The following is a 72,089-nucleotide window of genomic DNA, read 5'->3' on the forward strand; positions in this document are numbered from 1 at the left end:
AAAAAGTGGTGGCCATCGCTACCACTTGTTCTACGGTTAGACCTGTACATTGTTTGAGTCACTTTTGTATTGCTAAGGGTGAAGCCTCTAGATATTGTTCCAAACAACTAAAATTCATGATTTGTTCCTTGGTGTTCTCAAGGGGTCTGATCCATTTATCTGCAGCCAATTTAAGTTTAAAGAAAAGAATTTTGGGATTTTCCCCTGCAATGCCGCATTCCTTTCTAAATGACAGGCAATTGGGTTCTGCGTCTAATCCCAGGTGGTCCAATATGACATTTTTAACTTGTCCATAGGAAGTAGTACCTTAAGTTTTGGCTACCTGGTAGACCTCCTGTGCTTCCCCAATTAGTATTGGAGCCAGGAAGATAGGCCATTTGTCACGGGACAATCACAAGCCCTAGCAGCCCTCTCAAAATGTAAAAGAAAGGCATCTGTGTCTTCCCCAGGGACATATTTCTGTAATGTTAAGTGGGGGCCTGTGGATGAGGTGTGAACGGCAAAAAGGTTGGAAGTTAATTGAAATTGATCTTTAGTGACCTTGTGTAGACTGGCCTCTTGTAACTTTATAGTGTCCTTTAAGGTTTCACTATCCGCCTTGACAGAAGACATTTGTCTTTTGAGGGCCCATTCTAATTTTCTCTGCCCTTAATTGAACATTTGTACAATGTTCTCTAATTTTTTACATGATTTAATGTGCCTGCATTCTCCATCACTTCTTTGTTATGGGTGATTATAAACACTAATAAAAATAATTGAGTTCTAGGGTTTAATTGGCACTCAATTGTTTTCTCCAGATGTTCACACAGATTTTAACTAATGTTAATAAAATCAAATTGTCTTAATGTCTTTTATCTACTTTCGTTCTTTTAGAGTCGGTCCCAGTGGAGTCTCCGGACAGCAATCAAGATTCCCCTGGAAATAAACCAGAGGGTACGTCTCTTTTACCCTATTGAATAATGATAGATTAATCAACATCGAAAAAGTCTCCAGTGTTCCTGTACTTTCTTTATAAAAAGAACAAAGAATTAGGGGTGGTTTGTCTCTTTCTTAAATCAAGTACTAATTTGTTTAGAAACAAGAGAAGAAATAAATAGGAGCCCGTCTTAGGTACAAATAAAAAAAGTCTTCCCTTAGGAACCTAAAACCATTTTGGTGAGGGAAGAAGAGAAAGAGGAGAAAAGAATGCTAGGAAAATGTGAGGAACTAGTGGTAGTTTAGGTTCTTCTCCCCTCCGGTTTCCCCCAAATCTGTCCCGTAGCTGGCTAAGCCACGTTTCTCTTGAAAAGTGGTACAAAGACCCACTGTTTTGCGTGCTTGGTTCTAGTCTTCCACTCAGTGTAGAACCTGGGGACACCAATTCCTACAAGCTGCTGGTCCTCTCTTCACAGCTGGTATCAGGGCTGGGATTTGCCCTCTGTCATCCAGCAGCTATGTGGCTTGGATCGCTGAAACCCCGGGTCTTTTCTCTCTGCCAACTTTGAGAAAGGAACCAGGTTGTCTCGGCTCCTGGCAGCCCGGTGGACACTCGATCAGCATGGTTCTGACTTCCAGATTCATTTCTTCTTCTTTGTCCTCTGGTTCTTGATGATGGTCCATAATACAACCCATTTTTTCCCCTTATTGTTTCCAAGAGGGTCTCATGACAAAAGTCATCCGGTTCAACTGATGTTATCATTTCCTCTTCTGGTGTTGTCAAAGAATGGCAGCTGGTGTTTGGGGGAAAAGAAGAAGGGTCAGGCAAGGCTGTCTCCTACAGAACAACCCAGTGAATGTTACTTTCTCCTTCCGATTCACTTTCCTTTTCACACCATGCTGTTAAAGTATTGCCCAGGTGGAAATCATAGTCACTAGGGAATCACTTTTGTTAGTTGAAAGAAGGTCTGTTATGAGGATGTAGAGACAAAACATACATGGACAAAACACATGTTGTGCCATATATAGTGAAGAGGTATTGTCAAGATTCACTGACACACACATATAACAGGTAAATAACTACAGCAGCAGTGTGGACAGCAAGTAAAACGGTGCCACTGTGGGGGTACTTTATCTATCCCAGACTCATGGTGAATGTAATGGTTCTCATCTAATTCAATGTGCAAGAATAGATGACTAGGTTTGCACTGTAGACATTCTAGCTTGTGACTTGCAGATTACACACAGTTCTCTACAGCAATTGCTTAACCCACTGACCTATGTTAGTGGCTTGTCTGTCCACGATCTCTGCAAAGTCTGTACTAGGTCATCCCACTGTGCACTCTCACTGGAGTAGGTGTTATATGCTTTTGTGGTCCTACTTACTAACTTTTTCCTAAGTCACTAGGAGCCGAAGCTCCCAAGGGTTGCTCAAGAAAAACATGCATCAGCAACTTAAGATGCGGGTGACAACAATACCCATGGGCCATTAACGGGTCCAGTAGTACATGAATGTCCAATGGTGCCACCAGTTTTGATCCTAGGCATATATCTAATACACATTTGTTGCTGCAAAGCAGGCAGTAGACTACAATTTGTATGCAGTTAAGCCAAACAGGTCTGAAGGACAAGAACCAGTGCTTGTCCAGTATTTGACGTCGAAGTGTGCCTTATGTGTGAACCACGTGCTCATGACATCGTCGCATTCCAACTCAAACTGCGAAGTTCATTGTGGATTAGGCAAAAAAAATCAGGATTCCTACCAAAAGTAGCCGAACAAGTGGGAGCCTGCCAAAAACGCTTCCCAGCCTAGAGCGAATGAATGATGGAATAACTGCCTGAAATGTGCTGACCAGTTCAAAGATGACAAATTTAATACAATATACTATTCCTCTCATATAGGAAATGTTAAAGATCCGATGAACTAGCTCCCCACAATGAAGCAGGAAGTTAGTATGGAGTAGTGTCTGTACTGTCTGTATCTCCGATGAGGATCTTACAATCTGGAGATCAAAAGTCTCTCCGGCCGAAGTTAACGCCACATTCGGTGGAAAAAGCATGGCTTTCAGTCTGCTAAGTGAATCAAAGTGTATGATGGGTACATTCATTGAAGGCCACTGCAGGGACTCCCTAATTTTGGGGGCAGGTTGAAACAGTACTAGTGTACAACAAGTGACTAAGGAATTACCCATCACCAGAATAACAATGCCTAGTTCCATTAAACAGCAATCTTGATCATTCAGCATCAAGTAGCTCCCACTTAAAGAGCAATTCAAAAACCATACAGTATCACAGCAGCTAATAAAAACCCTCAGATGACATGATAATTTTGCAACAGAAGCATTAAATGCCCATGTAGAGAAATGTCCTTGCAAACTAAGGGACCACTTAAGGCAAATCTTCTGTGCCCCCTTTTCGTGCACTTAAACCTGAAATGCAATGCCCAATAGGCATGCACTTAACCTTCACCTAGCGCTTCGTAGCTAACTACCTGTTGGTATTGGAGACAATATTGGAATTTGAAAGTCGTGACCGGTAGGGTGATATAACCATGGATAATCCAGTCTGTAGATGGTGTTACTGACACTGTAAAAGATCAATGCTCTAATTTTTCTATGTGCAACATAGTGATTGATTGAATAGCTTTATTTCGATATATTTATCATATCATAAAAGCATTACAATACAAAAACAGTTAAAAAATACAATACAATCTAAGAATGGATCCCTCTAGTCACTGTATACAGATTATCAGTTTTACGATTTCTTATATACAATAAAAACACATCATAGGCAAGAATTCATTAACCAAGCATTGTAAAACATGGCTAGAATTATGAGACTAGGACGATACAGATCATATTACTGGAGAGACATTTTCCTCACGGTTATTATCCGCCATACCCAACCCAAAAATTTAGCCAGGCAACAAGCGAACAGAGGGCGAGCATCAGATCTTAAGATGCTTAAAGCCTCCTGGTACGATCTAGTGCCAATGAAACTGCATATTGGTTTCAGCCATCTGCACCGAGGGGCTGCGTAGGCAGGACACTCAAACAATAGGTGAGCGACAGACTCATCCCTTTTCTCACAAAAGGGGCAGTACGGTGTAGTTTGTAGCGGAGGCTTCCAGCTTGAGGTCAACTTCCCTAAGGGTAGCACTCCCACCCTGAATTTAAAATACAGTGACCTATCCCACGGATTAAGAATCAAGTCCAGATAAGGTTCTCTAAATGGGAGCTCCTTAATTAATAGGAACTCTACAGCCGATCTGCATAGTTTAGAATTACTCGTCCTCTCATTAACCACCCATGACCAATATAATTTCTTTAACATCTGTTTGGATGGAGCTGTTCTATTGGTCCAAGGGTCCCCAAGGCCCAATTCACAGAGAAGCCGCTTAACTTCCCTGAGCCAGCTAACCTTAGACCAGCCGGGGGATAAAAGGAGCATAGCTGGACAATTCTGGAACATTCCATATTCGAGCCCACAATTAGAGGGGGCGTAGCCTCGCTTGATCACATATTGGGCGTGTACCTGCATCTAATAGGAGTGGGAGTGTAGGGGTGCTATGTGGTAACTTCATAAGATCTTTGTGAAAATTGTGTTCAAGATGAGACAAGGAGTCAACTCTCTGGACACCCCACAATTCTGACCCATACAGCGCCGCACTCACCACCCTTGCCCTGTAAATATCTAATATCGCCCCAATCGGTTTAAGGGATGAGGCACGATGTTCTTTTAGCAAGGCCCCTGAAACCAGCTTATGGATCAGAAAGACTTTTTGGTGGTGAGCCTTCCAATTCATGGAGTCACAGAGTCGAATGCCCAAGTAATCAAATTCCTTAACCCTTTCAAGTGGGACTAAATCCAGGGTTGGAGGGATGACGGTTTTCCTAGGGGGGTTTAAGACCTTGAATTTGGTTTTGCTTACGTTGATAACAAGGCCCCTAGAGTCACAAAAGTCCTTGAAGCTAGAAAGCAACATTTGAAGGCCTATCGGGGTTTTTGAGATCAGGAGGGTATCGTCTGCAAATAGGAGGGCAGGTATTTTCCTACCAGCCAGGGAGGGTGCATCTGCTGGATATTGGAGAAGGTGCTCCACCACTCCATTAACATATAATGAAAACAGAGTGGGGCTAGCACACAACCCTGGCGGACACCCCTATCTACAGGGATGCGAGATGTTTTTTGCCCCTGATCCCCCCACCTGATCTGCGCAAAGTTGCTTTCGTGGAACTTAATAAGCAAGCCCAGTAAATATGGAGGGATACCCAACCCCTCTAAGACATTCCACAGTTGGTCACGTGGGACCAGGTCAAAGGCAGTCCGTAAATCTATAAATGCGAGATACAGACTGCCCTTGCCCAGTACGACCACTTTCCAATAAAGCATTAAGAGGCGGAATGTCAGTTCAATGGTGCCAGTTCCTGATCTAAAACCAGCCTGGAAATCAGACAATACCTTATTTTCTTCAACCCAATGCAAAATCCTACCCAGGACTACTTTGCCCGCTACCTTCTGGGTGGAGTCGAGCAAGCTGATTGGGCGGTAGTTGGCGGGGTCGTCCCGACAGCCTTTCTTGAATATTGGAACGACCTCCGCTCCCCTCCAAGAATCAGGAAGACAACCTCCCAATACAGCTTCGTTCAGGAGTGTGGCAGTTAGTCTACTCCACACCTCTATATTAATTCGCAACAGATCACCAGGAATGCCATCTGGGCCTGCAGCCTTATTCGCAACAAGGCACCTAATTGCCTCTTCAACTTCCTTGGGAACAAAGGGGTGGTCATTATTTGTGGAAGCAACCGACACTCTATACAAAGGCCCCCCCAGTGATTGTGGCGCGCCTAATGAAATGGAGTAGAGCTTAGAAAAGTGGGCAAACCAAGCTTCCCCTGTGATATTGCAAGTTATTTGGCAATCAACAGGCTTATCCCTTGCTCTAAGTAGACTCCAGAAGCCCTTCGAGTCCTTATTAAAACTCACATCCATTAGCTCTCTCCAAAAGTTGGTTTCATGTGCTTCCCTTGCCAAGGATAGAGTTTTTTTATAATATTTCCTAGCGAGGCTGATTTGCCCTGGATCTTTTAGTTTCACAGCTAGAATAAGTTCCCCTTTGGCAGCACGACATGCAGCAGAATACCATTTATCTCTGCCCTTAGATACAGCTCTACTTGAAGCCCTTGCCCTCTGTGGGACTATAAAAAGCTCACTCAGCGCTGAGATAGTTTCTGAAAAAGCCGTGAGGACAGCATAGTTAGTGGTTTCCGAAGTCTCTAAGCGGGACTCCACGGCTGTCATTATGGTCTTAGCTTGGGCCATCCTTTCCTCGTCCGCGGCAACTTTAGCCCATTTTAATCGCCTACCACAGTTCGAGGGAACAAGTTCGTGAGATGATCTCCATATGGGTATAGACGGGGTTGGGTTCCTGTCTTGCCACGGGGCAGTAAGGGATAGGGCCAGAGGGTTATGGTCGCTATCGGAAGTAGGAAGTAGGACTTCCATATCTTGATGGTACGGCCATAACTTATGATTTAGCAATATATAATCAATTCTGGAGGTGTGTCCCATCCTATTGTATGTGTGCGCTCCCCTAGAATCTGACTTGGATCGACCATTGGTTGCTCTAAGGTCGTGTTCCATGCAGAGTGAGTTAATATCTATGGCACTCTGGGTCCATTTTTTAATCGGGTCTAGAGAGAGTATGGGAATGCCTCTCCTAAGATCATCTTCCCAGGTGTCCAGAATGTCCTCACTGGCTAGAGGTTCAAAGCAACAATTGAAGTCTCCCGCTAATACAACGAGAGAATCAATGTTGCAGGATCCCAGCTCCTCTTCAATTCCAGTTGAGGATAGCATTGAATACCCACCCCTAGCCCCCCTTAAGTAGAGGTTGAACACTTCCAGCTTCCTCCCCCCATGGCACTGTATTGTTAGTCTCTGGAGATCGGGGGAGTGTATATTTATATGTCTTATGGATAGACCCAAAGCAATACTGACCCAGATCAAAAGGCCCCCTGACGGACGACCCTTACTGCCCTGTGTTTGGGATGCAGCCACAAAGTAGGTTGTATAGCCTACCCTGTGGCAGGGTTCCAAGCACCACGTTTCTTGCAAGAGACAGATCCCAAAGGGTTCCACAAAAGAAATCCAATCTGGATTATCAATATTGCGTGCTAGCCCTGCCACATTCCAACTTAAAATCTTCAGCTGTGGATTCCCTGCAGTTCTCTGTCTGGTCATTGGGGCAAGAGCAGGTGGCTCAAGGTCAGGAACAGGGCCTAACCCTCTTAAACCAGATTCCAACACTTTCACCGCCACATCAGCTATATTTTGTATTTGCTTATCCTCATTCTGGGTACGAACACTTGCTCTTGTGACGGTTGTTTGTTTGTCAACAGGCAGGGTCAACTGATGGGGTAACATTGTAGGTATTGGGAGTGAGACTATCTCATGGCAATTGCATGGGTTCTATGAATATTATGCACCGTTGATTGGGCAAGTGGGGCGAAGCTGGTTACGTCAGGTTTGGCTGCCGAGGATGAAGAGTCGCGGTTCCCCTGGGGTAAGCGGACCTTTAGGAGCAGAGGGGAATCAAGCTTGAGAAGTCAATCTACTTCCTCGAGACATCCGAACCTGTTCGAAGTTGGTGCCCCGAACCAACGTCTATTTGGAACTTGCTCTTTATTAGAATACCCCCTACCGGACTGATAATGAACAAAAGACCAATCACCCCCATGAGTATGTGTAGTGCGTGGTGGGTAAAAGAAGGTTAGTGGCCTGGGTACAATAGATGGACCATCGCCTGCAATAGACCATGAACAAATGTGGTGGGCCGTGTATGGATCCTCAAACGTAACGACTATACAGTCCCCAGGACTTGATTTCCGTGAGGGACCCACCCAAGAGACTCTTCGCACCATCAAAACTCCGCTTCTCCGCCCATTTGAGATCGGTCTGTGCACGTTAAGCCAGTGCATGACCTTGTTCTTCAGAGACCAATGATTTTCGTAGCGGTCATTCTTGACCTCAGGAACGCCCGTCAACACCACCACGAAATCATTGGCCTCTGGGGGGAGATCAATGTAACCCCCACGAAAATTGCTCTTATTATGTGGACCCTGGATGGGACGAGGGGCAGTATTTCTAGTATTCTGCCTCAGAGGAGCACCCACATTAGAGTGTGTAGGGACAGGAGGAATGGGGTGCTTTAGTGCCCGAGGCGGGGGATCAGAGGTTATATGAACAACTCCCTTGGTACGAGGTTTGGGGACTGGCCGTGTTATAATAGGTGCTGAGGGGGGGGGATTGGAGTCTGTGGGGCTAGGTTATTCTCTAGGAGACCTTGGTTTTCTAGACCTCGCAAACCAAGGGTGGCCAAAGCTATAATGCTCTTTTCCATTTCTAATAAATGGTTCTCAATTCGTGATAGTCTTAGGTCCAAGGGGGAAAAGAGTTTTTTTAGAGTTTCCCAAACTATTCCTATGAACTCCCCATCCCTCCCTTCCTGATCCCCTAATTGTGGCCCAACTTCCTCTGCACTAATATTTTCTTGGATAGTTGCAGGGGCTATACCCTCACTAGCTTTTCCCTGGGGAAACTGTGACAGAGGAGCAAGCCCTCCTGTGAAGCTAGTCACAGGAAAGCTGCCAGTATTAAGTTGGTATGCCCCAGCAATTTTAGCCTTTTTACGTGAGTATACACACTTTATGGTACGTTTCCTTTTGTGTAATTTGCCCTTGGTGCTATTGCATTCTAATTCGTCAGGGATTTCCAGGGTATGGGGAATGGTTGTGGTTTGTTGGACGGGGATAACTACGGGTGAGCTCTGTCTTACAAACTGGGGTGAGGGACACGGGGTTGAAAATGGGGCAAGCGGAACTGAAGTGTGATGAACATCCACCTTCGTGATTACGCAGCGCGGATTGTCCAAACGCTCCGGAGTGATAGCAGATGCTATGTGACCCAAGGATGATTTTTGGGAATTAGCAATCTCCTGTGACAATCTTCTAGCAGCCGCCAAATCTAAGGAGACACGAGTTTGCAATTTAGTAATTTCATTGTCTATAGCAATGTTTGTGCGTGTAATAAAATCATCCATAGGGCCGTTTTGTTGCAACCCCCCTTGGCAGTCCTACTGCGGCTGCCCCGAGTGCACATATCTAAAAGGGTAAGCAACTAACTTTAAACAATAAGAAGAAGCAATATAAACAGTACCAGTGGCAGGGTAGGGGCGAAGAAAAGGGGCCCAGACCAGACCTCTAAGACCTCGAACGGCCTCAAACGGCCCGCTCTTTGCCCGGTCTTCGCCCGAGCTGCGTCCCGCGCTGCGGGAGTCGGAGGCTTTGATAAAGGGGGCGTGTTAGGCGGGGGGCGGGCCAGCAGGGAGAGCGGACCGGATGCTGGTGAACGGTCTCGCAGGGACTCCTGGCTGTTGGAGTCCCCGCACGCTCGCAGCCCCGCCGAGCCTCACGCCCAGAACCGCCTTACCGCTCCTGTCCTTCTGGTGTTAAAGCCCCACGCACTCATAAACGCTGCGGCACCCGCGGAGCGGGTGCGGCGAGATGTGGGTTGATGGGCTTGAAAAACGCCTCCTGTGCAAGCCGCCTCCGTGTGCTAAAGACTGTGTCTTTAGCACACGGAGTGAGTGTGCAACATAGTGTATTTCACAACTTTGCATGCCATAGTTATCTGTCTTTATGTCAGATGATATTCAGAAATCAGACTGGTAGTTTTGATGTAACGCCACGGCATGTAGCCAGAACAAAGAATTTGTAACATCCAGCTCAGCATTACGACGGAACGTAATTGTGACTGTCCATGTTGTAAAATAGACATGTCCCGCTGTAGTACATCAATTGCAGAAGACACAATGTTGCCCAAAGAATCCATTTTGGATGATAAAGTGGTCATACCATTGTCAACCATATCTAAATCCTTTTCCACATTTACCCTGTCAATCTTGCTCATTCTCTCTGCAGCTCCCTGCTGAGAAATCTTCCGTAGCTTGTATATTCCATAGAGGAAGCGTTTTTGACTTGAGTTTCTGGGACCTTTCTGATATCCAGGTCATTAGACAGAAGGGACAAGTGTTGTTTCTACTAGGAAAGTGTTGAGGTCTTTAGCCAATCTAGGCATATCTTATTAACACTATATGATGTCACCACCTCTGCTGTTTGTACATAGAGTAAGTCAGGCCTATTTATCTTAAACCTTCCCGTTTTACCCAGGAATCTAGACTAACATCTGTCCATGTCTAGAGGCCAAACCAACCAACCCTGCTAATCAGGGTCTGTATGATCAATTGCAGAGCATGGCATCCAATGTATCCTCACTGTACTTTGTGTATTGCTAATTTTCAAAGGGTGCACATGTGGGAATGCAAGGTATGTTCAAATCCTTTGTCTTAGCAAAACCAAGACAGGAAGTCTGCTGCACTGTGCTTATCAAGGTAATCATTTGATGTGGTATGAGGCATTCTCTGAATAAGTTCTCTTATTCCTGAATATGCACATCATTTGTTAGCCGGACAGATTTAGTGTCTTTTGTGTCGTTCTAAAAGTTAAAACCTAGTGCGGACAATTGGGAAATAAAGGAACCAGAAATGTATCCAAACTTCTGTGCAAATGTTTTTTAACTCATTTTTGGCAGGGTTGGGCAATGTTCCCATTGGGTGTAGTTGTAAACAGCATCTGGGATACTAGTTTATGTAAAAAATGGTAACCATAATGTCGATAACATAACATGTCTCCAAAATTACTTGTGCCATTATACAAATCATCAATATAAAAATATGCTGATTGCTCTAGATCAGTGAGCAAATTATGCACAGTTTCAATGTCCCAATCATCAGGTGATGATAGCATTTAAAGAAATGTTGAACAAATATGCAATTTGCAAATGTTCAATAGGACTATATACATCATATGATACCCTGTCCCATACTATTCCATCCGGAACTGAAACCACTGAAAAGTTCACCAGGGACAGGTCCCTTAGATCATGTTGTGATGATTCATGTGGTTTTAGAACTAAGTTCATATGTTGGACTGCAGAGCGTTCTGGGAGATAATGTACATTTCGAAGTAGAAAAAAGAAACTCACCAAACCTATCCGAAGTACCAGGAAAAGTCATCCAATTGTAATCCAGAGATGTATCCAGGGGGCAACAGCTTTTGTCTTTTTTAGCCAAAGATAGAGAGAACAAGTTTATCTCTTGAAAGTGAGTGGTTGTGTTGGCAATTCAGGCTCACTGGGATCCAATGAAAAATTGTCATAATGCATGAAGTAGCCAGATGCCATCTTTTCTATTTTTGGCAGCTTAGCAGGTTCTGTAGAACTGGGAGATGACTCTATCTGTGGCATGTTGACATAGACGTTGTCAATTTCTTTAATTGAAATTTCTGTACTTGTTGACTGTACAGTTGTGGCAGTTTCAATGGGGAGAATTATCATCTATTTTTCTTCAACAGCCTCCCTTTGAAAAGCAGAGTCTTCAGTCGTTATCAAAGCCTCCATCTAAACATCCTCTATGGTAGTGAAAGGAGATCTTCAGTTACCCAGTAGCCCACCTGGCCTACTATTTAGAATTGGCCACATAATGTGGTGTGATCAGATCAATTGAGACAAACCTTTTGGCTCAGTGACCGGCAAGAGGAGGAATAAGTACAGATCTGGTACCTTCATCAGCCAGGACAGGTACAGGCCAAAATTCTTTCTTTCCCTGTATTTCTTTCTCTGACCAGATCCCCAATCTTTGGGAACCAGGCATGTCTTGCTGATACTGCTTACACCTCTCTGGTGGCGGTGTGTTTCACTAGCACGCTGCTTTGTTATGCTGTGCATTCTTTTAGGCCCTGTAAAACATCCAAATGAACATTGAGGTCAAATGGAGTTTCAGTTGCCTCTTTGCTGACACTATCGAGGTCTGAGACTCATATCTTCATCCCCCCAGGGATTTACTTGCATGTTGTTACGTGCCCTCAGGACATGATATAGGTGATTGACATAGCTGCCAAACGAGCCTAATTCTCTAGCTATTAAGGATTGCTTTAAGTCCCAGTTCTTTCACTCAATGACCTAATTTCCTTGGGGGCGGTAGGGGGAAGAGTACCGCAAGGCCACACCCAAACTTCCCATTGTTTCATTGTAAGCCTGAGAGCTAAGTGCTAGTCCGTGGCTGGAATGAAGTCTGCTAGTTACTTATGTCCAGATTAAAGACTTGCAAATCATTTACAACAGTTTGGGTTCCAGCCAAGCGCTGGGGCCAAACCCATAGGAATGTAGATCATGAATCCTCTGGCACCAAGATGTACTTGTAAGCACCGTCTGAGTGTCAGGGACCCCAGTGATCCAAATAGACTGAAGCAAGGGCTATATCTGAGATGAATAAAGGTAATTGAGGTGGACATGCTACGGTGGAGCCTTTTATCTTCTGACAGATGATGCATTTAGGGACAAAGTCCTTGGTGTGTTTAGAGAGACCTGGCCACCAGTAACGCTGTTTCAGCAATGAATATGTATCAGTAATCCCTGCATGTGCGGAACCCAGGCCCTCATGTGCAGCTAGTATTAATCCTAATCTGTGATCACTGTTTGGTATTACTCTATCCCTCACTCCTGGAATTAGAGCATCTGGAATATTTTGTGCCTCTAATTTGTAGAAATACTTGAGTGGAAAGCCTTTCAGTGGATCTGAGCTGTTGCGCATGGCATTGACAGCTATCAGTTGTTCTGTCTCTTTTCGTGCTAGAGCGAGCGATTGTAGCAACTGCAGCAGTTCCCACTGTTGCCTTGGCAGCTTCATCCGCCGTTAAATTCCCTTTAACGTGAAAGCCAACATTCTGATGAATTAATGTATAAATTACATGACCCTGTGGCAGGCCTTCTTTCAGCTTTGCTAATTGTTCGCAAAGCATCTTATGCTTCATTGTACAACCCTTCGAATCTTGAAACCCATTTTCACCCCAAAAGTCAAGATTTACATTATCAGGACCGGACACAGTTAAATGAATCATGCACTATAACTGTGGGGAATTTGTGATCCATATATTGTAGTGCCTGTATCAGGGCTTTCTCTGAGATTAAGGGATAATTTTTAATTAGTTCTTGTGATGAGGAGACTCATCATCCCACCCAACACGATTGCAGTATAGAACAGGCGCTAAAGCTAATGCCCAATTCTGCACCTATACATTTTTAACTGATTCTACTATGAGGTCGAAGAAAGCAGGTAAAATTATTTCTTCCCCCATTGGGCAATATATTACTAACTAAGGTGGCCAATCTTTTTTGGCCAAAAGAATGTCGCAACCAAGGGTGAAGTACTCCTAAAAGAGACCCTTCACTTCTCTTTGTAAGTCCCCTTCTATTTGATGGATTATTCTGTGTAAATGATGTTAAGCACTCACACTCTCTTATCAGGTGTTTCCACAGTGATATATTCACTCAGTGCTATTACTTCAAGAACATCTATCATGTTCTGATGAGCTATTGTGACTTCTGCTGCACTGTCCAGCATTGTCACTGCCCATTCCTTGTTCAGAAGCAGAGTCCTCAGCAACCTGGGCATCTCTGATCTTTATCCCTACTACCTTTTTATTCTTACATTGTGGTTTGTTGAGTTTTCTTTTTCTACTTGTTTGATGATCTAGTCTGAAGTGTGATGTGTCTCCCTTTTCAGCTTTGTTCGCTCTTCTGATCTTTGCTCATTGGTTAGCAGTTGGTAGTCAGAGGATTTAAGATGTTTCATATTTAACATAGTACACAATTCCTGCATTAATTTGGCTACAAATGGAGTACCCTGATCAGTGATAATCTCTTTAGGAAACCCCACCCTAGAGAATATTTCAATAAGAACTTTGGTAATATTTCTGGTAGTGGCTGACTTGAGGGGAACCGCTTCAGGATAGCGAGTTGCATGGTCAACAACTACCAAGCAATAGGTGTTACCCTGTTTGATTCTTTGGAAGGGACCAATCAGGTCCATTCCAATATGCTTGTAGGGTGGTACTGATATAAATAAGGGTTGGACAGGGACTGCAAGAGTTTTATATGTGTTTTTTTGTTGACAGTTTCATAACTCTGGCAACACTGGTTATCTCAGCATGAATTCTGGTCCCTTGGATATACCATAACACCGTTTGAGATGTTTCCTTCGATCCAGTATGGCCAACCAATAAATGTGAATGGGAGAACAAAATAATTTGTTCCTTAAATTCTTTTGGACCTAGGATTTTGCGATCTGTCCCTATTTTTTTTATTCTATATAGAAGACCCTTTTATTCATAAAAGTGGGAAACCGAGAAATAGTGTTGTCTATATTCTTTATAGTGTTTTTCCAAGTATTTTGTAGGGTACTGTCATTCCTTTGAACATCGTGGAAATAACAATTTTTCTGATAAGGTTCAGCAGTGATAAAGGCATTTTGGGATTTTGAATAGTTTTCCTTTTTAAATAGAGAAGAAGACATTTGGGCCATATTCACAGTGAGAAAATCGGTGTTATCTATGCAAGTATCAACTCTTCTGGCAGACTTGGCACGACTCTGTCTTTTCTTTTTATCTCTCATCCTGTTAGAGTAGTAACTGTTACCTCAGCTATTGGATACTTCCTTTTATCTCCCTGAAAACACCTAATCTCTACTTCCTTATATGGAAGGATTTGGGAGAGCTCTACCCATTTCTGTAGGATCACTGACTGACATTATCCTGAATCTAACAAAGCCTTAATCCTGTGATCTTGAAAGTATATCCATACTAATATTATAAAGAGAGAGCCCAAACCTTTGAGGCGGGTAATCTCAGGAACCACAGCACCAATCACAACACCCAATACAGCGTTGGAAAGGGCAGTTGCAGCAGAAGGACATAGGCTATGCAGACGGCCACCATATAATTCTTTTTTTTTTCTTTTTTTAAATTGTTTTTATTAACATTTCAAGAAACAGTGGTGTTCATCACAATCATACAGTGCAAGACATACAGTTGTACTGTAGGACACCATATATATTTCAAAGGTTAAAAAACCGTGCCAGCAAAGTAGTCCCTTGTGGGCGTGTCTGCATTGTGATGTGGGCATGGGCTGTGGGCGTGACAAACGCTGGGGGTCGTGTGGTACGGCCATCACATCGTGGGCTGTGGGCGTGTGCTGGGGGCGTGACAAACGCAGGGGCCGTGTGTTCCCCCTTCATGCCATGTGAGTCGTACATACAAGCGCCAATTACGTTGCTGCGCAGCATCAAGGGGCACGCTGGGGGCGTGAGAAACGCTGGGGGCGTGTGTCCGGCCTTCATGCCATGTGAACGCAATTGCGCCGCATCAACGGGCACGCTGGGGGCATGAGAAACGCTGGGGACGTGTGCTACGTTCCGCCCTTCATGCCATGTGGGTCGTACATTAATCAGAAGATCGTCTGCTGTGGGCGTGTGCTGGGGGCATGACAAACGCGTCCAGCTGAAGGCCTAGTAAGTAACATTACTGCAGCCTCTCCTGCGCGCTGTTACTGAACTCTCTCATTCAACGAAAATAGATGCGCCTGCTACCATCAACCAGGGCTCTAGCCGGGCTCAGGCGGCGGATCAGTACACTAATTACACACGGCTGATAACATCAACCAGGGCTGCAGCTGGGACTCAAGCAGGGAAACACGCGCCTGCTAACATCAAAGAGGCCTGCATCTGGGCCTCAAGCGGGGGAACCCGCAAATGAGCGTGTCTGTGAGGACAATTACTGCAGCCTCTCCTACTCGCTGTCACTGAACTCTCTCATTAAACGGATTTAGCCGCGGCTGATAACTCTCTCATTCAACAACATTACACACGCCTGCCAACATCAACCAGGGCTGTAGCCGGGCTCAGGCGGCGGATCACTACACCAATTACACGCGCCTGCTAACATCAACCAGGGCTGCAGCTGGCCCTTCTCCGTCGCTATTCTAATGAAACAAAAAATGATGTCTACCGCGAGATTTTCAAATAAATTGCCCTTGCCAAATACACACATTACACACATTCTATTTCATACCCGGACAACGTTGGACGGGCTGCTAGTACTTACATAAAAGCAGTGTCTCAGCTCTTGCGTATAAAGAATGTTCATTTGGATATAACTAACATCCATGGGTTCTTCAACTGTTTTTTTATTGGGAGGGGACCGAGAAATGTGTCTCCATTCACCACAGTTGAAATATTGGTGATTTTTAAAAGGAGTTTGGCATGGTTTGAAAGGTCCCAACTTTGAAAGGTTCTGTGACAAATCTGTTAGGTTTTTCTCATTCTCAAGAGGAGCCTGACTTCCCAATCGCCTAGGTTCTCCGATGTTTAAGTGTGGCCTGGCTCTGGAAAAAGTTGTGGCCATCTCTATGGCTTATTCTACAATTAGGCCTCCATGTTGTTTGAGCCATTGCTGAGTTGCTAGAGATTAAGCCTATAGATTTAGTTCCAAATAAATCAAATTCATGATTTCTTCCTTGGTCTTCTCAAGGGGTCTGAGCCATTTATCTGCGTCCAATTTTAGTTTGAAGAAAGGAGTTTTAGGATTATCACCTGCTATGCCACATTCCTTTCTAAAATTCAGGCAAAAGGCTTCTGCATCTAATCACATGTGGTCCAATATGACATTCTTGACTTCTACATAGGAAGTGGTACCATAAGGATTGGCTACCTACTAGGTGGCTTGTGCTTCCCTGACTTGTCAAGGAGCCTGGAAGAAAGGCAGTTTGTCAGGAGGTAAGGCACAAGCACTAACAGCCATCTCAAAATTAAAACTAAATGTATCTGGTTTTCCCCGAGTGACATATTTCGGTAATGATATGTGGGGGCATGTGCATGTGGTGTGAGTGGCAGAGAGGTTGGACATTAATTATAATTGACCTTCGTCGACCTTATGTATACTGGCCACATACAACTTCATAGTGTCCTTTAAAGTTTTGCGGACCACGATTGGCGGAAGACAGTTGTCTTTCAAGGGCCCACTAAAATTTTCTCTGCCCTTGAATGAGCAGTTGTACCACATTCTCAATTTGTATCAATGGTCTACGGTTATATTGTCAGCCAATTATTTTCTCCAGAATTTCATACAGGTTTAAACTAAAGTTAGGAAAGTCAAATTGTCTTAATGTCTTTTATCTCCTTTCTTTCAGGGTCGGTCCCGACGGAGTCTCCGGCCAGCAATAAAGCTTCCCCCGGAAACCAGAACAAACCCCAGAGTAAGTCACATCTCTTTTACCATACTGAATAAGGATAGAGTAATCACCAAGGAATAAGTCACGCATGTTCATTTAATTTCTTTACAAAAAAAACAAAGAATGAGGGATGGTTTGTCGCTTTCTTAAAACATGTACTAATTTGGTAATTCACAAGAGAAGAAATAAATAAATAGGATTCCCTCTTAGGTACAAATAAAAAAAACAGTTTTCCTTAAGAACCTGAAACCGTTTTGGTGAGGGAAGAAGAGAAAGTGAAAAAAATAAAAGAATGGAAAATGTGAGGAACTTGTGGAAGGTTAGGTTCTTCGCCCCTCCCACTTTCCTCCAATCTGGCCCCATACCTGTCTAAGCCACGGTTCTCCAAATACGTGGCAGGACAACGTGTCTTTTTATGGGCTCGGTCCTAGTCTTCCACACTGTGTGGAACTCAGGGATGCCAATTCCAAGAAGTTGCCGGTCTTCTCTTCACAGCTATTACCATGGCAAGGATTTGCTATTGGGCTTCCAGCAGTTACGATGTTTGGATTACTAGAACCCTGTGTCCTTCCTCTCTGCCAACTTCAAGAAAGGAACCAGGTCAGTCTCAGCTCCTGGTGGCCTGGGGGATTCTCAATCGGTGTGGGTCTCACTTCTGGATTGGTTTCAACTGCTTTGTCTTCTGGTTCTGGATGATGATCCTTAAAGAGGGTCTCATGACCAAAATCATCATGTTCAACCAATGGTATCATTTTTTCTTCCAATGTGGTAAAAGAATAGCAGCTGGGCTGTGGGGAAGAAAAGAGGGTTCAAGTAAGTCTGTCTCATATAGAACGTACCACATAATGTTACTTTCTCCTTCGGATTCACTTTCCTGTTCATACCAGGCTAGTAAACATTGGCCAGGTGGAAGCCGTAGTCACCAGGAAATCACTTTCATGAGTTGAAAGAAGGACAATTCTGAGGTTGTAGGGACAAAAACAAACATGGACAAAGCAAATGTGTGTCATGTACAGTGAAAAGGTATTGACACGTTTCAATGACACACACACACAACAGGTACAGCACTTCAGCAGCAGTGTGGACACTAAGAAAATAGGGGGAATTGTGGGGGTACTTTATCTATACCAGGCTTATAGCAAATGTAATGGTTCTCATCCAATGAAATATGCAAGAATTGATGACTATGCCTACACAGTAGACATTCTAACGTATGACTTGCATATTGCACACAGATTTCTACAGCAAGTTCTTAACCCACTGATCTATGTTTGTGGCTTGTCGATCCTCGATCTCTGCAAAGTCTGTACTAGGTTGTCCCATGGTGCAACAATTTGGAGGCAGCTCCATGTTCTAATACAAGGATATGCCCACCCCTTCCCCCGTGTCCTGAAGAAGACCCGCCGTGTAAGGGACATCATCCCTACAACTAGGGTCGAAACGTTGACCTTTATACTGGAACACACGAGTAGAGTGTGATTTTGAACACCGGTTGTAATGTGATGTTACGATAAAAATACTAACAGAACTCTGGATGTGTTCCTGTATGGCTCCTCTGAGAAGCCATCGTCTATTGTTAAAAGAAATACACAATTGACTTGTCACTTTCCCTCATCTGCACCTATCCCGATCACTGCACAACCCCCCCCTTCCCTGTATAGTGGGTACTATAAAAAATGTTATTTATATTTACAGCAATGTAAAAAAGTTAAAAGAAAGAATGCAATGAAATACTCAGAAACACTATGTGAATAAACAATAGTGTTTTGTTAAATACTTTGGTCATTAATTGTTCTTCTGTTGATAAAGTAGTTTTTTTCTTAATAACTCCATTTTGGTCAGGGACCACTCTGTCTATATCGTATAACTACCCAGGTCCCTCTGACCTTCTGGGTTGACCCCTCATTCTGTAACAAACAGAGTAATTATCTTGACACAAACAGCCTGGTGGATTCCACGCAACATGGTTTTCAGTCCTACCATTCCACCGAATCTACTCTGATCACTGCAACTGAGAAGATACGGAAAATCATGGATGGGGGAGGCAGGGCAGTCCTCATACTCCTAGACCTAACGGCAGCATTTGACATTGTGATCACACAGTGTTAGTGCAGCAGCTGAAGGACATGTGGGTTGAGAATACTGCCCTGACCCTTCTCGCCTTCTTTTTTAAGGAAAGGGAGCAAAGTCTGTTTTGGGATGGCTTGAAATCTGACAGTTTCCACCTTCCATGTGGGGTCCCACAGGGATCGGCCTTATCCCCAACTTTGTTTAACATCTACGTCACTCCTTTGGCTAGACTTATCAGGAGGCATGGTACGCTCTGGTTTCATACGCTGATGACTCACAGCTTTTTATCTCCATCTGCAAGCAACCTGAAGTAACAGCTGCCAGATTTCATGCATGTCTCTCAGAGATTATGACTTGGATGAACCATAGTTTCCTGAAAATTAACACCGATAAAACAGAAGTGATAGAATTCGGTCATGGCCGGTGCCTGTGGAATGACTCCTGGTGGCCGATTGAGGACAGGAATTGTCCTCGTCCCATCCCCAAAGTCAGGAATCTCAGGGTCATCTTTGATGACCAGTTGAAGTTTTCTGCACAAGTGAATAGCCTCATTTCTTCCTGTTTCTTTCTATTAAAAACTTTGAGAAAGATCTTTCTGTTTATCTCACAGGAACTACAAAAGACAGTGATGGTGAGCCTTTTTTTGTCTAAACTAGCCTACTGCAAGGCCCTCTTTTTGGGCATTGACAAGACTCAGATGAGGAATCTCCAGTCCTTACAGAATGCGGCAGCATGACTGCTTTTGAACATCCCCAAAGGATAACCAACTTCAGAGGGTATTAAATCATTGCACTGTTATAGCATGTTATGTTATAGCACATTTATAACGCGCACTGATACTCTCGAGTGTCCTGGCGCGGAAGTTAGCTGGGGTCAAAAGCAAGAGGACACGTTAGATGGCCTGACTAAACAGATGCATATTCAAATGCCTTTTAAAGAGTTGAAACTCTTGGGTAAGTTGAATCTCAGGGGGAAGCAAGTTCCAGGCAGCAGCAGCTTTAACCGACAGGCCACCCAAGCGAACTCTGCGAAAGCGCAGGACATTCATCCGGCGGGCTGAAGCAGATCGCAAAGGACGGTTCGGCACATAAAAGGCGAATCTCTTCCTGAGATAGGAAGGACCTGAGCCATGAAGAGCCCGGTGTGCCAAGGTAATTGCTTTAAACTGCACCCGTTGGACGACCGGCAGCCAGTGCAGTTCACGTAGGTACTGACGGGCGCTGGATCTCCTAGAAGCGTAAAAGAGGAGTCTTGCCGCGGCATTCTGAATGATTTGTAGTTGCAGCAGAAGATAGCCGGGCAGACCTATAAAAAGAGCATTGGCATAGTCCAGCCTCGATAAGATCAAGTTGCGGACAATCTTCTCCTTGGCCGCCCGCGGAAGCAGAGGAAAGATTTTCCTGAGTGCCTTTAGGGTACCGAAGCAAACTCCGGTCAGTTTTTTACCATGGTCCGCAAAGCGTAGATCCTCACTGAACCAAATCCCCAAATTTTTGGCAGGTCCTTCCAGCGCGCGAGGGCTGGGGAAGTCAGGAGGCCATAGGTGATGTCTAAAATCCGGAGGAAACTGACCATACAGGAGTACTTCAGATTTGTCCTCATTGCATTTGAGAGAGGCTTGGGCAAGCCAGCGGAATACGGACATTAGACTATTCTGGGCAGCATCAGTGGACAGGTCTGAGCCACTCCAAGTGAATAGCAGCTGTGTATCATCAGCATACGCCATCACTTTTGCTCCCAGCGACTCAGCCAGGTAGACCAGCGGTGTAAGATAAATGTTAAAAAACAGGGGACTTAAGGTGGAACCCTGTGGAACCCCTGTAGCCAGGTTCCTGACAGAGAAAGCACACGGGCCCATGCAGACCTGCTGCGAGCGAGAATCCAGAAAGGATTTCACCCATTCCCAGGCCAGACCTGAAATCCCAATTGCCGATAGCCTGGCCATGAGCATCTGGTGGGGCACCGTATCGAAGGCGGCAGAGAGGTCAACCAAAATCAGGCCCGCCCTGCCGCCCCCGTCCAGGCACTCCCTGATAGCCTCCGACATTTCCACCATGTCTCAGTGCTATAGGCAGACCGAAATCCGGACTGAGCAGAATGCAAAGCGCTGGAAGTCTCCACAAACGTCTGCAGCTGCCGAAAGGCAGCCTTCTCACAGATTTTGGCCAGGGCAGGTAACAGCGAAATAGGTCGGTAGTTGGCAAGCACTAGAGGGTCCAGTGAGGGGTTCTTCAGAAGAGGGAGCAATTTTGCGTGTTTCCATGTTAACGGCACCACTGCCGTCTCAAGAGACAGATTAATTATATCTACTACCACTGGACAAACCTCTTTGGCTACGCCCACTAAAACTCGGGCCGGACAAGGGTCCGAAGGCAAGCCGGACTTGAGAGCACCAAGAATGGCCAGAATGTCGGCCTTGCCAACGGGCAGAAATGAAGTAAGCCTAGCGGAGTGAGGAAAATTGAATTTTGCCCTGTCATGTGTCCCTACGTGTTCCCCATTGTATGTTATATGTGTATGATCGATATGCATATGTTCCCCCTTGACCGAATAAAGACGCAATTATAGTTGTGTCCAACGTTAGTATGTCAGTTATCCAGTCCCTCCTGAAAGCAACGTGAATTAGGCTTCTAGGCCTATGTTGCCAACGTCTTTACATTGTGCACGTTAAATCATCGAGTTGTCCCCGTTTCTAGGCCTTACAGGGCCCGGACACCAGATTCAAGCCTCAAGTCTCCTGAATTACTCCGAGGAGCGATGCAGCCCCTCCCGCATCCCTGACCCTTCACTTACTTCCTGCCAAACAGCGCGGTGCCCAGCCTGGCCTGCCTGCCTGTCTGCCAAGAATATGTTATGCTTACAGTTATCAGTTCAGCTCCCCGGCTTCACATTCCTAGCTAACGAACCGCATAAACATCTTCATTTATAGCCTAGTCTTTCTGTCTCCATGCAAGAGAATTACTGAATTAGTATCCATAGAAGATTCATAGCACACGCAATACATGTAGAAATATATGCATGCACCAGCCTTAGTGACAAGTAGCCTTTGCCCTGATGACTTTTAGATTCTAGCAACATGTACTCCAAACACGAGATATCAGATATGCTATAGGTACATGTCGTCCTGACATCCCAGACTTTAGTCTCCTCTTCTAGTACCAGAAGTCAGAGCCCCCAGCTCTCCTCAGTTACACGTCATGGCCCGTTTGCGCGCACCAGTAGGTTAAAGGTTCCAGCTGCCCAGGTAGCCCCCTCCATGTATCCACCCATTTATGACACTTCTGTGACGTTTACATCACATGTCTCCGTGCACGCCCTGTGCACGCCTTCTTGTTACGCCCATATGCTCTTATCTTCTGTTTGTCACTTGTTACGCCTACTGTATTCAATGCAATTGTACTGTTTTACTATATATACTGTATGATGTTAATGTGATATTGGCTGTCCCTTTTTATACGAGGCTTTTCATTTCCCTTTCCTTGTGTCTGTCCCTTCCTGAACCTTTGCAGGTGATGGAACCCGATGGTCCATAGGCTCGAGCCATCTGATTAAAGCCCATATGACTCAGATACTACGGATTCTGCCTCTTATTTATTGAGCTATCCTTTTCAGTTAATGCATAGAAAAATAGTACCGGTAATTAATTATTTATTTACCACATAAATGGCGCCCGAATAGGGACGAGCCCCTTCCCCACGCGCCGGCGATGTAACGCAGGCCCCCTGGCCCTTCTACAGCCGTGACGGGACCGCTACCGTGCACGTGCAGATATTTCTGCTTCAAGTCTCCCTCAGGCCCACGGAGGAGACGGAGACTGCGGTCCGGCATCCAGACGAGGCGGTGAGGAAGGCGGATCGTCCCGACCAGAGCCCAAGCCGAGAGAGCAAGGTCCGAGGTATCCGGAGGCCCACCTGTTTCCGAAGCCCGAAGCCCGATTCGCATGCGTAGTGCGTAGCAGTAACCAGACGTCGTAGCAGTCCAGTCCAGTCCGAGGCCTTCAGTTTTGCTTCCCGGTGAGTACCGTTGCTGGGACGTATCTAGACGGGTTCATTAATTTGTGCCCGGTCCGACGGGTTTGGGTACACAGATCCGGTCCGACGTGTTCACCTAGGTGGATACGGTATGACGTGTCTCTTTAGGAGACCGGTATGTTCTGTACTGTTTCAGCAGTGCATCCAGTAATTCTAGTAAGTCTGTTCTCGAGAAGTTCAAGCATTATATTTTCAATGTATTAGGTAGTATCTGTTTGAACTGTTATTAATGTGTTCTTGATGTCGTGGTATGAGTGATTGTTTGCTATTTATTACTGTGTTCATTGTGTATTGTGTTCAAGTTCAAGTACGGTTCAAATATGCCTCTGTTTTCTAAGTTACGTCAGATAAAAACCAGAAAAGGGTTACTCGAAGAATCAGTTCCTGTCCCTCCCAGGGACAGTCCTGGACATTTCATGTATCATAAGCATGGCTTAGATGCCATACTGTATCTAGATTTATGGGTTGACTACACCAAAGATCTCGAAGAGAAATATAGATGGCCTGTTTCAGGAACATGGGATGCCGAGTGCATCATGAGAGTAGAAGAAGCATTATGGAAAAAGAAAGCCAGACAATCCCAGAAAGATGCCATAGAATTATGGCGTAAAGAATCCCATAAAAGAACAGAGAAAGAATTCAGAAAAGCAGAACTAAGTAGAGAATCTTCAGAAAAAGCCCAAGAAAGGGAATTACTAGAAGAAGGTGAACGAGTTAGAGCAGAACAATCAGACAGACAGAGAAATGCCCTTATTAAAGGTATGTATCCTCTTCTCGCCGAGGGTTTGCCGAAGGCGACCCCGGAAACACCCTGTAATTTACCGCCACCATTGGTTCCGATTAAGCTACGTCATAAACCGACTGCAGCTGAAATTTTCCTTTCTTCCTATTTAGACGACACTGTCCCAGAATATGCTAATACGAATCCTATTCCGCCAGTTATTCCGCCAGTTCAACCTCAGCACCCTGTTAATAATGTTATTACTGTGCCTCCAGTCGTTGGTCCTAATAATGTGCCAGTATCCCAGGATCAACCCACATTACGTACCCCTACTTTACCAGTCACGTTACCAGCAGCCGCACATTCAGTATTAACTGACGATTCCAGTTCAGGAGGAGCAGGGGGAGGTACTCCTATCACCCCGCCTCAAACAAGGCGACGGACGCTGAGAGATGTAGCGTTGCAGCGTACGCCAAAACTGACTACGTACGAAGCCCTCAAAAGTATCTTAATGAGTGTGGATCTGATTGTAGATATGACCCAGTACCAGGCGAAGATAACATGATAATATATTCCATACGTTTACGACGAGTTGCAAGCTTCTTGGTTACCATATCAAATATGGAAAAACATCTAGACAGTATATATCATTTTATTCGTACAGGGGAAAAACCAGAAAGTATTCACGAAGCTATGGTACACAGGAAAGTCGAGATTCAAGGCATGATTTTGCAATTTTTAATAAATTGTTTAATAAGAGAACAGGATTATCCTGATAAAAACAAAGAAGATATGAAAGTCCTGACGAGATGGAGTGACAATATAGCAGAAGGAAAACACAGGACACAAAATTGTATAGAAACCATGTACAGAAAGATTCGTAAAGAAATTATAAGTATACACCAAAAGGAGGAAGCAATGAGAGTAGCCGAGAAAGAGAATGACTCTTCAGACGAAGAGGTAGACAACGAGAATCCCACCAGAATAGCGTATGTAGGTAGAACGAGACCTTCCGATCGACACACACGCCTAGACTACAAGAAAGCTTTTCCTCCTCCCGTACCAGAACAGTGTTCTCTTGAACAATTATTCCAGGCTACCGATAAAGTTCTGAAACTACGAATAGGTTACAGTGAGCTTAGTACTATGCATGAACAAGAACTAGCCCGATCAGCAGTCCGATGGATTAGTGATTCTACCACGTATTCAGACGAAGTAGTGGCTCAAATGTTTCTGAAACTGCCCCCAGGCGAACAGCGACTGGTGGGTATGTATATGATCCAGCACCTCATTACACTGTACGAGGATCAGAATTCTGATCCAGGTCCCTTATATAATGTATTGAACGAGTTACTCCTAAACAGATGGAAAGGTCTAGGTACCGATTTAATTAGTGTCATTTTAGAACAGCGCCACAAATACAGAACGTTCCTGACTCCGCATTTTGTTCCTGTTCCACCCCCATTCTACATAGATAGACAGAATCCGTTGCGAGAAGTGCATCCTGTTAAGGGAACGGGGGGTGCGCTCGAACGAGTATTTGTGTACACCCCTATAACGAAAATAGAACTACTAGAAATGAAAAAGTTAGTGCCCTGTCACGATAAAGATCCAGCAGGGTTCCACCGAGAATTAAAAAGACATGCTCCGTATGGGAGAATACACGTATCCTGACATCATCAAAATGCTAAAGGTCCTGTTGCCTGCGGGCATATATGAAAAACTCAAAGAAAAAGAGTGGGAGGTGGGAGAGAAAAAGATTGACTGGACCGCGTTAGAGAACGAAGATAACACACGAGTCCCAGGTACTGGTCTTGGGGATAAAGCCAAAGAGTTGCCCGAACTGTTAATACAAGTCTTGCCAAGATTACTAGCCACGAAAAAGGAAGATTGGGATGCCATCTCAGCCTGTAAACAGAAACAAGACGAAGACACTAGTGATTTTTATTCCAGATTTGAGAAATGTTTCATTATTAATAGCGGTCTGAAAACAAGTAGTGAGTCGTATCCACATCTTTTTGTTACCAAACTAGTTGAGAATTCTTTACCACAAGTTAAAAATCGAGTATTGAAGGTCGAGAGTACATGGCAAGCTAATACCCCGTCACAAATGCTCCAGATGTTACAGTATCACCAGAATAGAATCAGGGAAGAGCAAGAACACGAAAGGAGACGTATGAAAGACACGAAAATGAAAGTACTAGTTGCACAGTCTGTTCCAGCAGATAGTCAGAAGAGGGGTACGAATCAGACTACTCATTCTGCAGCTCCCGTTAAAGGGACATGCAATTACTGTAAACAGCCAGGTCATTATATAAACAAATGTGCAGTTCTGAAACACAACATAGCTACAGGTAAGACGAAAGAGAGACCGCGTCCTCCTAGACAAGAACATGTTCCGCAGAATTCGCAGCAACCACCGCAGAACGCACAACAGTCAGTTACAGTACCGCAGCCTATAGCTGCCACACAACACGTTACACAACAGATGTATCAGTACGCACAGTCAGATTATCCAGAATATCAACAGTATTCATGAAACAGCCTAGAGAGGGAGGTTGGCTTGCCTCTCATCGAGATTCCTGTAGATCAAGAGGGTCCCTATGTACACAGTCAAGTATTAGGGAAAGACAGAAAGTTTCTGATTGATACAGGGGCAAGAAGGACTACCATCAGTCATGACGAGGTTCCAGGGGCTCCACTCTCAGGCTCAAGAAATGTTTCCCTGGGGTTTTCAGGAAAGCCGATCGTTAATGAAATATCGAAACCAGTTTCCCTAGAAGTTGGTCCATTGTCCCGAACTACAGACTTGTTACTTACGAAATCCTGTCCTGAATATTTACTTGGTATTAAAACATTGAAAGAATTAGGTGCCGTTATATGCTGCTCTCCGGAAGGAGTGAGATTGTTTTTACGTGATTTTAAAGGTCATTATGTGTTACGTGATTTTGATCCAAGATTACTGAATGTACCACAGCATTTATGGGCGCAAGGTCCAACTGATGTAGGTTGTATGCACATTACACCATATCGTGTCACTCTGAAACAAGGTGTTGTATTACCACGAATCCGACAGTACAAGTTGCCACCTGAGGCTGTAGCAGCCTTATCGAAAATCATTGACGAGCTCATTGCTCAAGGAGTCGTTGTAGAAACTGACTCCAATGTATGTAATTCTCCTATCATTCCGATTCTTAAACGTACTGACCCAAATGCACCTCCAGTTTATCGATTAGTGATTGACCTTCGAGAACTTAATAAATGTATCATACCCCAGTACCCAGTGGTTCCAGATATTTCTTCCCTGTTGACTGCCATTGATTCCGAAGCTACGTTCTTTACAGTTATTGATCTCAAGAACGCATTCTTTAGTGTTCCCATTCATCCAGACAGCCAGTTTCTTTTCGGATTCTGTTTAAATGGAAGAAGCTATAAATTCACACGAGCACCTCAAGGTTTCACAGAAAGTCCCAGTATTTACAGTCAAGCACTTAAAAGACAACTAGACAGTATTCACATGCCAACTGACACTGCCCTGCTCCAGTATGTCGATGATCTTTTGATCACAGCCCGTACAGAACGTGACTGCGAACGTGCAACACTTACGGTCTTGTATTTTCTGGAAGAGATGGGGCACAAGGTGTCCCCTTCCAAACTGCAATTCTGTCTCCAGCAAGTGGTATACCTAGGACACTTACTGTCCAAGAGGGGTAGACAGTTGACACCTGACCGTATCCAGTTAATAGCACATCTTCCACAGCCCAAGACACAGAAGGAGGTACGAGCTTTTATCGGCCTCACTTCTTACTGCAGACAATGGATTCCTCAGTATGCATATCTAGCCAAACCACTGATACAATTGACAACACAGGAGGCAGCCACTTCGACTGTCCTCCCTTGGACCCAGGAACATACACTTGTTTTCAATGAATTAAAGAAAGCTTTATGTAATGCACCTGTGTTAGCGACACCAAACTACAGTAAGCCTTTTACACTTTTTGTCACTGAACGTGATGGTACAGCATTATCTGTTCTCACGCAAGATCAAGCAGGACAACACAAGCCTTGTGCTTATTTTTCAAGCACATTAGATCCAGTAGCCCAGGCTCTGCCTGCGTGCCTCAAGTCAGTTGCAGCCACAGCTCTAGCTATCAGACAAAGTGATTCCATAGTGTTAGGACACTCCCTGCCAGTACAAGTTCCACATTCCGTGGAAGTTCTTTTAAACCGAACACAGACTCAGCATTTGACAATTGCACGATTGACAGGATACGAACTGACACTGTTTCAGCCACACATAGAAATCAGACGCTGCAACATATTAAATCCTGCTACACTGTTACCCTCGATTACGTCCAACCCTGCCACACATGACTGTGTGGAAGTTATTAACATCATGACAAAGCCAAGACAAGACTTGACGGACATTGCATTACCTGATCCAGACCTGACACTTTACGTGGATGGTTCATGTATGAGAACGAATACAGGAGAGTTAGTAGCTGCGTATGCAGTGACTACTGAAACTGAAGTTATAGAAACACATCGTATTGACACCTTGTCTGCTCAAGCAGCAGAGATCATTGCTCTGACCCAAGCCTGCATACGAGCCAAGAACCTGAAAGTAAACATATATACAGATTCACGTTATGCATTCGGAGTCGTTCACGACTTTGGAGTCCTCTGGCAAGAAAGAGGTTTCATGACCTCTCATGGAACCAAGATTCAGCATGGTCCCCTCATTCAAGCTCTGTTAGAAGCAATACATTTGCCGAAAGCCATTGCCATTATGAAGTGCAAAGCACATACGAAAGCCACTGACACCATTTCCCAAGGTAACGATCTAGCAGATCGAACAGCCAAACTTACAGCTCAGACTCCAGACATTCCAGTTAACACGACAAAGACCGATGTTCCAGATCAGACGACTTGTATGACAGTGAAGGACCCTACACGAGATTTACTAGACATACAGACACATGCTACCCCAGATGAAATCAAGAAATGGTCTGAACAAGGAGGGGTCCAGACAGATCAAGGATGGTTGACGAAGGGAAAAGCCACATGGTTTCTCCCCGACTCTATGGTTCAAGTTATTATTAATACCGCACATAGTCCAGCACATTTAGGAGAAAAAGCCATGTTAGACAGCATCCAGAACATTTGGTTTAACAAGCATTTACGAGCAGCAGCCAAACAGAAAGTACGTACCTGCATGATCTGTTGTCAGTTCAATCCAGGTAAAGGTGTTCCGGTGGAACAAGGTGGATTCCATCCTCCTGACCACCCTTTTGAAGTCCTCCAAATGGATTATATTCAGATGGATCGATGTCGAGGTTTCAAGTATGTCCTCGTAGTTGTATGCGCTTTGTCCAGATGGACAGAAGCATATCCAGTCCCAGATTACACTGCCGCCACCACTGCCAGGCAGTTGGTTCGTGAGTACTTCCCCCGCTATGGTTTGCCCAGGGTTGTGTATTCAGACAACTGACAGCCATTCTCATCCGAACTCATGAAACAAGTATCCCTTCTGTTAGGGTACCAGTGGAAGTTCCACTGCGTACGACACCCCGAGGCAGCTGGCCTCGTCGAGAGACATAATCAAACTCTGAAAATCCGCATTGCAAAGGTCTGTGCCGAGAAAGGTGTAGATTGGATGGTAGCCCTGCCAGTCGCCCTTTTTTACATAAGAATGGTCGCTCACTCCCAATCAGGTCTGTCACCCTTTGAAGTTGTATTTGGTCGTCCCCCGAACATGTGGGGTACACCTATGCCACGTAAAATTACCGATGTTGACAGTAATATGCTGACAGATTACCCAGCTTCCTTGATGTCTGCACTACTCTCTTGTCGTTCACAGGTCGCGGCTGCCTTTCCAGACAACACCCAAGTGAAACCGCACGAGGTCATTCCAGGCGACCTCGTTCTTGTTAGGAACTTTGATCGTTCAAGTCCGCTGGAGCCCCGCTGGAAAGAGCCGAAACTTGTTCTGATGACCACAAGGACCGCTGTGAAACTGGAGGGCCGCAAGGGGTGGCTACACTCCAGCCACATCAAGCATTTTCATGGACTCCGTCCAAAGACTTTTTTCAAGGACTGCCCCGATACTGACTCTAAACTTCCCCTGTTAGAGAAAACTCCGCAGCAGGAGTATAAACTCAAATTACGGTCTAGCAAGTCAGACAGTTTAATTGTCTAAGTCCCTCTCGGGTGAAGCGGTTAGACAGGTTCCTGACATGTATGAGATAGACCCCCATAGTGAGAGAGTTAGACGAAACTCCAAGAAAATACGTTATTGTAAGAATCTGCGCAGCAGATGTGTGATTACTTTATTGTTTATGTTATTTCTGAGTCTTACGATTACATGCATAAGTTATGTTTTACATGTATTTTTTCCTCCTATTGATTCACATGTACATCTTTCCTCCAATGATACAGTAGAGCACACTTTTAGTGAACTACCCCCTCACGAGTTATCCTATCGTCTTGCCATGCGCAACAATACTTTTATACGCATGTTACACTATTCACACCAGACTAGCAATGCTACTAATTGTTGGGTGTGTGGTTGACTCCCCCCTTTCCAGACACCGAAGGGAGTTCTGCCACTCTTTCCCTATCCGTTTTCACACAATGGTTCGTGTGGAGCATGGTTTACGATAACATCATCCTCAGACGATAAGTCTCTTCTGAATAGAACATGTTTTCCAGACAAGGAAGGTCTTTCCCATAGGACAGGGTTAGATCTAGAAAATGAAGTATATGATCTAGGTAATTACTACTCGAATTTCATGGTTTTGAATGTTCAGTCCGAGACTACTCCAGACTTGCCTGCTATTACAGTTCTACCAGTGAAAGGCGAATTATGTGTTAGAAGGAATGGTTCATTACATCTAGGACACAGTGATTGTCATACTGTGGTCGAGTATAGTGACAGTGGGAAATCTACTTTCAAAGCCTCACGTCATTCGTATTTTGTATGTGGTCAGACCGCATATGTACGTCTGCCCCTAGATTGGGACGGAACCTGTTACATTGCCTTCCTACTGCCACCAGTTTTCCTAGCCCCATCCGATTATCACAGAAATACACATCTAGTACACGTCAGACATAGAAGGGAGATCGAGTCCCCAATTGTCGATCAAACTGAAACTGCCTTAGAACAGTATACAGACTTCAATAAAGGTTTCTTTTTCTTCATAGGACCTATCCAGAATAGTAAATTAATACGTAGGTTAACCAGAACCCTTGAAGCAGTAGTGAATGAGACTACTTCCGCTCTAGGTAACTTAACAGAAGAGCAATCTGCTATGAGATTTGTCGTTCTTCAGAACCGCCTTGTTCTTGACGTCATACTGGCCGATAGGGGCGGAGCTTGTAGAGTCATCGGATCTAGTTGTTGCGTTTTTATTCCTAATAACGCACCGTCCGTATATTCAGCTATAACAAGACTTCATAAAATAGCCCATCAGCTACACCAGAATCCAGGCACCTGGACATGGTCCGGTTGGCTCTGGAGTATAATATCTGCCTGGGGATGGAAAGTACTGTCATTCTTAGGAGTAGTAGTAATGATCATATTCAGTTGTTGTCTCTGTTTACAATGTGGCCCTGCGATTTGCGGCTTGTGCGCTACCTCTTGTATTCCAAGTCCGAAGTCCCATTCCAAGAAGATTAAAGACGAGCAAATGATGCTCTATGAACAGATAGATGGTCTTATGAATATTGATGTTTCCTGAAGGAAACATAGGGAACAAGGAGGGAATGAGGAAAATTGAATTTTGCCCTGTCATGTGTCCCTACGTGTTCCCCATTGTATGTTATATGTGCATGATCGATATGCATATGTTCCCCCTTGACCGAATAAAGACGCAATTATAGTTGTGTCCAACGTTAGTATGTCAGTTATCCAGTCCCTCCTGAAAGCAACGTGAATTAGGCTTCTAGGCCTATGTTGCCAACGTCTTTACATTGCGCACGTTAAATCATCGAGTTGTCCCCGTTTCTAGGCCTTACAGGGCCCGGACACCAGATTCAAGCCTCAAGTCTCCTGAATCACTCCGAGGAGCGATGCAGCCCCTCCCGCATCCCTGACCCTTCACTTACTTCCTGCCAAGCAGCGCGGTGCCCGGCCTGGCCTGCCTGCCTGTCTGCCAAGAATATGTTATGCTTACAGTTATCAGTTCAGCTCCCCGGCTTCACATTCCTAGCTAACGAACCGCATAAACATCTTCATTTATAGCCTAGTCTTTCTGTCTCCATGCAAGAGAATTACTGAATTAGTATCCATAGAAGATTCATAGCACACGCAATACATGTAGAAATATATGCATGCACCAGCCTTAGTGACAAGTAGCCTTTGCCCTGATGACTTTTAGATTCTAGCAACATGTACTCCAAACACGAGATATCAGATATGCTATAGGTACATGTCGTCCTGACATCCCAGACTTTAGTCTCCTCTTCTAGTACCAGAAGTCAGAGCCGCCAGCTCTCCTCAGTTACACGTCATGGCCCGTTTGCGCGCACCAGTAGGTTAAAGGTTCCAGCTGCCCAGGTAGCCCCCTCCATGTATCCACCCATTTATGACACTTCTGTGACGTTTACATCACATGTCTCCGTGCACGCCCTGTGCACGCCTTCTTGTTACGCCCATATGCTCTTATCTTCCGTTTGTCACTTGTTACGCCTACTGTATTCAATGCAATTGTACTGTTTTACTATATATACTGTATGATGTTAATGTGATATTGGCTGTCCCTTTTTATACGAGGCTTTTCATTTCCCTTTCCTTGTGTCTGTCCCTTCCTGAACCTTTGCAGGTGATGGAACCTGATGGTCCATAGGCTCGAGCCATCTGATTAAAGCCCGTATGACTCAGATACCACGGATTCTGCCTCTTATTTATTGAGCTATCCTTTTCAGTTAATGCATAGAAAAATAGTACCGGTAATTAATTATTTATTTACCACAGGAGACCGCGCACGTGATGGGTGGGGGCCACAGGGAAGGGAACTCCTCCTGGCTGAGATGAGAACCAACACTATCCTGGATTTTTTGTATTTTGTCCACAAAAAAGGAGGAGGGATCCTCACACCATTGATGTGACACAGGAAGTGGTCTTTGTTCAGCACAAGGTGATAAAAAAGCTCTGAACAATAGCAAAGATCTCCTTTCCATTGTTCCTGGCATGCGCAATTCTTTCAGCAAAGTTGTCACTTTTAGCTTGCGTAATAGCCATGTAGTACTCCCTCTGTGCTAAACGTAAGGTCTTTTTAGCGGACGGGCAGTAGTCCAGGTGCCAGCAGTGCTCCAGCTTTTTGCACTCCAGTTTCAAGTCCCTGGGCTTAGTGGAGTACTATGGCTGCGAGGGGAGAGAGCGCCGGTTGTGACCATTATTATCTTTGGAGCTGGCGCAGACCCCCTGACTGATCCATTGATCAAAATTGGCCACCGCCCCCTCAAGATCCGTAGCCGGAGAGGGGCGTGAGTGTTTTTAAGGCCGAAGAGAGAGACAGGAGGTTAATATTCCTGGCTAGAGGCTTGTGAGGTAAAAAGGGACTTCTGGAGGTCTTGCCAGCCGACCAAGAAACCATAATCAGGTGATGGTCAGACCATGTAACTGGCTCGGGATCATTAGCGTGGACAGTGAAGTTGGCGCAAACTAGATTAATCAGGTGGCCGCCCTCATGGGAAGGTAGCATCACGTGTTGTGTCAGCTGGGCAAGGCCAAGCGAATCCCGGAGGATCCGGACTTCATAAGCCACCGGGATGTCCAGATGGATATTAAAATCCCTGACCAGGAGAAATTTGGGGTATCGGAGAGCGCGAGGAACAATAATATCATCAAAAGCCCGCAAAAAGGCTCCAGGTGGACCCGGCGGGTGATAAACCAGAGTCCCCCCTAGGGTGAAATCCGGGGAGAGGATAAAAGTGAAATCTAGCGCCTCCACCCCCACCCAATCCCCAATTTACTTTACCAGTGAAAGACCAGGAGTCTCCAAACACCACCGCCACCTCCCCCTCCTGACGCCCCGTCCACCCCTGGCAATTTTAAAGCCACGAGGAATAGAGAGTTCCACCACCGGAGCGCTGGACTCATCGAGCCAGGTTTCCGTAATGAAGAGAGCGTCTAGCTTACAATCAGATAAAAGCTCAAAAATGTCAGGCGCATGTTAGACCATTGAGCAGGAGTTAATAAGAGCTGCCTGAATCCTGGGTTCGCATGGCTCTGGGGGACACGGCTTAGGCAATTGGGTATGAAAGCGAAATCTACAGACCGGGCAGGACTTAGAAAGGTTATCAAGAACCCCCCAATGTCCCCCCCCCACTCAACATGGGCCCTTCAGTAATAGTAAGTCCTTACGCGAGTAGATTATATTGTCATTTGGCTGATCTGGCAGGGTTTGGCCAGCATGGCTGATGCTGGTGGCATCCGGGGCGCGGATGGGCGCAGACCGGCTTGGCTTAGGCGCGCCCGCTGCGCGTCCGGAAGAACATGAGCAATATATAGCCTAGCCCCTCCTCCAGCTTGACCGCAGCCTATGGTCTCATAGTAGCCTACTGGCTACTCATCCAGCAGCGGGTGGAATTTAAGGCTTTGTACCTGGTCCACAAAGCACTACATGGTGGTGGGGCGAGGACATTTCAAGAATGTTCTCACCCTACATCCCTCCACGTGCTCTTAGATCTGACTACTTAGGTCTACTTCAGACTGCTAAGATGGGCAAGATGGGGAGAAAGGACATTATCGAATGGGGCAGCAAAATTATGGAACAAAGTGCCAATGGCCATGAGATTCCAAGCAAAATCGGCAGCTCTTTAGGAAAGATCTGAAAACATGGCTTTTCTCATCCATCTAGTCCTTCTGGTTATATAAGCCTTTTCCGCTGACATTCACTAGCGTCAAGATGCCACGTCAATCGAGCACTTTGTAAACATACATCCTATCCTATCCTGGATTGAATGTGTAATAAGGCTTAAATTATTGAGTGTGTGCTATAGGAGTGATGACCGAGTGTGTAACTAAGTAGTGAAGTGTCTATGTGTGATGTAGGCCTGCTGTGCAGCAAGAGAGTGATATCAAGGTCCTACACAAAACGTACAATTAGAGGCCGTAAGGGGGTGTTGATTATGATAGGACACATTTTGATTATCCTTATTTGATCTCCATCTGTTACAGGTAGAGCCTCAGGGGATGCTTACCCTGGCCTTAGGCCTGGAACATGGGGTATGTTCACACAGTGACTTCCTAAGAATTGTGGGTATGAAAGAATCTGTTCATACTTGGATATGTGTGGCTTTCCAACATCCTAGGACACCTTCCTGCACAAAAACAATCCTCAAAGGCATTTTCCTCTAAGTGTGCTGCAGAATGCTGCACGTTGAGAAAAAGGATACGATTCTCAAGGATTCTCTTTGCTGTGCTCTGGTGGAGAGGCGTGCAATTCTGTTGCATTCCCAGGCATACGAATGTTGGTAAATCTGGGAACGGAACAGAAAACATGGTTGAATGCATTGTAACACCCACATTCCTCCCATGGCATGCCTCCCTGCTGCAGAGCAATGCAAGACAGTGAATTGCGCTGCCTTGTCTTACTTAACCTTTATCCAGCCACTTAGTGTTACACAAGGTGGCCATATGGGGCTTGATAAATCTAATTTATTTTGGATTCACCCTTGAAAAACATGCCCCTTAGATGTTTTGCTGGAGGGGTTCCGGTAGTGAAACATTTTACATTTTTCATTAATATTCCTGCAAAAAAAAAAGAAAACAAAATATGCTTGCCAAGGCCTGGCCTATTGCCTTTACTTGTTTTAAGTATCTCAGGCACTTGCACTAATGTCTTTTTACAAGTATGATCCCTACCTATGATGATTGCTTTTGATCTTGAGGCATACTGGTTTAACACATTACTAAGACGGAATTCAAGAAACTCTGCACTCACCTTCAGCTCGTGGCATAGTCACTTGGCATAGTCAATTACAGCGGCTCACACACACCACAGAGCATTCCACGCAAACGAGGTTAGAGATCAGTATTATTGCACTCATAGTAACCTTAATGTTCAAGAAAACATGAAGCACTATGGCAGAGATACCCGCCACCCCCTCTCAACACAATCCCCAAGGATGGGAGACCAAACGGTTCTGAACTTTTGGAAGGCGGGAAGGGAGTGACCCTTCCCGGCCGTATTTATTAAAATATGAAACAAAATCAAAAACGTTAAAATAACAGTTTCATATTATGTACAATTTCATTTCCATATTACGATATTTGGCTAACCTTCCCAGATCTCTAATACAAAGGTTCTCCTAGCCGATCCAATATCCTACAAAACATTTGACTTGAAATTGTACATCCTAACATAAGGGCCAACGGCAAGGTCATAACCGGTGTCAGATCCCTAAACCGGAAATACATCCCTCACTTGTGAGAGGACCAACCGCACAGAGGCGTACCTCAAGTGCATCTTACCAATTTCCCTTTGACTTGACGGGGGCCCCAATAAACTCGACGCCATTTAACGGTCGTCCGAGGACTCGTGTGAGGTGTCTAAGAGGTAGCGTAAACCCCCTCCCGAACCCCACACAACCAACTTACCCATCTGCCGTCGCAGATGTCCTGGCCCCGGGAAATTCTCCAGGAGGGGCCGTAGCCCCTCCTATCCAGGAAGGGGCCTTTGACCACCTTTCCTTTCCTTCCGGCGGCCCATCCTTAGACGGGACCGCCTCACCGTTGAGGGGCCAATGGCCACCTCCCCCGAGCGCTCCCATCCGTAATGGGTGACGCCCCCACATAGGGATCTTCCAAATACTGCTCACCGATCATGACCTTACCGCCCGACAATAAATACGACAAATCTACCTAAATTACTAAATCACGAAACAATTATAACCTATTCATAGCATGATAACTGTTCGACATTACTGCAAAAAACCTTTATTTGCACCATATAACGAAAGTGACCATCTTTATTGCATATTCAAAATTATCACGACAACCGTCACCACCTGCAAAAAATTAGAGTTACCACATCACAACTTTATTTAAAAAACAACGAGCTGTCCTCAGGGGCTGGTGGGTGGGTCAAAATTGGCTCTTCGTTCCGTCTTGAGCTCACGTGCAGTGGGAGGTGCAGCTTCAGAGCACAGGAACAAGAGGACGTTTTCTTGGCGTGTTGCTCCTTTTATCCGTCTTCAGGGCGGGCGACAACCCGCCCGCGCCCGCCCCCGGGGGCGTGGCTGAGTGCGTCAGTGTCTAGGACAACCCACTCTAGGGCGGGAAAAAGGCGCGCCCCGGCTACGCCGCTTTGGGCATACCAGCCGAGACTCGCCCCCCGCCCAAGATGGCTTCCCGGGGGGATCGTGGTACTCCACCATACGTTCGGGGGGACCGAGTGGTCGCCCCTTTCCATATGGCAGAGATACCCGCCACCCCCTCTCAACACAATCCCCAAGGATGGGAGACCAAACGGTTCTGAACTTTTGGAAGGCGGGAAGGGAGTGACCCTTCCCGGCCGTATTTATTAAAATATGAAACAAAATCAAAAACGTTAAAATAACAGTTTCATATTATGTACAATTTCATTTCCATATTACGATATTTGGCTAACCTTCCCAGATCTCTAATACAAAGGTTCTCCTAGCCGATCCAATATCCTACAAAACATTTGACTTGAAATTGTACATCCTAACATAAGGGCCAACGGCAAGGTCATAACCGGTGTCAGATCCCTAAACCGGAAATACATCCCTCACTTGTGAGAGGACCAACCGCACAGAGGCGTACCTCAAGTGCATCTTACCAATTTCCCTTTGACTTGACGGGGGCCCCAATAAACTCGACGCCATTTAACGGTCGTCCGAGGACTCGTGTGAGGTGTCTAAGAGGTAGCGTAAACCCCCTCCCGAACCCCACACAACCAACTTACCCATCTGCCGTCGCAGATGTCCTGGCCCCGGGAAATTCTCCAGGAGGGGCCGTAGCCCCTCCTATCCAGGAAGGGGCCTTTGACCACCTTTCCTTTCCTTCCGGCGGCCCATCCTTAGACGGGACCGCCTCACCGTTGAGGGGCCAATGGCCACCTCCCCCGAGCGCTCCCATCCGTAATGGGTGACGCCCCCACATAGGGATCTTCCAAATACTGCTCACCGATCATGACCTTACCGCCACAGGCCGGATAGTTGACCGGCTATCCGGACCCCCCACAAAACTCCTACCTAAAGGTCATGTTATAAACTCTTTAACCAAGCTATGATGTCTCCTATGAGTAACTCGTTCCCCACCCGGGACAAATGAACCCCGTCCCCCAGGTACATACTGTTTCCTCTGATACAACCATGCGATACAGCATGCAGAGTATTTGAACGAAACAATCTACTCAATTTATTATTTATCTTCCTTACTGAATGGTTCAGAGCAGAAACAGAAATCGCCCCCCGCCACACCTTTCGTGGGATCAAGTGGGACCATGCAATCGTGCACCCTGGAACTCTCCTTGCCAACCAACTTACAGTGGATATTATTGCCTCAAGAAGAAGTCGTCTACCAGTGGCCACCAGATCGTTACCCCCAAGATGGACTATGATTATAGACGGCGGTGACCTTGTCCGCCCTAACATAACCTCAAAAAAGGCTTGAAACTGGTCAATACAGAGCCCGCCCTTACCGTAGAAGGACTGCCCCCAAGAACAGAAAATCATCGAGATAGTGCATAACATGTTGAAAACCCGTCTCCTTCGTGAAGACCCATTGCAAAAAACAACTGAACATTTCAAAATATGCACAAGATATAGAACACCCCATTGGCATACATCTATCCATGTAATAGCGCCCCTGGAACCTAAAACCAAGGAGACGCTGATCGTCTGGGTGTACCGGGAGCAACCGGAACGCTGACTCGATATCTGACTTTGCCATCAGCGCCCCGGGCCCTAGGCGATGCAACATGGCGACGGCCTCATCGAATGATGCGTACCGCACCGAACACACTTCTGGGTCTATCGCATCATTTACGGAAAGACCCCGTGGGGCCGACAAATTATGTATCAGCCGGAACTCACCCGGGTCCTTCTTGGGAACCACCCCGAGAGGGGAACAAACAAAATTATGAACCGGTGGCAAGTCAAATGGACCGGCGACACGACCTCGAGTCACCTCCCTCTCAATCTTTGCCTGTACCACATCTGAATGCTGTAAAACCGAAAGTTGATTCGTACAATCAGCTACACCCTGAAAATCCCCCACTGGGATGCGGAAACCATATGAAAACCCGTTCCGCAACACCCCAGCGGAAGCATGATCCGGGTATTCACTGAGCCAAGGAATCATTGCCATGGTATCAATTGGGGTAGGTAAAGCCGCCCCTCGGACTATTACAGACCTATTTGGCGCTTCCCTTACCACCGTTATCACCCGTTTTGGCTCTGCACATGGACTCAGGATGGGTTGGCTGCCCACACCCCCCACATTCATGTCTGAACTTGCATGACCCCTGTGGCCTCGTACATTTACCTTTGTTATAATTCCAACAGATCCCCCTTTTACCTGCGTTGCCACTCGTCTTTGAGTGGTACTCGCTACCCGCACCCGTCCGAAAGGGTGTCCCAGAATATTGGCGGGAAGATTCACCCCCGCTATTCCCAGACAATGGAACTTTTAACATTCCAGAACTCTCCATTTTTTGCCATGACACGGAGTCGTAACAATCCCAAGTCAACGCTGGGTCATGTTCTTTTGCTTTCCTAAAAACATTGTCATAGCAGAACCACTGATTGCCCCCATACGCTACAGAGTACTCCATGATACGTGCTTGATAAATAGGCAATTCGGTCAGCAACTCGGGCCTGCGCTCACCCATGATAGAGGTAAAAATGCCCCATGCCCTGCCCCAAGTACCAATGTTTTCATCAACCTTAAAGGCGGCCATTTTTGCGCGCCAAACACTCGGATGCATGAGCTCCTTTTGGCTCCTAACATGCTCCATCTCGTAATGGTCGGTAAGCAAAGAAAAGATGTTAACATACTTATTCGCCCAAATCTTTTCCTTAAGTTCCAGTGGAACATGCTGAGACACCTTCTCCCTTCGTGAAGGTACAGACCCTTCCCCCGCGATCGGCAATGGCCGCTTACCTGAACTAGAAGCTGCATTTGCCGTCGAAACTAGGCCCGTTGTATTTTCCGCCGTCGTACATGGCGGGGTAACAGAGGCTGATGTCTTCACAGCCTCCCTAGAATCCCGCAGTTGTCTCATCACTGCCCGGGCATCGTCAGCCGTGGTGCCCTTGTTATCTTTACCCAACCACGCTGCTAATTGTGCCGCTAACTCGGGGGGCATATCTTCGCTGGTCACGGGGGTGACCACCACGGGGATCGGATTCCCCCCCATCGGCACCGGGGTTGGCTCCTCGAGCGGGGTGACAGGAACCGGAGTTCCACCCCCGAGGGCCCCCTTTCTGGACCTCTTGCCTCTCCCACCGGGGACTACTCCCGGCAAAGGCCGTTTCGGTCCTCCCTCAATATTCTTAGCCGCCATCTGCTGTTTCAAATCGGCTACCTCCTTCATGAGCCTGCGGAGCATCTCATCGGTACTGACCCGCTTTCCGACTTTCTTAGGCATTCTGTAAGACAAAAAGAAAGATTACGACGCTCAAAATTGGCTCTTCGTTCCGTCTTGAGCTCACGTGCAGTGGGAGGTGCAGCTTCAGAGCACAGGAACAAGAGGACGTTTTCTTGGCGTGTTGCTCCTTTTATCCGTCTTCAGGGCGGGCGACAACCCGCCCGCGCCCGCCCCCGGGGGCGTGGCTGAGTGCGTCAGTGTCTAGGACAACCCACTCTAGGGCGGGAAAAAGGCGCGCCCCGGCTACGCCGCTTTGGGCATACCAGCCGAGACTCGCCCCCCGCCCAAGATGGCTTCCCGGGGGGATCGTGGTACTCCACCATACGTTCGGGGGGACCGAGTGGTCGCCCCTTTCCAAGCACCACCTACAGGAGTTTGAACAGGAAGCCTGCTTCACACATAAGAAAGCCAATAGGGCAATCAGGTTCAACTGACAGGCTGGTCTGAAAAGTCAGTGTATGGGCTGTTTATTTTGGGTAGTTTGTGACCCAAATTTAAGCTCTTGCTATGCTGAGATTTAATGTTGATTTCCCTGATGTTGAAACAAGCATTGCCTGAAGCCAGCTGAAATCCACACACACTTACATACCTTGCAATACACTCATACAGCTTGTCTTTACCAGCTCGAAACTTCCTCAATTTGCAAACATGATCACTTTTTTAGCTATCTAATTCACTAATGTTGGACACTTTTCTTTGGTGCCCCAGCCTATTTTTGGTCTCAGGCAAACCCTGAATTGGAGGCAATTCAGTGCTTAATTTCTAAAAGAAAGAGAACCTGTGCCCAAAGCTCTGCTCAGAAGCCCGCAGCCAGTGCTATTAAATGTTGGTTCTATGAACACCAAGGCTGCTTGTCTTGAACTCACCTCAGGCCTTTTTAATTCACTACCAGACACTCTCTGCTTCACTCTGGCAGGTTATTGCTTTCTCCCTTTTTTTACACTTTTTTTCATCTTTCTGTTCCTTCGCCTTTCCCATTTGCGTGTTTTACCTTTTTTGCTCTTGGTCAATGTTTGATGCAGTCCCCAATAAATGAGTGCAGGTGGACTCTACCAGTTCAAATAGAGCACTGGTAGCATAGGGATACAATCCTCAATATGCCTCTATCTTCCAATATTCCCACGCTCATCTTACTGATTTATTGCTTGTTGTCATCTCTCACACATTTAAAGCTCACTATCCCCCCAATACACGACATGGAAGTTGAAAGGGTTAGACAACAAATTGATTCCTCTTGTGTTAAATATGCAGCTGAGTTTGCGGATGCGCTGGAAACTTTTCGTTCCTACTCCCTCAGGTCCCCCCAATACTTTAATGGTCAGTGCTTCTGGTGTACTGACAGCATAATATAATGGTCAACCATGATGCAAGTACAGGTTGGATGATGCTCAGTGTAGGAAAGCACCACAGTTGTTCCAACTTCAAGCCTCATACATGTCTGTTCAGTGGTACAATGCAAAAATGATGCCCCCTTCAAAATGTAAAGCGAGGCCCCCAGTTACCCACATCTCACAGATATGCATTGGCTTTGGGTTGACTGTGCCCCACTTGAAGGGTTGGGAGCACCTTGGGGATTGGGTGCTACCTGCTCTGCAGGGCTATAGTGACCTGCATTATACCCCTGTTAGAAATGGGGGTCTCTAGTTGGCAGTAGCTTGCTTCCTATTGTCAGGGTAAGAGGATAACACACCTGAGATAACCCCTGCTCACTCCCTTGTTAGCTTGACACGAGCAGTCAGGCTTATCTCAGAGGCAAAGTGTAAAGCATTTGTACATGATCACTCACAGTATCACAGTGAAAACACTATAATTGGACACCACACCCATGTAGAAAAATAACCAATCATTAGCTGACTTAAACAAGGCCAACATGACAAAAAAACAACATACACGTATAAAGATAACACTTTTGTAGGAATAAATAAAAATATAGTTCCTTAAAGTTGATAGTTCCAACCGGGGATATCACGGCATCGTGGACAGCACAAATCCAATAGTTCAGTGGTGCAGCATTGGGAAGACCCGCAAAACAGTACCTTTTAAATTAAGGGGTCTCAGGTACTTTGCAGTGAAATCCGAAGATGAGGCTTCACCAGCAGGCGTCTGTTCTGACAGTCAGTGCAGTAGTTGGTGAGACCTTGAAGTCACACGAGTTGTGGATTGATCTCCATGCTGTTGAAGTCAGGAGCGTTGGCATTGGCAGGTGTCAGGACTGCGATGTCGTTGTGGTTGATACGTCGTGCTCCTCACAAGCAGTGACCATGGCTTCAGTACAGGTATCGGCACAATGCTGATGCAGAATCATTGTCATTGGTAGGCCTGGGGCTGCAGTGTGAGATGGGGTGGTGCGTTGTGCTCTTCATGAGTGAGTGGTCCCCTCAGCCATGTTGCAGGCAGGGACGTTGTTGGATGGAGTTGAAGTTGATGGTGCTGTAGTCAGCAAATAAGGAGATGCTACGTGAGATGGGGAAATGCATTGTGCTCTTTACAAGAGGTGCCCTGAGCCACATAGCAGGCAGTAGCATCAATAATGGCAAGAAGCAGCTGTGTCAGTGAAGTCGGGGCTGCGATGTCATCACGGTTGATGCATCGTGCTTCCCATGAGCGGTGACCATGACTTTGGCATTGGGGTGCTTTTCTTGGAGTTGGTGCACAACTACTTAGTTCCAAGGGCCCAGGACTGGTTTTGGCACCACTTGGCAATGCAGTACTCACAATAGAAGAATCCTAGTGCTGGCATCAAGATGTGGATGAATTCTTTGATCTCCCTGAGATTTCCAACAGGAGGCAAGCACACAAACCCTTGGGAAACCTTGGCAAGCAGGATAAAAAAAGCAAAGTCCTTTCACTGTCCAAAACAGAAGTAACAAGCAGCAGGATAGTACAACACAGCAACAAAGAGAGTGGCAGTTTCCCTCCTACAGTTTCTGCAGCTCTTCTTCTTAGCAGGATCTCCTCTTAGTCCAGAAGTGTTCTTACGTTATGGTGCACATCTCTAGTGCTTATACCAGTTTCTGCCTTTGAAGTAGGCAAATATGCAGGGCACACCTCAGCTCTCTTTTTGTGACTGTCTAGAATGAATGCCCAACTGTCAGTCAAAATCAAACATTGATTCCACAGGCAGAGTAATAGAATGGTAAAGTTAAAAAAAGCTCCCTTTCTAGAAGTGACATTTTCCAATATGCAATTTAAAAACCAACTTCCATAAAAGATGCATGAGTTCAGGGACCCCACACTTAGTAAAGGTTACAAGGCAGCTCCAATGATAACCTATAGGAGAGAGAGTCCTTGCAATGGTGAAAAACAAAATTGGCAGTAATTCGCTATAAGGACATGTAAAAAACGCCAGTACATGTCCTACCTTTCCCATACACAGCACCCTGCCAGTGGGGCTACCTTAAGCCTATCTTAGGGTTACCTTATATGTGTAAAAAATGGAAAGTTTGGGCTTGGCAAGTGGGTGCACTTGCCAGGTTGACAATGTAGTTTAATACTGCCCGCACAGACACTGCAGTGGCAGGTCTGAGACCTGGTTGCAAGGCTACTCATGGGTGGCACAATCAGTGCTGCAGATCCACTATTAGCATATGGGCTGAGTCAGCGCGTTATAAATTTGCTTTCATTTCATTTCATTTCATATGTTTACAGGCCCTGAGCACACACAGTGTATTTTACTTAGGACTTACTTACCAGTAAATCCAATCTGCCAATCATGTATAAACCAATCACCAATCCAACTTAGACAGAGAGCAAAAGCACTTTAGCAATGGTAAAGTGCCCAGAGTCCTAAAGCCAACAATAAGATGTCAGAAAAAAGGTAGAAGGCAAAAGGTTTGGGGCTAACCCTGCAAAAAGGGCCAGGTTCAGCAACCCCAGTGTGCGCATTACCCTCTGTGTATGAAGGCTGTGCTGAAGCACGACCAGCCCCTCTGTGCAGATTATAGCAGTGTCAGCCAACATCAAAGACAGCAGTGCCAAAATGGTGGCTCTCTAATTAGCTCTCTAATTGGCAATGAAAACCTGCACAACACTCAAGCCCACTCTTTTCCATGACAATAGGTATTTGGATGTACTAGACCTAAAAAGTCTGCTGCTTCCTCATTCCTTAACTATTTGAATGTGTTTCAAGAAAACTACCCGGGATTTATCAGTTTTACTATTTGCAAAGCACAATTCCAAACTGGCATCTTTTAAAAACCTGTAATTTTTTCAAAGCACAAAATGTACATTAAAAATATCAGCTAGATAAACAGCCTAATTTCTCTACTTGTCATGGTGAAAATGTTTTCTCAAAACTTCCCACAGCATGTTGCTCCATCAAGTGACCAATACTGGGATGTGCAAGTTCAGTTTTGAAGCAATATTGCATTGCAAGAATCAAAATTGTGATCTGCTTATCACTTTAAATGGAAAATACAGACTAAAACAAAAGTAACTAAAAAATACAGTCGTTCTTAAACTTAGGAACCACTCCAGAAATAGCTGTAGAGAAGAGACTGAAGAGCATTATTGCTGTCTGTCCAGAAAGGATCATTCAAATAACCAAAAGGAATACCAAGAATGTAGTGTGATTGGGGGGGGCGTGGCATACCGCAGACGGGAATGGCCGCTCGGTAGCACTGCTCCGGAGCACCACTCCCAAACTATCATAGTCCCTGGCCGGATCCTAGCCCTGAGGGACTCCCGGTGTGCTGTAGCGGCCGGAAAGGAGTGGGCAAAATTTTGGGAGAATCAGTGCAGTGTTCCGAGAGTGCTCCGCGCACCAGAGTATTAGGAGAAGCCCTGCCGGTGGAAGTGAGGCTGAGCGGGGGGAGTGCGCCTCGAAATTTCGCTGCTGAGGCCTGGCCTTCGTGGAGGCTGAAATTACAACCGGTGAGTGATCCGCCGCCGCAGTCTCACCATGCTGCGCAGTGGATATCAGTAGAGAGTATTAACCCTGAGGCTTCAGAGGGGTCGTAGTGAAGACGCCTATCCGGGAGACCCCCTCTGCGAGATTGTGCATCTGTGTCAACGTGGATGCTGTGCACCTGATCAGAAGTGGCCCTGCAGGCCCGGGGCTTGCTTTAATTTGGATCCCACAGGTTGCCTAATAGACCACTGTACTACACTGAGCTTCGTGGTGACTGTTGCTGTTGACAGACTTGGAATTTTTAGTGTATGCCTTGGCCTGGAGAGCCTTCCCAGATATAGCCCTGAGTGCACCATACCAGGGTCTGGAGGTGTTTTGCAACATGTCCCTATCAAGTGGGGGGTAAAACCTGGAGACAGCGAGGTAGGAGATTAAGGCACCTGCACACTGCTGGGAGGAAAGGTGCGATTTCACATCACTGTACTTAAACCTGGTTGTGGAGGTGGAGTAGCCCTGCAGGGATGTCGGGATTCCTGATTCCCCTGCCCGGTAGCCTCGTCTGCATGTGGCGCAGCATGAGGAACAGACGGCTGAGGAACCTTGGTAACTAGACAGAGAGGAGTTTAACCTGGTTCCAGTTAATGATCAGGACGGATATGGACTGTGTGAATTCTATTGAGATGTGATGTGCGCAGTAAGGCAGAGCAAACATCCTGTAAACGGGGTGCCCCACACCAAAACCGACAGGCCGAGTGGTCAATACCACTGCAGGCAGCGGGAGTAGCGGTCACACCCCGACATCGTGTGGCGACCACCGGGAAGAATATAACATGGTGTTTGGACACAACAACCGGACATCGACGCAGGCTAAGCTGGAGAACTTTGCATGGCAAAAGCAACAGAGTGAGGATTGGGAGGAGACGGCGCCCCTGAGCAGTGCCATGGAACCCACCAACAAAGATATCCTTGAGGCAATCACTACGATAAGGACCTCCCTCAAGGTGAGGATCAATACAGTGGCAATGGAAGTGGTGTTGATTCGGGAAGATATCAAGAAAATGGCAGAGCGCTTGGGCACAGTAGAGAGTGCCACCAAGGAACTTGCCACAGATACCACTCTTCTTAAACGTCACGTTACCGGGTGGCGCACTTCCCACGAGGCAATGGCTCTGCAGCTGGATGACTATGAAGGATGAATGCGGCGTAATAACGTCCACATTCTAGGTGTGCCGGAATGTGCAGAGGGGCATGCCACTGATCTTTTTGTTGAGGAACTAGTTCTTAAAAATTTCCAACCATGAGGACTCTCCAAACGCTTTTCAATTTAAAGGGATCACCGTGTGCCAGGGGGGCGGCCGAAACAGGGGTGCCCCCGAGGCCACTCCTGGCATGGGTGTTCAACTTCTGGGATCGCAATGTCATTCTCCAAATGGCGAGAGCGCCCCCACACTTACCTTCGAGAACAGTAAGATCATGTTCTTTCAGGACTTTACTTTGAGGGTGCAGAAACAACGCCACAGTTTCCTGAAGGTAAAGCGGGTCCTCCAGGACCAAGAGATTAAATACGCAATGATGTTCCCTGCCAAATTGAGGGTGGAAGCCAAAGGCAAATTTTATTTTTTCACTCAGCCGGAGGATGCCTGGGAATGGTTAGAAGGCGGGAGCAAGGTCGGAAAGAAACCGCAAAAAGGGCTTTCAGCTGCTGATGGAGCTGAAGAATGGCGCCAGCAGAGACGTTCCCTTCCGCACTCTGACTCTGGTTCCCAAGGACATACAGGGGGCTTCTGACTGTGGAGTCTGGTAAGACTAGGTCGGATGAATCCCGAACTCTGGAAGCCCTCGAGAGTGATTTATTGTGATGGCACGAGTTCTGTTCCTCCTGTGAACTTATTCAATGACTAATAGCTTGGCTGGATGGGCCAAGGGAGTCCTAATGTCTATGCAATGCATTGAGCCTAAGTTTGATGTGTCGGCCCGGTGCCCTGCTGGGTCACGTAATGTTTTGATATTCATGTTGTTTTTCACTTTCATTTGTCCTAGAGTTTCTATTTCTATTGATGGGGCCAAAGGCACACCTGTGTTCGATCGAGGACACCACTAGATAGCAGTTGGGTGGGCCAAATGGGACCACTAGTTTGTGCTTTACCTCGGGGGGGTTGGGCCGGAATGGATAATGCGTGATATATATAAATGTGGTTGGGAGTGGGGTAGCTCACGTTCCCTAAAGTTGTTTATGGGTGGGTGATAGGCACTCTGCATGTTGGGGGTACCGGGCGGTTCTAGTCCCGTTGTGCAGGGAGGCAGGAAGGAGGGGAGACTGCAATGGGATGGGTAAGAGTGGGTTTGATCTGTTGGGGGGTCTAGGGTATTTGTTTTTTTGCAGTGGTAGGAAACAACTATTGGAATGTTAGCATCTTATTTGGCAACAAAATCCTAGTTATGGACATTGTGTTTCATGGCATTGTGATGCATAATGGCTGTATTGGGGTCGCTCCGGAAGGTGATTCTAGGGGGGCAGGATGTGACGGACCATCCTGTGTACTAATTGTACTATTGTTATATTCTAATGGCAATGGGTCAAGGAACCGGAGTGTCCACCTGGCACGTCAATGGGCTGGGGGACAAAATTAAAAGGGGCATTGTCCTACAGTATATACATTGGCATGCGCTTGATATAATACTGCTACATGAAACCCACCTGAACAGGAAGGGATACCGCATGGGAGCACATTTGCGCTTTACCACAGGATCTAGAGGGGTTGGGGTTCTCGTACGTAAATGCTGGCCGTATGTGATACAGAATACCTGGACAGATGCACAGGGTATATACGCTGCATGTACTGGTATGTGGGAGGGTAGAGTCATTAATGCTGTTTCAGTATATGCCCGACCAGGATTTCAGAATCTAACATTGAAGGACGTAAGGGCATTGTTGTTGGACTTGCCCGTGGGATAAAAAAAAAAGAATGTAGTGTGGTTAGAGATGTAAGACAGTTGCCAAGAGGAAGTTAACAATAATCTGTCAAGGAGTGTTGCTGGTGTGACTCAAACTTTCTAAACCAATATTCAATGAGATGATAACATTACACAAAAGGATATGTGTGAATAAAAGGTGGGCGTATGATGTGCAGAATAATTGCTATATATCAAACTTAAATAAATATCCTTCTGTAAGAAAATGGATTATTATTTAGGGTGGGTGACTCCCCACCTCAAAGAATATTCACAACTCTAGTCAGGGTAAACCCCCCAAATCACTAATTTATCCTGAGCTCAACCCCTGGTAGCTACTGCACAGAACAGACAGGCTTAATTTAGGGCAATGTATACAGCATTTATAGAGTACCAAAACAGCAATAAAATTGTTTTAAAAACAGAATTACACCAAAATAACTTAAACTCAATAAGGGACACCAGAGATGAATTCTTAATGTTTTAATTAGGAATAATACCAAAATGATCTAGGCACAAATGATAATCTATGGTTAAAGTAGACTGAGCCAAGGTGCAATGTTAAAGCTGACCACAGTAAATTAAGGGTCAAAAACATTAACCACGTTCGTCTTAGTCAAAGTTTTCACCTTCTGACTTAGGTCCTGATTACGAGTTTGGCAGTCTTGAAGCAGGTCATCAAGCAAGCACCCCACTGCAAGACCGCCCAACCCGTAGCCAGATAGCCCGACAGATTAAGAATGAATCTTGTGCGGGCGGTTCTGCAGCAATGTGTATCTGACATGCACCACCACAGCCCACTCATGCATGTAAAGAAATGTTGTGCATTTCTTTCTGTGTGGGAAAAGGGAGTGCAAAAATACAAGGGGGGCGCAACATCTGCCCCCATGCATGCACCACCATGTACAGAGGTGAGAGTTTCCTCACAACCACCATTTTCATGGCAGGCATAGCGCCATGAAAGGGAGGGCAGTGAAGAAATGTGTAATATGCTTGGTGGTGCTGCAGTGGCACTGCCAGCATATTGCAGACTCAGACTGCTATGCCACCCCTGCGGGATCCATGATCCCCGGCAGTTGTGGCGGTCCTGAGGTGGTCGCACCATTTACTTGTAATATGGTGGTCGGACCATCAGTACAGCAGTGTTCAGATCATCACCATGACTATAGTGGTCCAATGGACCGCCGCGGTCATAATCAGCCCCTTTGTCTTTAGAGCCCCAATCAACCACAGGAATACACTCCTAAAGCCCTGAGCACCTTAGAGGAGACATTTAGTGGCTCACAAGGTGTCAGACAGAGGCCAACAGCAGCATCCAGTCAATTTCCAGTTGCCACTGGTCAGCAGGGTACTTCCAGGAAAAGGCATTTTGGAGCTTCTTGTCTCCCTGTAGCCATATAGAAGGTCAGCCAAATGACCTTGGTGTCCACTTCTTTATCCTGGGTACACAATGGAGCAAGTCCAGGGCATCAGGGCTTCTCACAGGTTACAGACATCAGGTTCAGTCATATTCTGATCTTCCACAGGTCCAGAAAGTGTTCTCAAAAGGGTGCTTATGGGTGCCACAAGTATGCCTGGCAGGAGCTAGAGGTTGGGACTGGTTCCTATGCAATCCCTAACCCAAAAAAAAAAAAGGGTTAAAGTTCCAAGGGCCCTCCCTACCCACTTTTTTCCAGTAGTTCCTGTTTGCTTTACTGGAAACAGGCCCAAAATACCATTTGTCCGGACATTTTCAAGACCAAGAAATTATTTAGCCACATTAAACTAGGGCTCTTTGAATATTCTGTTGAGTTCACATGAATCATCTCTGCCCATTCAGGTCAACCAATTGTTTGCTCTCCGGAGGCATTTCAAACCTCATTCACAGCTGTTCTTAGCTGAGCCCCATCTGGGATTTGATGAAGAGTTAATATAAATTAGCATCCAGATTTTTCAGGCAGAGTCAAGTCAAAAATTTACTTTATTTGGTATTTCACAACCATAAAGTATATATATCCAAAAACAATTTAAACGTAACAAAGACTTAAAAGATTCTTTGGTTAAAATTGTCTTTTCTCGTTTTTTCATTTACAAACTAACCCAGTCATTATCGAGGGTCTGATTCTGCTTTTTGAAGCTCTGTCTCTACAGAATTCATAAACTTTACCCCGCGGCAAATCAAAATGTATGAACCTGCTCCCATCCAGCTGGTCACAGCTTGCCTGCAGGTACGGATCTGTAGCATGCTAAAAATTGGTTTCAGTAAAATTTTCCTTTCTTCTTTAGAAGACTCACACGTGCACAGGAGGTGACACAAGGTCTCACTGTGATAATCACATAGTCTACATCTTCGTTCCTGGTGGGTAACCTTCCACGACGGAATCAAATCTTTTGAGAAATGGTTACCCATTCTAAAGGCCATAAATTTTGTTTTTAGTGATAGCCGGAAGTGCGCAGTGAGATAAGGTTGAGGTTTTAGTCGTTTATACGAATTTAGGATGGTCCATGCGTGTCGACGTTTGGCCAAAGTATTTTTATCCTCTACCAGAGATAAGGCTTTTGCGTTTAGATTGCAAATTCTTTTAAAGGCCGTTGTTTCCGGTGGGTTATTCCAGATCTCCACCATTTTTAGGGTATCTAGTGATGCTCTCAGGTCATAGCCCCATGAGTCTGGTTCCTGTTGGTCATATTGTTTTTTAATTTCTTGCCAACATAAGTTGTTTAAAGATCCAGTTTCCGATAATCTCAATTTCCAGCACCATTTCACTAGAGCTGCTTTCCTCTGGTAGATTTGATTTTGTAGGCCGAATTCTAGCCTTATTTGGGCAGGGGCTGCTCCTTTGTATATGTGAAAGACAGTTTTATAAATTCTTGTCTGGAGAGTGTTTAAGGTAGCTGCTTCTTTCCCATGCCATATTTCCAGTCCATATGAGAGGGATGGTAAGACTTGGGCTGTCATTACTTTTAACAGGTGGTCATATGATGGACATTGCAATTTCTTTTGCAAAACCTTATAAGCAAAGCTCAGTGCGTGGGCCTTTACGGCAATTGTTCTTTTATGATCTATGAGGGACATGTTTTTACTAATTGTAACCCCCAGATATTTATAAGCAGTTGTTTCCTCAATAGGTTTTCCTTTTGTTTGCCAATTGAAGGATTTTCCACCGGTGCCCGTCAATCTCACCACCTTTGTTTTTTTGATGTTTATTTCCAAACCTTCTCTCTCAAAATAGTCAGTTAGTTCCGATATCACTCTTTGTAGGCCTATTGGGGTTTGGCTTAAAACTACAATGTCATCCGCATATTGGAGGCACTGGATGCTTTCATTGGCCAGTTTGGGCGGGTGTCCGTTAACATTCTTGAGATGGTCTTTCAAATCGGCCAGATATATATTAAAAAGGCTTGGGTAGAGCACACAGCCTTGTTTAAGGCCATTAGTTATTCTTTGTTCTGCAGATATTCTTCTTCCATCGCCCAATTTTATCTTGGCCCATGTTCTACTATATAAAGCCATTAATGTTTCCGTTAGTGCCGGTGGGAGACCCATGAGATCCAGTTTTTCCCATAGGCGTTTTCTGGGAACTCGATCGAAGGCGGATTTCAGGTCTATGTAGCAGGCAATTAGACCGATCTTCTTTTTCCTTGCTCCTTCGATTAGTAAGGACAGGGCTGACAGATTGGTTAAGCAGCCCATGCCTTCCCTAAAACCGGTTTGAAAGTTGGGTATTATATTGTGATCTATTATCCATTGTCGTAATAGAGACAATATGCAAGAAGAAAAAAGCTTTGCCTCCACGTCGATTAGGGCTATTAGCCTGTAGTTACCAGGGTCCATTCTACATCCACTTTTTAGGAGGGGCTGGAAGATGATTCCTTGCCAAGATTCTGGGATCCTTTTTTCCTTATAAATGTGGTTAAATAATGGAGTCAGGTAAGTTGCCCAGAAGTCGATGTCATATCTAAATAAGGCATTAGGCAATCCATTTGGACCAGCTGCTCCCTCCACTTTTAGTTTCCTTATTAGGCTGATTAGCTGTTTGGCAGTTGTCAAGGGCGTTTGATCCTCTAAGGCAGTGCCTTCGGGATGGTACTTTTTCCACTGTCCCAGGGTTTTTTCTTTTTGTTCTTGACCTTTTTTTGAGTAATTAGATGTTACTATGTTAATTCGGGGGCTCTGAAAGTTATACAAATTGTCGATATATGCAGCCCATGTATCTTCACTTATTCCTATGTTATGTTGATCACCAGCTCCTTTTGATAATTTATTTATGATCTTCAAAAATTCTCCGCTGTTAGGTAGTTTGCTTGTTCTTAATAGTTCTATCCAGATTTCCTCTATGTAAGATGTTTTTGCTTTTCTGCAATCTTCTTTATATTCTTTCCTCATTTTTTGTATAGCGATGTGATCCACTTCTTTTCCTAATCTTTTTTCTGCGGCCATATTTCTTAACTTTTTCGATATTTCTCTTTTCTTATCTCTTAGGTTGAAATTATACCACGGATCTTTGTTTACTTTGTATCCATAAATTACCGGAGATTTTACCGCGAATTTTCCTAGTACAAATTTATGTAAAATCTCCCAATTTGTTATGGGTGATTGGTTTATTATGCCGTTCGTGAAATTTACGTGTTCCAGTACAGAGTCCATAATTTCCTTTTTTATATTGCCTTTGCTTTTGATTTTCTTCAATTTGTATATCTCCGGAATCGCCGTAAGAAATTCTAATTGAGTTTTATCTTCGATGTTTTTCCTCATTATAATCTCTTGTGGGGAGTGGTCGCTCTCTGGTCGGATTTGGATTCTAAAATAGTCTATGCTCTTTTTTAGTTCATTACTTATTAAGGTGAAGTCGATTATAGAATTCCTTTTGCCACTGGTAAAGGTGGTTTTGGCAGGTATATCACCCTCTGTGTTTCCATTGAGGACTATTAAACCTAGAGATTCCAGTTTGCCCCAAATGTTATGTGATTTATCCTTGTTCGTTTTGGCTTTTATTAGGTTGCTGTTGAAGTCGCCGGAAAGAAATATCTCATGAAATTGGAAAGTTTTGCGTAGGGATTTTATCAAATTTGTTAAAGTTAATGCTTTATTCTTTTTTGTTGTCTTATCTGGGTGGATATATATATTTATAATTATTAAATTCCATCCTGGACTTTTTTCACTTGCTTTTGACTCGATTTTGACCGGTTGTAACCAATTTTCCCCTATATCAAGCAATTCGGTTTTCCAATCTAGGTTGTTCGTAATAAAGGTAGACAGGCCACCCCTTGGGTGTCCAAACTTTGCCGGTCTTTCTGCCAGTATGTGGTGTTCCCTGTATCCCAAAATTTGCTTCGGGGTTAGATTCCATGTTTCCTGAAGTAGTATTATTTCCAAATTACTCAGGTAGTCTATTGTCTCTTGATCTTGGGACATTTCTTTGAAACCGTGTACATTCCATGAGCAAATCTTTATGTTTTTTATTACTGGTTTTGGGATTAATTTGATATTATGTCTTTGAATTTTTAGTGGCAGTTTTCCTACATCAGGATCGATGAGAATTTAGTGCCTGAGCTACCCAAGACCAATCCTTGTATTCCTTCTGACGCTGGTGTTCCTGCTTTTTATTGATACTGCTCAGATCTTGTTCGGGGATTGTTTTATTTCTTGCTCCCATTAGGATTGATTGCGGTTTTTCCATTGTATTATTAGATCGGGGAAGTGAATTACTTAATAGTGGGAATGGATATTTTATTGGGGTGTGACGCTCTAGAGTTATTCCCCAATCTGAAAAATGAGTCCTAGTTGAGAAAATAAGATTTGCTATTTCTTTGGATCCCCAGGTGGTTCTACTTATTTCCATATCTGTTTCTTTGTTTCCTTGGATGAATTCTAGGGCTTTTAGGTCGCTTGTTGTTATACCCCTTAATTTTGGTATCACTTCAAATAATCGCAGGATATTACCTCTGTTCAGAGTGTCTGTGTTTCCTTTTGTTTGGTATTCCGGTTTAAACAATAATGTACATTCTGCTTCCATACTGTCCGATTCGGGATGTCGGATTTGGTGGACTCTCCTTTTTCCCTCACTTGGAACAAAATGTATATGAGATATGTTATCGTTCTGGTGGACCGTAGTTGTTAAGTCCGGTCGGATGTAATCTACCATAGCTGCCTCTTTGGTGGAATGCGATTCTTCTCGGTTTATTTGTGTGTTGTTTACGTTTTGCCCTTTTTTATCAGTAGACTCATTTTCGGGGCTCTCTCTACAGGTTCTTCCTTTATTTCCCACTGTGATGGTCAGGAAAATGTTAGATTCCCTCACTTGGTCTGCCTCTATATTTTGTATTTGCTCGTGTTCCGTTTTTATATGTATAGATGGTGGATTTCCACCATTATGACAACTTGATCCTTTTTGGGCCAGAGTTTCGCAAATCCTTTCTTGCGTATTATCCTGAATTTTTTGTTGTTCTACGGCTTCCATACAGTTTGATTTTAGTGTTTCGTTTTTGTCGTTGGTTTTCTTTGAAAAAGACTTTTCCTCATCTCTTGATTTCCCTTCTGTATTTGATGGTATTTTGGTCTGATCAAAAAAACTTGTTTGTTCTACTATTTCCTCTGTGTTTTTTACTTTTTTCCCATTCTCTCTGGTGGAGGTATAGATAATCTGATTACTTGGGGCAGCTTTTGTCTTTTGTTCGAAAATGGCAAAAAGTTTGTTTACCTGCTTACTTTTAATGGCTTTTTTTCTCGCCTTCCTTGCCCGTTTCCGTTGTCTTTTTGTTAGGGGTTCTGACGTACCCAACGAACTCATTGTTTTGTTTTCTTCCAGGCTTCCCGTTGGATGGTTTATTTTTGTCTGAGTCGTTTAAAGTTTTTTGTTCCATGAATATGGTAGATCTCTTTTGATTTACGAATTTATTAACCTCTATGGCCTCTGAGTTGAGGTTGTCACTTTTGTTGGATTTCCCACATGTTACCTCTAATATATCTTTCAAAATGTCTGGGAGGGTTGCTAATTTATCAATTATTTCCTTGCAGACACAATTTTGGTCTGTTAGTTTCTTTTTCCATTGTTTTTCCTCCTCCTTTTCTTTTATGAGGTATAACGCAATTTTTTCCAGTTCAAATTTATCCCAGATATGTGAGTTGCAATTAGGTTCATTAAGTCTACCTGCACATCCAGTTTATTAGATTGAAAATTCAGGGCACTGGTTGCTTGTTGCAGACTTTTTAGAAGCACATCCCCCCAGAGAGTAGATTTTTCTTCAGTTTGTGCTGACCGGATCCCTGTTGTCCTGTTTGAACTTTCTGATGAAGAAATAGTTATGGGGTGTGCGTCTTTTATTGAGTTTTTACCTATGTCACAGACCTGGCTTTTGCTCCCTGGCTGATTGATTGGACTTGATGTAAGGATTATTGGGGAAGATATTAGCTTCTTTTTCTGTCCAGTTACTTTCCTTGTATCCATATTTTCATGAAATTCTTGTTTGCTTAAATTTTCAAGACTCAGGTGCATTAAATCGACTTCCTTGTTGATGTTTTCTTCGAGCATTCTCCGCAATTCTGTTTCTTCGAAGATCGAGAACGATTTTGACCACTCTGTTTTTTGTGCGCTTTTCTGTAGATTTGTTTGAGCTCCCGAGTTACTCTGCGTGATGTATACTAGATTGTTTTCATCAGCCTCATCTGGTATGTTGTTTGGTATAGACTTTATTTCGTTGCATGGTGCGTGAACTTGGGCTGTTGTTTTTATCAGCCAGTTTTTTATTGTCGATTTTTCTTTGAGATTAGGGCTCGTATATATTTCAGAGTCGTTACTAATCTTGCGTTTTTTGCGTGTTGTAGTTAGACCAGTTGTTTTATTTTGGTTTTTTTGAAATTTCAGGCAGAGAAGACGTAACTTCCTAACAGTTACTTTTTCTTAATATTTATCAAAAAAATAGATGTCATCATTTATTAACTTATACAAATAGTGGTGTTAAATATTTTTCTTGCTTGTCCATGTAACAAGTTAGCAGTATAACTATTTTAATCTGTCCTGTGGTTTTTTAAACAGGATAGCTAAACCTGCCACATTGAAAATAGCTTTTCGAGCCTTGTCACTGTAGTGATATGGCAATATTAATTTACTTTATGTCCCACTTTTAAATACCAGGCAGCCTACATGTAGGATACAAGGCTTATATAGAGGTCACTTACAAATATTTAAGAGGGAGGCTTTTACTTGTCACAAAATAGTTATTTTAACATGTTGTACTGCAGGGTTTACACTCCAACAGTCATTCTACAATGGTGTGCCTCAAGCTATGTTTTTTTTGTCACACTAATGAATGGTACAATAGGTGCTGCAGTCCACAAGTGGCATTTAACTTCCATGCCCTGGATGCACTTTCTACCCGATATGGTAGGGACTCATGTAAGACATGGTTAAAGCGTAGCACTGGCTCTTTGCTACTGGTTAGCAGGGGTAAAATGCACAGAGATGGTTCTAAAGCCAGCAAAGACATATGGTCCAGCAATGAAGTGACAATGCAGAAAATGCAGATTTCTTGCACCCACTATACACAGTCACTAAAGAGCCAAATGTTAAGCAAGGCTCCCTGGACAATTGACACCAGACTTAAAAGAACCAATGCAGAATGCCAAAGTCCTTTAAAACCTCTTGATGGCTATTGAACACATAATGTTCAGCACACGATCAAATGTCCAAAGTTTAATTAAAAAAAACTCTTTACATGGGGTGGGAACTTGTGCATTTAACAGACTTACAATCTTGAAATGTCTATTTTGAATTTTGGGAGCTTTCCTGTGCAAAAAATCCATGAATTTGAAAAAACACACCAACCAAACAGTGGGAAAAAACTCTTGGTGCACTGAAGGGTGCGGAGAAGTGTGGCTCACTGGTTGGAGCAATGCAATGGGGTTGGAAGCGCACACCGTATGTGCAGAAGTAATCAATTATTTACAACAAATAGAACAATTTCAACACAATGGTGCAGCAGTGGGACCCTCGCTGTCTGTCAAGAGCCGTGAACAAAAGTGTTTGAATGCTACCAGTGCAGTAGCAGCACTGCGCACTGTTCACACGTGGTCACTAAATTACCCTCCAAATAATTAAATGTAATTCAAATGCAATTCATCAAAAATATCAAAAATATAAACCACATAAATGCAATTATGTTTGTACATGTAAATCTTTACATGTAATGTTGGAATCAAAAGTTAATTAACATCACTTTTTGATTGCGTAAACATATAGAACAAGGTCAGATTCATGACACAGTTAGCTACAGGAAATTCACATATGTACATTTGGTCATATCTAAGCATGGGCGTAAAATCCGCTCCGCTCGCGGATTTTTCGGATTTTCGGCAAATCCGCAATCCGCGAACACTCGCGAATTTGTCGAAAATCCGTGAATCCGCTCGCGGCGGATTTTTTGCTTGGTTGCGGCGCGCGGCGTGGTGCACGGCGTTCACTTTCCGTCATTTTAGCGTTTGCCGAGTTGTTTTTCTTTGCGAGTGACGCGCCATTTTAGATCTTGCTGCGTGTTCCCGCGGGAGTTTGTCGCCCGCGAATACGTACTCGCGGCTTGCCACCTTGCACAGCACACCTCGCGAGAGTTCGCAATTGCGAACATGTAGTTGCGGCGGAAAGGAACAATCTCGCACTTGCGAAATAGAGATTTTGCAATTTCGCACAAGAAAATCACCAGCAAACAGGATAAACCTTCAGAAAATTATGATTTTTATCAGAATCACTCCTCAGGTTGACATTTGCATGGCCTTTTTTTTTGCAAGAAGTCCATTTTGGGGGGGGGGGGAGGAAGGAAGTGCCCCACAGTCTCCAACTTCCTGTTCCTGTCCAGCAGGCTCCTCCCAGTGCTTTGTCCATCTCCTGGTCACTTTTATTTGGATCTGGAGCTGGAAGGATTACTTTTTGTGGGTGCTGCTGGATATTTGGATTTGAGGCCTTTTTGACTGTCTTTGGATCACTTTTGGATTAGAAATCAACTTTCACAAGTAAGTTTGTTTGGGGCATTACAGTTGCTGCAAGTACAATTTTGGAACTTTTTCAGAAAATTAAATAAATTATATTGTGGGTAGCCACAGTATCCAGTAGGACCAGGGTTGGTTATGGGTGCATGATACAACTGTTTTGTTGAATTTAAACACCATTGAGGCCATGGATGGGCTGGGATTGTGCAGATTTTATTGTTTTTTGTCGTTTTTTTGGGCCTGCTGGTGTGGCCCTTTGCCCAGGGGTGGTGAGTGTTGCATGGGCCTAGTCTTTCTGTGGGGTGTCTTCTTGAATTTAAACATAATTGAGGCCATGGATGGGCTGGGATTGTGCTTATTTTATTGTTTTTTGTCGTTTTTGGGGGGCTGCTGGTGTGGCCTTTTGCTTGCCCAGGGGTGGTGGTGGTGCATGGACTGAGTGTGCCTGTGGTGTTGTCTCACTCTCTTTGATGTAAACATCATGGATGGCATTGGATTGTGGTGATTTCTGGCTGTTTTTCTGTTTTTTGGGGGTGTACTGTTGATGTGGACTGGCCATGTGGGTGGTGGTGGTGGCCATCTTGAGTGCTGGCTGGTACAGGCAACATGTGCTTGGGGTGTAAGGGGGCCATTTTGAGGAGAGGCAGTGTCTGAGGCCTGCACTTATTTTGCCTACTTTTCATCCCTTATGCCCAGGGGTAGTGAGTGTTGCATACTTGCATGTCCCTAGTCTTTCTGTGGGGTGTCTTCAATGTAAACATCATGGATGGCATGGGATTGTGCTCATTTTTCTGTGTTTTGTCGATTTTTTGGGGTGTATAACTGAACTGATGTTCCTCTGTCTTCCATTGCTTTTAGGTGCACAAGAAGACTCAATAGAACCACCAGTGCCAGGAAGAAGTCCTGCAGCGGTGTGTGCAGCATAACGTCACGCGACGTCACGTCTGGACACAGAACCCTCTGCAACTCGTGCAACTGCTGCCTGCTGACCTGCTCTGAAGAAGATGGCCCCAAAAAAAGTAACCCGTAGCTCCTCTAGCAAGAAAGGTGCCAGTAAGGAGCAGAAGAAGCAAGTTACCAAGGACACTGGTGTGCCGCCCGCCCCTTTTTTTGTGAGTAAAAAAAAAAGTATGCCTGCAGCAGCTGCAGCGGGATCTGCTGGGGACCAAGCTGGCAGCAGCACCCCCGCTCCATTGGGCTCAGTGCCACCACCACCACCACGCCAACTTAAGTCCAAGCCCTTGAGTGCTGCAGAGGCAGCCAGTATACTTCTTCAATCACCATCGACCAGTGATGTTGGCTCATCGCAAGAAAGCAGCAGCAATGTCCCTCAATCAACACAGGTTGTTGTAGCTCATCTGACGAGTGTTGAACAACCACAGCGGCAACAACAATCACATGTGCAAGTACAAGCCCAAGTACATGTGGAAGGAGAGGCAGCGCAAGGAGATGCGCATGCAGAGGTGCATGGAGGGTCACAACAAGTGCCCACAATAGTTGTTCCTCCCGAAGTAGGGGCACATCAGGAAATCGACAATCAAGGCGAGGTATCATTTGAGGAAGCCACTCCTCCTGATGATCCTTCATTGTCTTCCACAACCCTAGCAAGGAAGAGATCAAGGGTGGTGTCTACATCCTCTTCAAGCACACCTCCTTCTGATGATACGGATCAAACTTGGGAACCAGCACCACAGCCGTCTGAGAGTGAGGCACACCATGATCCAACAAAGGTACTTAAGCGTAAAAGGAAGCTCGTCCAAAGTCTCAGACTTATGGAGTGTGATGAGGCTCAACAAGAAGTGGCGGATACTGCTGCTGATGAAGACTCTGCCAACGACGACCCAGTCATCATAAAGGTCACTGCAGCCCCAGCGGGCATGCAGCAAACAGACATTTTGACCCTAGCCCGAAGAGCTGCTGCGCGTGATGATGATGATGATGATGTTGTCGATGAGGAGGCAGTGGAAACACCACAATCATTGGAGTTAAGTAGTACACCAACTCGTCCCGCTTCCATATTTCTTTCTGGCAAGAAGAGACCTGCGTCAACCTCGACCTTAATTAGTGGCGGTGAAAGTGGAAAACGTACAAAAGTTGGCCAATCCAGATCCTCCACTTCATCTGGCATTAGCTTCATGACCACCACCACCACCAGTATCGCCGCCTCCTCCAGGTCCCACAGACACTTCAAGTCCCCAGTTTGGGACTTCTTTACTGTTTGTCCCAAAAATCCAAGGTTTGCCATTTGTACCCTTTGTAAGCTTGCAGTTAGTCGTGGTAAGCCAGGTAGCAACTATGGTACCGGCGGCCAGAGTGGTCATCTTGACAGAAAGCACGCTGTCCAATGGTTTGCGCACCTAGCTGCGATCAAGAAAGGCCAAAATCAAGGAAACGTTGATGTTTCATCTGATGTTGACGAGCAGGAAGAAGACGTGTCAAACACTTCCCTTACACCCAGTACCCCTCTCAGCAGCACACCCAATGTGAGGCACACTAAGAGTGTTGGAGCGAGTGAGACACCAACGCACAAAAGTTCACCAGCGAGCAAAATTGGGTCAACGAAGTCATTATCAGCCCGTAAATGCTTGGTCCAGGCCAACATTAGAACAATGCTTACTTCAGACGTGCCATATGAACGCAACCACCCACTGACGCGTCTGTATAACACTAAGCTGGCTAAAATGCTAGCTGTGGACCTTCTACCTTTTTCTTTTGTAGAAGCGGTAGGTTTTCTTGAATTAGTTGCAACGCTCTGCCCTAAATGGAAGGTTCCGAGCCGGTTCTATTTTGCCAGAGTTGCGGTTCCAGCACTACATGAAGATGTGCTGCAGGCGATTGGGGCAGCTTTGCAGAAGAGTGCTGTTCACACAATACATCTGACAACAGACATGTGGACCAGTGGCCCAGGCGATGATTACATGTGCATCACTGCACACTGGGTCTCTTTTTCAGGTGTTATAGCAAAGCTAAACGCAGGTGTTGACCCGGACCAAGTTTTCAAAGCTGCTCGGAAACATGCAACACTAGCCATGTTTGCCTTGGAGAAAAGTCACACAGCAGAAAACCTTTTGGAAGAGTTTGACAAAAAGGTGTTGTCAATGCTATCCCCCCTAAAACGCAAGATTGGTTATGTTTCCACGGATAATGGCGCCAATGTAGTTAAGGCCATGTCACAGGGTCACCATGTTAGAGTGCCGTGTTTGGCGCACTGTATCAACCTGGTAGTTCAAAAATTCTTGACTGATAAAGAGAGTCCAGCGTTCGAGGTAATGGCCACCTGCCGCAAAATGTGCAACCATTTCAGCCATTCTTTTAAGGCCCGGAAGCATCTGCGGAGACTGCTACTTCAACGTGGAATGCCAGTGAAAGCACTCATCCAGGAGGTGGCAACACGTTGGAACTCAACCTTCTACATGCTTGAGCGTCTGCATGAGCAGTATACGGTACTCGATCACTATTTCTTGACAGAGGCTACATCTCAGAAGGAGGACCTGCGGATGAGTAAGGCGCAATGGGCCATAGTTAAAAGCCTGACAGACATGCTTCGTCCTTTTGAGTTCTTCACGCGTGCAGTCAGCCAGGAGGACTGTAATTTGGGAAAAGCTATCCCATTGTTGTGCATACTGGAGCACCAACTGATGGCGGTTTCTTCTGAGTTTGAAAAAGATGAAAAAAAAAAAAAACATTTCATTTTGTCTGAGAAATTATTACATCGCCTAAGTGGTGATGAACGTCTTAAAAACATCAACTCAGATCAGCATTACATTTGTGCTACTATTCTGGATCCACGCTACAAAAAGGCGCTGGCAGACAACGCATTCTTTCCTTTCGCTGATGCAGATGTTCAAAAGTACAAACATTGGTTAGCCTGGTCAGCCAAGAGGTTTGAAAAAGAACGGCAGGTTATTGAAGGAGAAGCCAGTACATCAGCATCAGCATCAGCAGGCCATCCGCAGTCACAAGAATCCACTTCTGCACCTGTGGCTGGGGCACAAGTGACCTCTCAGCCGTTAAAGACACCGGCAACTGGATCATCTGCACCACACACAATGACAACACTAACAGTGGCTGGGGAGGAGGATTGGCTAAGTTTGATGGGGTATGGTTCTCTAAAAAATGTCACAGGCACAGCAAAAAGTAAGCAAAGTGGAGGAACAGTTGATGACCTTGAGTCGATGGTGCAGGACTATCTGAATGACTCAACAGTGGTCTTTCTTAATGAGGAGCCATTGCAGTATTGGCATGGCAAAAAACAATTGTGGCCACAGCTCTACAACCTGGCTATAAACTATTTGTCTTGCCCACTCGCAAGTGTGTCTTCTGAACGTGTTTTCAGTGCTGCTGGTGGCATTGTAACTGCCAAACGGAGCCGCCTATCGCCCAAAAATGTGGAGCGGCTGACAATGATCAAGATGAATCAGCACCTCATACCACCAGATTACAAAGTGCGAGAAAGCACGCCACATGAAGACGATGAGGACAGCAACGTAGATGAGGGGATTTTTTCTCTGTTCGGTGCCACTGACCTCATCCAGCCTGAATTCGCAGAGTATGATGACGAAATCTTGTTCTTATTCCCTGACACCGAGCCCTAAAAATGAGACAATCAATCAAGAACTTTCTTTTTCGTCCTTATTCACTTTTATTCCTGTGTGCTTTGTGTCTCTCTTTCTTTGTTTTGCACAGTTAATTTAATTCAAACTTTAATCACCTAATCCCAAAAACAAGACCATCATCAGAACTGTCTTCACTTGTTTGCTTATTGATTTGAAGGTGCCGCAGTCTACATTCCTCAGGTTCACAAGTTCTGAAGAACATGCTCCTCTATCCTCCTCCTCCAGACTGCGATTTCCCTCCAAGCAGAGTGCTGGATTACGCACAATGAAGAAAGACTCAGCACTTGTGGGGGTGTTGTACTTCTTTGCGGGTGAGTTGACGGTTTTGGGCCCATTGCTGTGAAGCTCTAATAATGGACAAAAGTGTTTTGGACCAAATATGAGGTGGAAATTTCTTGCCATTTTTGCTGACTTGCTTGCCTTTGAGGTGCTCTTTGGCGGGGTTCCGGGGGTTTGTGTGTAATTTTTGGTGTCTGTCGAAGCACTGCTGCGACAGTCTAATCTTGATTGCATTTGCTTTTCAGGAAATCCGTGGTGGAAAACAGGAGTTATGATGATTGATGATGACCTAGCTGCACAGCGCGTTACTTTGGACCGAAGGCCGAGAGATATTGTAAGTATGAGATTTAGCTTTTTCGCTGTTTGGGGGTGTTGTCGGGTGTTTTTTTGCGGGTGGGTTGGCGCCGGCGGGTCTTGCCTGGGGCATTCCTGGGAAGGTCTAATACCGGATACAAGTGTTTTGGACAAAATCCATAAGGAACAGCCTTTTTTTTGCCATTTCTTCAGACATCTTGCTCAATGTAGCCTTTTGGGGGGCTTCCTGCTGTTCGTGGGTGGGTTGCGGCCGGGGTCTCTGTCGAAGCACTGCTGCGACAGTCTAATCTTGATTGCATTTGCTTTTCAGGAAATCCGTGGTGGAAAACAGGAGTTATGATGATTGATGATGACCTAGCTGCACAGCGCGTTACTTTGGACCGAAGGCCGAGAGATATTGTAAGTATGAGATTTAGCTTTTTCGCTGTTTGGGGGTGTTGTCGGGTGTTTTTTTGCGGGTGGGTTGGCGCCGGCGGGTCTTGCCTGGGGCATTCCTGGGAAGGTCTAATACCGGCTAGAAGTTTGTTGGACAAAATCCATAAGGAAACACCAGTTTTTGCACTTTTTGTAAGTTAGGGTTCGTTAGGGTTAGCCCTAGCAGCAGGATTGCATGTGTTTAGGGGGGTTCTATTGCAACGCGGTTCTGTTGTTGTAGAGCACTGTTGGAGCGATGCTGGCTATGGATACTTTTGCTTGCAGGCAAGTGGTTTGAATACAATCCACGGTCTGTATTTGGGTCTACTGTTACTTTCAAAGTACGTTTTGTAACCATTTTTCTGCTAGGCATCGTTTTTGGAGATATGATTGGGTTCTTCTACATTTTTGCGACTGGCTTTAGTAAGGGTCTTGGTGGGAGCATTGCTGGGAAGGTCAAATTTTGTTCTAAAACACAGTAGTACACCCACCTTGAGGGGAAAGATCCGCTATAATATTTTGGCCATACTTATTGATCCTTAAAAAGGTGACTCAGACAGAGCACGCAATTTCAAAAATATTGTACTGTCTATTAGGGAAATCAAAGTGTGACTTTTTGAACCACACAGCGTACATACCTTTTATTTATTTATCAGTGGTATTGTAATAGCACTTCCTGTTTTCCGTTCAATAATTACAGGCCGGGTTTCAGTCAACATCCGCCAGGCAGGCAGTGGACAGGGTGTCTCTTCTGTCAGTGGTCACCACCACATTGATGGACGCGTCAGCTGGAATGGAGGAGTGCCGCCAATAAGAGGAATTGTTTGCTGCATGCAACTTACTTACCAATTTCAACAGGACAACTCCAACAACATACGCAATACAGATACAGTATCCATTGTTGTCTTTTATTCTATGAGTGTGACTGCATGTGCTTACCTTTACTTTGTAACCAAAGATTGTCTGTAAACTCTGTATCTTCAATTATTGTTTGTCCATGCTCTGCTTTTTTTTTCTTCTCTCAACAAAACCTACCCAAAAAGAAACCCCCATTCCCATCCATTTTACAAACCCTAACCCTCTTCCCCCGGGCTGTGTTGTTTTGCTTGATGTCTGACTAAAATGACATCAATAATTCCACACACTTGCTGGGGAGGATAAGGTGATAGCAGCAACAGGCTGGTGAAGGAATACGAGGATATCTTCTAGACTTACTCAGCTTCAGTACTATATCTTCTAGTAGTAGTAGCCAATGTCAAATAAATTCAACGCAAGTACTAGTTATACTTGCAATACTTTACCATTTGTTAGGCTACATTATGGCACTGTTCTAGTGTACTGTCACCTGCTATTTTCTCGATCGTACCGTAACCGTTGTAATGCTACAGTAAGGAGTACAAACAAGGTTTCGTTTTCTTTTTTTCCATAGGCATGCAACTGCCACTGTGTCACACCACTAGTAACACCGCAATGAGGAAATGTCACCCGCCCAGGAATGACAACGTTAATCCCCATTTCACCTGGAGCCAGCCCTGGGCCTAGCCCTAATTTCTAACACAAATTACAGGTAAGATAAGCGTTTGGTGGGAGGTAGTATAATGGAGTATTATTTCGGAGTAGACAAGAGTTTGACGGTTGTACTACTAAAGTCCTACGACTGTTCAGGAAAACAAAGTTACTGTTACACCCCCGCCCCCCACCCACCAGACTGAAAAGCAGTAAAAAACAGGTATGGTCAGATAAAGTAGTTGAAAAATATCTTTATTTATCCCTAACAAAATAATCTCCCTCACCCACCCTAACCCCAACGATTGTCTCTGAAACGTCCCAAAACGATCCCAACTCCCAAATCCCACCCCCCAAAAGTCTATAAAAAAAGGGCAAGGGACACTCCACTACTGGAGGGTGCTGGTGCTGGTGCATGATGCGGCATGGGCATCATACTCCTTGCGGAGGGTGGCAAGCTCGGAGCGGAGGCCCTTAACCAAGGTCTTATACCTCAGGACCTCCTGCTCCAGGTTGGACATGCGGACTCGTAGGCGGTGTTGGCGTTCCTTGCAGCTCCTGTGGGGGGCAGCTGGTATTTCGGGTGCTTGGCGGTGGCGGTCGGCTTTCTTAGCCCGGCTCGGTCCCGCTGGTTTAGTCACGGAGGAGGATGCAGTGGTCACAGTCGAAGATGTTGCCCCGCTCGACTGCGTGTCCTCCTCCTCCTCCAGGGCCACCAGCCGCCGATACTCGGCGACTGTGGCCTCCAGCCTCCGTTGCCGGGCCAATCTAGCCTGCTCCCTCCTTGTTGTTGATTTGGAAGGAGCAACTATATGAAGAAAGAAAGACATAGTCTGTAACCAATGCTCCTTATTAATAACACAAAGTGATTGGGCCGAAAGTTGGGTCACAGAGTACAAGTAGCAAATTGAAAGCACAGTACATAACTATTGAGGACAGTATCTATGTAACCCTCCCACTTCTGCATCCTTGCTCTAACAGTAGTGGTAGTTTAATGAACTAATTCTACGACCACTATGGACTTCCATTACAGTCGACTATGACAGTACACCAGTCTTATTCTTCTTCTTCTCTCTTGTTTAGGGAAATGGGTACGTTATCTTATGCAAGCCGGCAGAATGACATGGACACAGCACAGTGAAGTTGCACCCGAGAAAAAAAGTTGCACACCATGATGATGGAGACAGACTTGCGTTACTGTACCGGTCCAGTACATGCAGGTGGTGAAGCTATTACTTTTCTATTACGGGTGGCACTGAGAATACTCTGTTACAAGGGCTACTGCTTAATTAATTTACCTTTCACCCTACAGTGCAAATGAGTACTAGAAAAGGAAACTGAAGAAGCTAACTAATTTGATTATCTATCACTTCACATGGGACGTATTTAATGACAGATGAGATGACTTTAGGTGCTTTGCTTAATATTGAGTGAACACAGTGATACACCCACACATGAATGACGTACTACAAGTAAACTAAAGTTATTAAGAGAGGTACGGAGTGTCCACCGTAATAACCAGATATATGCTGTGAATGCAAACGCAATACAAAGTACTGCTACTATTCATGGTAGTATTGGACACATTTACAATTTCTTTTCCTTGCCTTCCCTGCACTGGGACGGACGTGCGGGTGCGGTGGTACATGCTCTTCAAGGTAACACTTACTTCACCTGGCGACCATCTACTCTCTCTAGATACACATTTGCTATGTAAGAGTCAGAGAATACCATGCTCCAGGCATCCATTCATTCAAAGTATACGCACACATACAGTTTCTGTTTCACCCACCCAGGCTGCTGTCCTTCCACCCATCCTTGCTTCATCATTGACCCAGCCATGCACCATACCATATTCTTTCCTTCCCAGCCACCTCAGGGTCCAAGCAAACACATATCGTTCTTCTTTGCCAGCCATCATACAAGTTCGCGTCCCACTTACTTACACCCTTCTTTCGCTTTTCGTTCATCCCATCCATCACGTTCGTCTAAGAACTTATTGGGATTCTTCTCACCAAAAACTTCACAGCTAAGTCGAAGTACATTTCGAGGAGGCTACTACCTGGTTGATTTGTAATTGTAATACACCCGTGCAGAAAGCACACTATGCAGTCTTCAATCTCAATAAGTAAGGAATATATAGCTTACCTGTTTCCGCCACCACCGTTTGATCCCCCACAGGAACGGCCACCAGCTCTTCTACCGCCGCATCCTCCCCAGAGGCCTCCGAGTCCAAGTCCAACACATCAGCCACCTCCGCGCTGGCCCCGTCACCAGATGTTACACCTACAAAGTACATTTAAGAAAGTTAGAATACACCACTCACTACTATATAATATTTGGTCTAGGAGAAATGTTAAAAAAAACAGAATACAATGTAATAATTTGTGACTGTCTACTCCATAGTAAAAATGTCCCATTTTCCAGGGAAGGCTGTTGTCTTGCTGCACTTTTATGCACAACTGATGAATGCTTGCTTTTGATTTTTAACACGCACCACTTTTTCTCCTAACAGACAGAAGCTTGACTCCTGAGTCCTAAGAACACGACCAGGATCAAGTTCAAAGTAGGTGAGAGTTCGGCTCGACCACAAGAAATGTGTCCAATTAATCGTCAGCACTAACCACTTTTCCGTTTACAGTTAAATAGTTTTATGACAAAGTAGATTTCAATAAATGTGTTTACTTTTAATAAAGCTTTTACACTTAAATAGACTCTGTGGTTTTTGTTCCTCTAGACTAGAGTGGATGAGCTAAAGGTTTTGGAATTTTTGCAAGCATGAGTGCCTCTGACACTTCTTGACTGTGCTGTGACTCCGTACTACTCTCTTGTCCTGCGTACGATAATCTAGAGATCATTGGGGATCTATAATCGGTGACTTCGGGAGCTGAATGACTCTGCCACACTATCTAGTCAGTAAGGAGACAGTGCATAGAGGTATTGCTGAATATAATGGGAGTCCAATGGAATTGCCAAATGTCCAATCTTAGTTAGCTACACAGACAGACTAATAAGAATAGTCTAGTAATACCACAGGGAGTCATATTCGAGGCAGGATAAGAATTTATATCCAGTCTACAAGAAGATCAAAGACGATTTAGAAAAAATCGAATGAGGAACGCTAGGAAAAAATAGGTACTGTTTAGTAAAATGTAAACTTACTGGGGCCAGCAAAGGAGCCCTCGCCTGCCCGATCCTGGCCTGCATCCTCAGCACCCTCCTCCTGTGTCCTCTTGCCCTTGGGGGGAGCTGATGTACAACATGAAAGAAAGAAAAACCATAAAACATGGATGAGATTTTTCAACCAAATCAAACATTTCAAAAGAACAATAACAACATATTTTGGAAAAATAGCAAATAGATAGACAACTATTCCACGGGATCTATCTCATGTGGTATACTACGTTATTCGTATTGCCTGATTTGCGGAACGTTGACTTAGAAAGTTCCTATGTAACTCAATAAACAGACTACTAAAGAGGTTTGCCTAGGCCTGGCACTGCAGGCAGTAGTGCACAACACGTGACAGACAAAGTCCATCCTGCTTGCAGATCAGTGAATATTCAAACTATCAATCCACCCGCCACCACCGCCACTATTTCTTCTGATAGCCATGTGACTGTCTAAAGGAAGGACACTGGACTTCAGTCTGTTGGGGCTGATTTATAAGTCCCTTGCGGAAGTTGCGGCTGATTTTCCTCCATTGTTGCGTGCCTTTTCTGACGCAGCGGCAGAACAAAAGACTCGCCATGGTGTTGGTGCGGCGTATATATTAAAAAAAAAAACACATATGGGCATATGGGCGATGCATCACGTTGTAAAGCCCTGCGCCATCAGGGGGCGTTCCGGCGCAAGGGAGGGCGTACCTGCGCAGGAACGAATCCTAAAAGTGGCTGAGGGAAATCTACAAGATGTCAATCAGTCATTTTTATGACAATGATGCATGACTCAAACCCTGCGCGCTTGAAGCCGACGTACGGCTTGATGCAGCATTGGGGAGATAGGGTACCCCAGAGCATTGCTGGAGCTGCGCCATCGTTGGCACGCAACTCCAGCAATGCGCTGCCTTTACGGCACAGATGCGTAAGGCTTCTGTGACGTTTTGGGCCAATGGGTGGTGGTGGCATGGCACACAATTACTGCCGCATCCCTGCTACTTTGCAGGGATGCGCCGGTAATTGAAAATATGACCCTTACTGTCTAGCATTACGCAGTTCTTTTCTTTACAGTACACTGATACATAATTTCTCAGGCCAATGAAATGCTTCTGAACACAACATACAAAACAAAGAAGCATAGTAGCAAGCAAGGCTACTGAGAAGGAGAGCAGTGCACCTGAAAATGAAATGCATAGAAGATTTTGAAATATAATTTACCTCAATGTAATCGGCAGCATTATTGCTCTTGGTAAAGAACAAAGATTTGCAAATAACAGAGCAGGATAAAACAGAGTAGTAAATGTACTACTACTACTACTCACCAAGCCCGGGGACCTCTACGCCGAGCGCGTCCAGCAAGTCCCGCTCCCGGTCCATGACATCGGTCCAGCGGTGGGTGGCCTGGTTATATGTGCGCCGGACCCCAGAGATCTTGTACATGGCCCGGCACACCTTCTCCCACCGCTGGCGGCGCTCCCGGATGCCATAGCCGGTCGCGATCTTGCCGCCTCCCAGGATCGTCTTGGGGAGGCGGCGCTGGACATGGAAGATCAGTGCCGCCACTTCCTCCGCGCTAAAGATCTCCCTCGGGACCACTTGCTCCCCCCTTAAACGCCCGCACGGGAGCCGGGCACGGGGTGCGGGACCCTTCCCCTTCTCAGGGTGCTTCCCGGCTCCCTTTACCATGGTCTGGGCAGAAATAAACTTAAATGATAAAGAAGAAATAGAATAGTGAAGAAGAAAAGAAAAGAGTTTAAAAAAGTAGTTTAAAAGTAACTAAAAGCTGCAGAAAACACAAAAATATAGAGCTAGAAAAATAGAGGGTTAGATAATAAGTAAAATTAGATCAAAAAAACTTCAAACAAGCAAAGGATGGCAGAGATTGAGAGAGGATAGAGAAAGCATGCCCAGAACCATAGCAATGAATGAGAAACAAGATGGCCGCGCCCGTTCACGACCGCGTGGGTAAGTTCGCGCGAGATTTTCCTTGCGAGTACGCGCGAACTTGTACTCGCGAGCAGCACACTTTGCGAGATTACACATAGCGGGCGGAAACGGAATTACGTCACGCCAACAAGATGGCCGCGCCCGTGTACGACCGATAGGGTAACTTGGCAAACGAATAGCTAGAAGCGCCTCGCGAACACGCGCAAGATCACGCGAATATACACGTCGCAACAAAAACAATTTTGTATTCGCACGTATTCGCGGCTTCCGAAATCGATCTCGCACGGATTCGCGCCCCAAATAACGCGCGAAATTGCAAAAAAAACGATTTTACCTAAAATGAAAGCAATGAGCAGGTGCAAAAGTTCAAACTTAACATTAGTAACATTCAAGGTAGTGCTTCCTGATGGGCCCCTCCAGAGTTTGCAACAATTCTATGACCCTGCTATGACCCAAACAGCAGGCTCATAGAATAGCACCATAAAGGTCCTGTAAAAAAAAAATTTCACTGCAACAAAAAGCAAATTACAGATAAGGAAGGAAGCAGGTGCCAGCCAGACTGGAACTTTCAAAATTACTGACACATTAATGAAACACAAATTAATTGATGGCAGTTGAAGAAGGGCAGGTGTGCTAGCTTTTTTCAACCACCATAATCTACAGTAATAAATAAACCTAATAGGTGCCTGTGAGGATGTACTAGAGGGTGGCATGGGTGTCCCAGAGGGTGGCAGTGGTGAAACAGAGGGTGCTGTGAACCTGTGATGATAAACCAGACGTAGAAACAACATAGTCGCGGCCGTTGCAAGCCGAAAAGTAAGTTCGCAATTGCGAACTTGTCCCAAAATCGGCGCGAACACGCGCCAACACAAAAAACGGAAAAATCCGCAAGTCCGCTAGAGTTCGCGGATCTTCGCGGATTGCGAATCCGTAAATACGCAAGTTCGCGGATTGCCAATCCGCAAAATCCGCCCATGCTTAGTCATATCTTCACAATAAATCTTGTAGGGGCCCGATGCATTTCGGGACCAAGAAGTCCCTTCTTCAGGTGCCAATCTGTAAATGAAAGTATTGAGCAAATATCACTTAACAAAATAGCGTGTAAAAAACAGCAACAAGTTACACGAAGGAGAACAAGTTACCATGACCAGATGGTGATATTACTAACAATAGCTGCAGATGAAGTCAAACTGCCACGTGCTCCCCTAATCGGTAAAACCAGTTAGCTCAGCGTGTTCAAGAAAGTGGTGATGAGAATTAACAGAAAGAAAGGCTATAGAACCCTTCACCTAAAGTGTCACAAGAAAGAAGCAAGAAACCGCAACGTGTATGCATCTGAAACCCAAAAGGAACTCCAATATCAACCCTGTGCACCGAAGCGTACCTGACTGTCCAGAAATGTAATCTTCTGTAACGTAAATGCAGATACCACCAATCGTAAATAAACAGCACGATACAAATGACAAGTGAGTTCGAAAAACAAGTCATAGACACCAACTACAAATCAAAGTCAAAGGAGCCCACCTAAACAAACTCCAAAACGGCTGTGAG

The sequence above is a fragment of the Lissotriton helveticus genome, chromosome 8 (assembly GCF_964261635.1).
Source record: "Lissotriton helveticus chromosome 8, aLisHel1.1, whole genome shotgun sequence".
In the NCBI taxonomy this organism is placed as follows: domain Eukaryota; kingdom Metazoa; phylum Chordata; class Amphibia; order Caudata; family Salamandridae; genus Lissotriton; species Lissotriton helveticus.